The sequence below is a fragment of the Xyrauchen texanus genome, chromosome 32, assembly GCF_025860055.1.
Source record: "Xyrauchen texanus isolate HMW12.3.18 chromosome 32, RBS_HiC_50CHRs, whole genome shotgun sequence".
Lineage (NCBI taxonomy): Eukaryota > Metazoa > Chordata > Actinopteri > Cypriniformes > Catostomidae > Xyrauchen > Xyrauchen texanus.
The window spans coordinates 7554310-7612316 of record NC_068307.1 but is presented as its reverse complement, the minus strand read 5'-3'; the positions used below and the strand labels follow the sequence as shown (position 1 = coordinate 7612316).

At 36.1% G+C, this 58007-nt stretch overlaps 4 protein-coding genes and 1 long non-coding RNA gene across 7 annotated transcripts; 3 read left to right on the top strand and 2 right to left on the bottom strand.

Moving 5' to 3' along the window:
• Positions 1-7209: 7209 nt before the first annotated feature.
• Positions 7210-13658, top strand: LOC127625814 (blue-sensitive opsin-like). Of its 2 annotated transcripts, XM_052101196.1 has the most exons (6): positions 7210-7243; positions 9557-9913; positions 10121-10289; positions 10501-10666; positions 13165-13404; positions 13526-13658. In XM_052101196.1, exons 1-6 carry the CDS (start codon positions 7210-7212, stop codon positions 13631-13633), a joined length of 1074 nt encoding a protein of 357 aa, XP_051957156.1. In that variant the 3' UTR covers positions 13634-13658. The 2 variants fall into 2 exon arrangements, with proteins under 2 accessions (XP_051957156.1, XP_051957157.1); XM_052101197.1 differs by lacking the exon at positions 7210-7243 and having other exon boundaries at positions 9532-9913.
• A 195-nt stretch (positions 13659-13853) lies between these two features.
• On the bottom strand, positions 13854-25877 carry LOC127625817 (uncharacterized). Of its 2 annotated transcripts, none has more exons than XR_007968365.1 (3): positions 25479-25877; positions 14215-15154; positions 13854-14078 (listed from the first exon to the last, which is right to left on the bottom strand). It is a non-coding gene; the product is annotated as an uncharacterized LOC127625817 (long non-coding RNA). The 2 variants fall into 2 exon arrangements; XR_007968366.1 differs by having other exon boundaries at positions 14215-15134; positions 25479-25534.
• On the top strand, positions 16293-19476 carry LOC127625812 (red-sensitive opsin). The gene is made up of 6 exons (XM_052101194.1): positions 16293-16520; positions 16821-17117; positions 17264-17432; positions 18229-18394; positions 18493-18732; positions 18815-19476. The coding sequence occupies exons 1-6, from the start codon at positions 16418-16420 to the stop codon at positions 18911-18913; spliced, it is 1074 nt and encodes a 357-aa protein (XP_051957154.1). The 5' UTR covers positions 16293-16417; the 3' UTR covers positions 18914-19476.
• On the top strand, positions 25314-50528 carry LOC127625810 (transcription factor E3-like). The gene is made up of 9 exons (XM_052101191.1): positions 25314-25556; positions 26527-26762; positions 32815-33039; positions 34808-34903; positions 44403-44514; positions 44602-44658; positions 44739-44814; positions 44928-45075; positions 46013-50528. Exons 2-9 carry the CDS (start codon positions 26571-26573, stop codon positions 46439-46441), a joined length of 1335 nt encoding a protein of 444 aa, XP_051957151.1. The 5' UTR covers positions 25314-25556; positions 26527-26570; the 3' UTR covers positions 46442-50528.
• A 1742-nt stretch (positions 50529-52270) lies between these two features.
• Positions 52271-55914, bottom strand: si:dkey-245f22.3 (uncharacterized protein LOC492819 homolog). The gene is made up of 3 exons (XM_052101200.1): positions 55794-55914; positions 55250-55477; positions 52271-52584 (listed from the first exon to the last, which is right to left on the bottom strand). Exons 1-3 carry the CDS (start codon positions 55912-55914, stop codon positions 52271-52273), a joined length of 663 nt encoding a protein of 220 aa, XP_051957160.1.
• Between the last annotated feature and the right edge of the window lie 2093 nt (positions 55915-58007).

The following is a 58007-nucleotide window of genomic DNA, read 5'->3' as shown; positions in this document are numbered from 1 at the left end:
TGACACACACGTGTCCTGAGTTGCACTTTAATTACTGTCACTTTATAACTGTCTGCTACCTCAATAACTGCTAAGTGCATAGAACACTATCTTATAGTATGTTATGTTTACATTTTTAGAAACTGTCATCTTTTTGCACTACTGAGTACTGGTCGGCGCTGCACTGTCTATTGTCCTGTTCATTGTCAGTAATTTGTTGTACTGTCCTGTACTTTTTGCACATGTTTGCACGTGCACTTTATATAGGTATATATAGGTTTTTTTATATAGGTATTTTATTTCGTTGTGTAGTCTCATGTGGTCCTGTGTTGGTCCTTTGTTGTTTTTATGTAGCACCATGGTCCTGGAGGAACGTTGTCTCATTTTGCTGTGTACTGTACTAACTGTATATGGTTGAAACGACAATAAAAACCACTTGACTTGACTTGACTTGAACATGTACTAATAAAAAATAATCAAAATTTGGAATTCTGAAGTCCACTTTAATTAAAGTAAAGACCATGCTATGAATGCATATATGATTTCCCTTGACATTCAGCGAACATGCGACGGGAAGGCAAACTGTATTTATATAAAGAGGGTCCTCCCTCTTCCGGTCCTTTTTTGTCATCAACTGTTAATACCTGACCCTTCAGTCTGTCTTTGACCTGATCTATTTCAGTAAAATCTATTACACAAGTGGTTGTTGTCATGTCTGATTTGTAATGTCAGTCAAACAATCTGTGGTTAATGTGCAATGCCAATTCAGTCACTTATGGTGAAACAAACAAATATAGAAAATTAACCGGTTTCCATTCTATATTGGATGGTTTTGTGGTCTGTTACACTGTAATCCTTGCACGTGGGGTACAAAATCCTATTACTATCCTAGTGATCATTCATTGTATGGCACATATTCCTTGTTGTAAGGTTTTGATTTTGCATATAGTATCAAAACAAATGAAAGATTTCAAACTTGCATTTTTTTCCCAAGAGTAGATCTGGCCATTGGAGTTAGGATCCTATTTCTTCTCATTCAAAGATTTTAGATATGTACAAATTAATCTTTATGTTAGTTATGTGTGCTTACATTGTGGAGGTCTGTTGACAGGGAGCAGAGAAATTAACTGGTGTTGGTGTTGATTAGATTAGCCAATTAATCCTTAAATGAATGGGTGTTTCCCCAAACATTATTACATACATGGGTCTTTAGCGACCTGGCATTTATCTATCACAAATGGATCTGAAAATACGATTTATGGAAGCACAAAAAAAAAAAACAACAACAACACTGTTACATATCTCATGACTTTAATTACCCTATACACTTTTGGTAATAAAGCAGTTATAAAAAATGTAATTTTGCAAATTAGCATTTTTTATTATTATTTTTACACGATTTAGAAAAGAAACGTTGAGGAATACTAAAGAGGTGTGGGCATAACTCCAAAAAATGGATCAGGTACAGGAGGTGGAATGAGGACCCGGGTCACTAAAGACCCGAGTTTTGCATTAAAGAATTATTATTTTCAAGAAAAAACATTTTTAAATAATATTATACCTAACTAATCAAGATTGCGTTCAAATTATCTGAAAACAGTATAAATTTAACTTAATTACAACAGCAAATCTTTGTTTCAACTTCTCTCCAGAGTTGTATTTGTTTGCTTCAGTACCTCTTACTGTACTTTCACTTGTCTATTTTGATAACTAAGACTGGCAAATATTGAAAAACTATTAACTGGCAGTAGGCATACTGACACAAACTCATTGGCAAATGTGGTCGTCTCTGATGCAGGTTAATGGGTCGGAGATAACTACAGTATGTGACGCACTTGTATGTGTCTTTACCTTAGGCACCTCTCTTAACTGCTATATACTGACTGTGGTCAATAAGAGCCTTAGCACAAGTCCAATAATTAGTCCTGAGCCACTAAATAGATCATTGTGAGGAAGTGAGGAAGAGCAGAGATAAAAACAAAAGAGGTGGGAGGGGATAGAGCTTTGGCCACAGAGGGCGAAGGAATGGTTAGATAAAGAGGGCCATCAAGTACTGCAATGATTTTGATAACATATAAAAAGAGGCATTTTAAGACATGTATATTTATGCACTTTATTCAGTCTGGCTTATAGTGTTTTCAAGGTATGTTGTTTTATCAGTACATGTGTTTCTTGGGAATTAAACCCTTGACCTCGGCATTGGTAACACCATGATCGACCTGTTGAATAAGAAAACATGATTTATTTGTTCAACAATGTTTGGGAATGACATATAAGGATATCCAAGATCATACAACAGAGAAATCTTTTAAATGTCTAGCTTTAAATGCATGCTTCATTTCCTTAGAATTGTTATCTTTGCATTCATGTTGGTTTGATACATTTTTTAAAAACGTTTTATAACATTTTTAACAAAAAATCTGATTTAAGGACAATTTTCTTTGAATGAAAATTGTCATACACTGAAACAAATGACTTGTAAGATTTTAATTTGCACGTTTTTGGACATAGTTTTTCTAAGTAAATTTTAATGGTATAAAATTAAGTAAAATCTACTTAACTTCATGACCTAATATTGATTAAAGTGGGTGGCAATTTTACCTAAACCTTTCAGTTGTTACAGTTACTTTTCCTTAAAAAATCGGATGCACATAAATAGTACTTACATGAACATAATAAAACTGAACCATATATTTTACAAGAACATTTCACAATATGAACTTTCCTTATTAACATCATGTTTTTCCTTTCACAAGGTAGCTTTTCACATGCTATGTAGTCAATTAGAATGCATACATAAACTTGTATTACTTACGATAGTAAAAAAATACAAAGCTACATACACAGATCGAAAATCAGGAGGACAGTAACACTCAAAAGACACTTATTTTTTATTTTTTCATAATCAGGTAATTTTAAGTAGAAAATAAACTGAATTTACCAAACATAAGAATAAAATCAACAATAGAAATGGTGAAAATAAACCTGCAAATAGTGAAACCTTTTAAGTTCATTAATTATTCAAGCCAGTGCATGCTAGGAACAGCTTTGAAATGTTAAGTAAATGCACTTATTTTTTTTACCTGTTAAACACAAGGTTTTCTACTTTAGGATTGATACACGATGAAGCGTTGTAAAGATAAACAATAACAAATAATATTTACTTTTTAAGCTAGAATGTTCATTTTTACATGTTTGAATTCATTACAAATTTAGAATTTACTTAATATTATTACGTTTACGTTTAAACTTATTCAATCTCGAAAGTATTTCATCTTATACTGTATTTATTTCACCACTAAAAAATGTCATCTTCTGATACTTAACTCAAACCTCCCCCATTTAGGGGAAAGGTCCAAATCAGTTGGATTTTGAATGTTTTTTTTTTTAACATTCATGAAAGTTAACGCTAGAAATGTTGAAACTAAATGTGTATTGAATGTATACTGGATGCATATTACCATGTCACAGTGTATATACTGGTGTTGCAGGTTTAGTCGGGCCTGCTCCAGATTAGCTGTATACAGTTGCATGGGAAATCTGCTGTTTGCTTTTCTAGGAGTGATTATCTCAGAGGACTCCGAAGCATTAAAAGCAGGAAGACCTGAATTAAAATCTAACTCTGACTCTTTACTCATACAGCAATTATTTAGCCCTTTCACATACAAAAAAAATGACTGTTTGAATCCACTTTTCTGATTGCTTGTGTCAATCATGTGCATTTTTATTCCAAATGAATAAGATTATCTTCACTTCTGTAAGTGTAGTATAACCATTATTGCTATTATTTGATTTACTATAAAATAATATTATTTATTAATAAATGTGTGAAAACTGTCATTGCCATAACATTTTCAGAAAACATTTGAAAGATTATTTTTTGTGTTATGAGCACACTATGACTGTAGGAGTATATGCATGTCTGGCTCCAACAATCATGCCATGGTCAAAATCACAGAGATAAAAAATATTCCCCATTATTATGGATGATGTGAATATTGACTGAAGCTCCTGACCCGTATCTGCATTATTTTATGCAGTGCACTGCTCCCACACGATTGGCTGTTTAGATAATCACATGGGTGATAGTTGGTGCGAGACTGGCTGGTTTGAGTATTTCTGTAACTGCTGATCTCTCGTGATTTTCATGCACAACAGTTAAGTAAACTCCATAGTAAAATGTATTTTTGCTGCTCATTCAATTTATCTCATTAAAATAAAAGCATGCAAATGTAATTTCACTCAGTCCATTTGTTTTGGGACAACATAAAAAAAGATTCTACTTTGCATAACTGAAACTGGGTGGGGGATTTCTAGAACTGTAAATAAAATGTCTGTAATTTAACAGAAAAAGTATGTTAAAATGTTACAGTAAAAAAACGTGAATTTTTGTTAACATACAGTAAAAAAATTATAATATATTTAACAATACAATACATGCAATTTTACAGTTAAATATTGTTATGTTTAATATGATTTTACAGTATAATTAATGGTAAACATTGATGTTATGTTTAACATGAGAATACTTGTAATCGACTATTTTTTTAATTTCTTTGAAAAACAATATTTGGGTGTTCCCAAAAGTCCCTGAATGACCAATCACATTTTTTTTATATTGTAATAGTTGTTTCTTCTTAATGAAATGTGTATAGCATTATTTTAGTGTCACATGTGTTTCCCTGATGGTGTTTGGTGCTTGTGTGTGTAACACTGTACAGTGTCTCTACATGTGTATTAATTATTGCTGTTGGAAGGATCACTCTTGATACATGTGTATTAATTATTGCTGTTGGAAGGATCACTCTTGATACATGTGTATTAATTATTGCTGTTGGAAGGATCACTCTTGATACATGTGTATTAATTATTGCTGTTGGAAGGATCACTCTTGATACATGTGTATTAATTATTGCTGTTGGAAGGATCACTCTTGATACATGTGTATTAATTATTGCTGTTGGAAGGATCACTCTTGATACATGTGTATTAATTATTGCTGTTGGAAGGATCACTCTTGATACATGTGTATTAATTATTGCTGTTGGAAGGATCACTCTTGATGAACTTCAAGTCATCATGTGGCTTTCTACTGTTACTACGGTGTTTAACAATACAGATAAAAAAATTGATGAAGTGAAAAACAGATTTCTGTTACTTCCAGAAGGCTGGTATATTAACTTTTTATCATTTAAAAATATAAACATTAGTTCACATCCTTTGCATGAGACTCAATGGGGAGTGTAAATGTTGAATATGAATAAGTTGCTGGAATTTTGGCCCATTCCTCCAGACGGAACTGGTGTAACTCAGTCAAGTTTGTAGGCTTCCTTGCTCGCACATGGCCACTCCAGTACCTTGACTTTGTTGTCCTTAAGTCATTTTGCCACAACTTTGTTGGAGGTATGCTTGGGGTCATTGTCAATTTGGAAGACCCATTTGTGACCGAGCTTTAACTTCCTGGCTGATGTCTTTAGATGCTGCTTCAATATATCCACATACATTTCCTTCTTCATAATGCCATCTATTTTGTGAAGTGCACCAGTCCCTCCGGCGGCAATGCACCCCCACAACATGATGCTGCCACCCCCATGCTTCACGGTTGGGATGGTGTTCTTTGGCTTGAAAGCCTCACCCTTTTTCTTTCAAACATAATGATGGTCATTATGGCCATTTTGTTTAATCAGAACAGAGGATATTTCTACAAAATATAAGATCTTTGTCCCCATGTGCACTTGCAAACTGTAATCTGTCTTTTTTATGGTGGGTTTGGAGCAGTGGCTTCTTCCTTGCTGAGCAGCCTTTCAGGTTATGTCGATATAAGACTTGTTTTACTGTGGATATAGATACTCGTCTACCTGTTTCCTCCAGCATCTTCACAAGGTCCTTTGCTGTTGTTCTGGGATTGAATTGCACTTTTCGCAGAAAATTATGTTCATCTCTAGGAGACTGAATACGTCTCTTTCCTGAATGGTATGATGGCTGCATGGTACCATGGTGTTTATACTTGCATACTATTATTTGTACAGAAGAACGCTGTATCTATCAGGCATTTGGAAATTGCTCCCAACTGGACTTGTGATATGGTCAATTAAAATGAAACAATCTGTCAGTTAACAATTGTTGGAAAAATTACTTATGATATGCACAAAGCAGATGTCCTAAACGACAAGCCAAAACTATAGTTTGCTAATATTAAATCAGTGGAGTTGTTAAAAAAATTGTTTTAATGACTTAAACCTATATGTATGTATACTTCTGACTTCAACTGTAATGTTGAAGTTTTGGAAATAAAAACTAATTGTAGTGTAGCTGCTCACAGTAGCTTTTTTCCCACTAGGTGGCGCCATTAACCCAAGTCTTAAAGGAATAGTTCACCCAAAAATTTAAAACTCTCATTATTTATTCACCCTCATGCCATCTCAGATGTGTATGACTTTTTACTGCTGAACACAAATGAAGAATTTTAGAAGAATATATCAGCCATGTATGTCCATACAATGCAAAACAACAGGCTCTAAAACTTTGAAGTTCAAAATGCATAAAATCTATATCTTCAGAAGTGCTATGATTTGAGTAGGTGAGAAACAGATACATTTTAAAATCCTTTTTTACTATAAATCTCCACTTTCACAGCACTCTTTTCTTCTAAGAGTACTTCTTCTTTTGTTTTTGGCGATTCGCATTCTTTGTGTATAACACCACTTACAGGGCAGGGGACTTATATATAGTAATATTTCACCCAAAAATGAAAATTCTCTTATTATTTACTCACCCAAATGCCATCCCAGATGTATATGACTTTCTTTCTTCAGCAGAACACAAATTAAGATTTTTAGAGGAATATCACAGCTCTTCTGGTCCATACAATGCAAGTGAATGGGTGCCAACATTGTGAAGCTCCAGAAATTACGTAAATCAGCATAAAGGTAATATATATGACTCCAGTGCAGGGGCGGATTGGGAAGAAAATTGGGCCAGGGATTTTACATAGAAATTGGCCCAAAATTTGTTGAGCCATTTTGTGCTGCGTTCTGCATAAAGCGGCGGCTCATGCGGCCCCATTTTGCGGCTGGCCTCTCTGAAAAAGACCTGGTTCTCCCAAAGGCCAGTCCGCACCTGCTCCAGTGGTTAAATCAATGTCTTCAGAAGTGATATGATAGGTGTGGGTGAGAAACAGATCAATATTTAAGTCAATTTTTCCTATAAATTCTCCTCCCTTTTCAGTCAATGTCCACTTTAAGGGTGCATTCCACTCCTAAGGGCTCATCCCTATGCCCTAATCCCTTCAGAGGGTTTGCCCTCCAGAGTGAGAGCTTTGGGGGGTTGAAGGGTGTAGGCTCAAAAATATTAGTCATTTGGAATGCACTTCAGTGTCATATATCCAAGCCAAAGGAGTTACTGCCATCGCATAATGGCTGACATTAATGAACCTGCACCTAATCAGAAATGTTTAAATGATTTTGCCTTACTATTAATTATTTTCAGATTGCAACCAGAAAGGAAATGCTTTAAAACTTTTAGACTTTATGAAGAAATGCAAGCTTCATGTTTTAATATTTGTCTTATTTCAGAAATATGAACCAAAAAATTAACCAGTATACAAGAACAGTATATGATCAATTATTAAATGAATAAAATGTGTATCTATATATTTTTTTTCAACTCCTTTATTAAAATGAACAGATCAAGTGAATTTACAGGAATATGACACAAGCAAAAGCCAGTTTTAAACAGAAAGCCAGGGGGGTTAAATGTTTTTATTTTTTTATTTTTTTTAAGTTAATTATAATAATTAAAAGCCTTTGCATATAAACTACAGATTTTGTTTATAGAACTAGTTTGTTTAGAGGTGCAGCTGGATTTACAACAAACCTGTAGATTTATGACATATGGTCCAGTTCTAGTCCGCTTGGCAGCGAAGTGTCCATCAGTTGAACCCTACGGAAATGCCCCTTATGAAGTGCCCTTGGAAGCAGCTATTTATTAACCCCTCGGTTTGGAATGACTCTTCAACTTGGCGGCCATGATAGTTCCCCCCTTCAAAGTGCCCTTCAGAGGCAGATTTATCCCATTTGGAACGCAGGGTAATCTTCTCTTTCACATTCTTCTTCTTGTGTTTTTGGTGATTCACATTCTTAACGAATACACCCCCTACTGGGTAAGGAGAAGATTTCTAGCAAAAATTGACATAAATATTGATCTGGTTCTCACCCAGAACTATCATTTAACTTATGAATATATGGATTTAACCACTGGAGTCTTATGGATTACTTTTGTGCTGCCTTTATGTGCTTTTTGGATGAATTTAAATTTTTAGGTGAACTCTTCCTTTAATTTCAAACCTCTATTTATAATGACATGTGACATGCTCCATCATTTTTATAATTTTTAGTTTTAAAAATTAAACTTAAGTAAGATGCAAGATTTCAGGAAACATTTAAGTGATTATATCTGTGCAAAGGCTTGGAGCAGAAACACAATAAATAATTATATCATTAGAAAGCTGAGACTTTCCTTCTTATTATGGTGCATAAGAAAAACATTTTTTTTTTAATTTTTTTTTTGGTCAAAGTGACTATAATGAAGCAGGTCACAAATGGATAAATACATTCTAGAAATATAAATATAACATTCACTTTTAAACAATTGTCTGACTGTAAATGTATAGAACAGTCATATTTGTATATTTTCTATGCTTTTTTGGTCATCAATAGTCATCAAATTGTGATTTTCTGCAAATAAATGAAGGCTGCATGCTGAAAATGTATTAACATGCAACAGATGTCAAATATAATATATAGCCAAAGCAAGCAAATGCTATTATTAGTAATTACTGTATTAGTAATTACCATTAGTAGTTATTAGTAACTCATTATAATTTCACCTATATAAGACAATGGATATTTAAACGCAGTAGGGAAAACTTAGGACCATTCATCATCCAATAGTCCCTTTCTCATCTCTGACTCGAGAGCCCTCAGATGAGTGTCAAGGACAATCCATCTGTCAAGTATTAAAGACTCTCCACAAAGACCATGATTCCAGGCATAAAACTGGAGATAATTCCACGGGAAGCAGATTAAAGTGTGTTAAATGCGAGAGATTAGCTGCTTTTTCTGCACTGGGAGGCAGATTAACTGCCACCATTAACAGAACCAAACTGCTGGGTGAAAAGGATGATCCGAATTAGCCAGGTTTTGGTATTGGAAATGAGATTAAGTGAAGTGTGTGTCTTGCACTGAACATATGTAGTTTTATGTGTGTTACTGGATCCATACGTTGTGAATGTGTGTACATATGTGTGTACAGACACACCTCAAATCCTTCCATTAAGACTATTTGGGAGGAGCACAATGGTATCTTTTGGATCCCTATAAAAGAGGGATCAAATCAGCACTAGTTTGAGGGAGGCTTCATCTGTTGATCACCGAAGAGAAAATAGACAGTTTTTACTTTCCATAGCTGCAGTAATCTGCAGAAGGAAATAGCACAATTGATTTAAAGCTATAAAACGTTACAGAATTCTCGGCAGAGTGGTTGCCAGTTTCAAGCAAGATGAGGAAATCAGAGCCAGAGTTTCAAGAGGACTTCTACATCCCCATCCCTTTAGACACCAACAACGTCACAGCGCTAAGCCCTTACCTGGTCCCTCAGGACCACTTGGGACACCATGGCGTATTTATGGCCATGGCTGTCTTTATGTTCTTCCTTTTCATTGCAGGAACTGCAATCAACGTCCTTACCATTGTCTGCACAATTCAATTCAAGAAACTCAGGTCTCATCTTAACTATATTCTTGTGAACCTTGCAGTTTCCAACCTGTTTGTCTCATTTTTCGGCTCCTCGGTAGCATTCTACTGCTTCTGGGAGAAGTACTTTATCCTCGGGCCACTGGGATGTAAAATCGAGGGCTTTACTTCAACAATTGGAGGTATTTTGCAACATGAATCAACATTAATTTGAATGCTTCTGTGCAAGCCTGTTGGATAACCTTTCAAGTAATTTAGATAACAATGTAAATACCCTAAACTATTGTTGCATGTAGTGAAAAAAAAAGAGTTTCATTTGTTGAATCCACTGAGTGACTGCTTGATGTTTGTCTTTTCACTTCTCTTTCTCTGTCTCTGTGTTATTGTAGGAATGGTGAGTTTGTGGTCTCTCGCTGTGGTGGCATTTGAAAGATGGCTGGTCATTTGCAAACCCCTTGGAAACTTTACATTTAAGACCACTCATGCCATCATTGGCTGTATCCTTCCGTGGTTTATTGCATTGTCAGCCGCAATTCCTCCACTGTTCGGCTGGAGCCGGTAAGTCACCAGAACCAAATATAAACATAAATGGCACTGACACTCAATTGCCTAAATTGCCTCCAGTGAACATGAAGATAATCAACACCTAGCCCCCTTTTATTTCACTCCTATACAACTAGTTCTAGAAAGAAGTGAGGTTCTTCTAATTGTAAACGAAGAGTGTGTGAAGTTGTCTATCCTGTCAGCCTCATTGAGGTCTGTTTTTCAGGTACATACCTGAAGGTTTGCAGTGCTCTTGTGGTCCTGACTGGTACACGACTGGGAACAAGTACAACAATGAGTCATACGTCATGTTCTTGTTCTGCTTTTGCTTTGCGGTTCCCTTCAGCACCATTGTGTTCTGTTATGGTCAGCTACTCATCACACTCAAATCAGTGAGTACAATTTACCATGCTCAAACTGCCTCAGAATTATTTATTTTCACACAAGTTCGGTGAAATATTTTTAAGTGAGGAAGAGGTATTTCATGTTACAATTCAGTGGTGTAATTGTAACTCTTACATCTTACATGTCGACCCGCTCGGCACGGGACTCGAACCGGCATCTCCGGCATGGGAGAAGGGTGTGCTAATGAGGAGGCTAAAAACTGCCTTTAGCGTCAGTCACTAGTGGGCCTCTTAAGGACAGGGGAGTGAGGTTTACACACTGCACAGCTACCTATTGTACCAGCTGGCTACCGTTACACTCACCTCCCTAAACCTCAATCCCATCCGGGTCAAGGCACCACTGAAACTGCTCAAGCTTGACTTGCTCCGAGCGGGATACAAACCGGCATGGGAGGCATGGGAGGAGGGCACGCTAACGAGGATGCTAAAGGCTACAGCCCCTAGTGTCAGTCGCTGGGGTGCCTCTTGAGGCCAGGGGATTGAGATTTACATACTGCACAGCTACCTACCAGATCGCTACTGTTACACATGCTGCTAACTCAACTGATAAAATCCCAGCCATTTATTGTACATTTGTCAAATTAATATTACAGGTTAAATACAAGTAACGCTCAACTGACAGCATTTGTGGCATAATGTTGACTACCAAAAAACTATTTCGACTCATCCCTCCCTTACTTTAAAAAAAAGCACAAATTTGGGTTCTAGTGAGGCACTTACAATGGAAGTGATTGGGGCCAATTTCTTAACATTAAAAGACAAAAAGGATATGAGTGTAAACATTATTTTAGAGTAATAAAATCACTTCCTAACCTTTTCTGTGTAAAGTTATAGCCAATTTTGTAATGTCAACAAACCCTAAATTCTACAACGACTGTAAAAATTATGATGTAAACAACTTTACAGCTCAAATAATACCCAATTTCTAACAGAAAATAATTAATGTAAGTGCTTTTATAAAATTATAAGCGTCATTGACCCCTTTTACTTCCATTGAAAGCGCCTCACTGAAACCCAGATTTTAGCTTTTTTTTTTTAAAGTAAGGGAGGGACGAGTCGAAATTATTTTGTGGTAATCAATATTATGCCACAAATGCTGTCGATTGAGCTTAACTTGCATTGACAATTTTAGTTTGATAACATCGCTTCTTTGTGTAAAGTTCTATCCAATTTTACAACTTGGAACTGTTGCCATAATGCCGTAACGGCGTAAATGTTACGATTTAAACCGATTTTAGTCATTACCATGATGATGTAATGTCAACAAACCCTAAAACGACTAAAAAAGGTTTACACAATTTACACAACTTTACAGCTCAAATAATACACAAGTTTTAACAGAATAATTTTTTTTTTATAAAATTATAAGCTTCACATTTCTGTGTTTAAACCCTCTAAAAATTGGCCCCATTTCTTCCATTGTAAGTGCCTCATTGTAACTTAGATTTCTTTTTTTTTTTTTTAAGTGTTTTTAATTAATTATTTAGTTATTTTTAACATTATTTAACAAAACAATTTTTACTGGTAATCAACATTATCCCACAAATGCTGTCAATTGAGCTTAATTTGCATTGATCAGAATATTAAGAAAATTCCTTGGGATATACATTGAGGTATTGCCAGGAAAAAAACAGAAAATTGCGATTTCCAAGCTTGGAAAAATCATAGAAATTAACAACATAGGCTCATTTCAAATACATAAGTTATGACTTGGCTCATTCAAAAAGGTACACAAGGCTGTGAGGAATTGACATACAGTCTCTTCAATGGCATGCACTGTATAAAGCTATATATAAAGCTATCTAATTTTCCATAACTCATGTTTTTTGTCTACTGAAATTTCTTGGAAAGATATTTTTCAATGTTTGACAAAACAATTAAAAAAACTGTACAACTGATTGAAGAGAAGTCTATCCCTCACACCCTTGTTGTCAATCCCGCCTAAAATCAAGGATGGCGCTACTATGAATAAGGTCTATAAAGATATAACATTTTAGCTAGCATCCTGTCCAACACTTTATTTTAACAAAGGAAATGTCTGTGAACACAATTTATTACTCACTGCATAAATTTATGCGAGACAAATTAACCATGTCTGTCAGTAACCTTGTTTTGAGTAAGGGGTTAGACTTGGTTTATGTTTGGGTAAGGGAATAAACCAGGAATTATAGTTATAGAATAGTTCTTTGGTTCATTTATTATTCTCTGTGGGAGTAAAACTAGTTTGCCATCTCATATTATTATTATTATGACTCGTCATGAGGCCGAATGTAATCGTATCTTAAAAAGTCTAGAGTATTCAACCTACTTTTTCTAGTTACGCTCATCTATAAAAAAATCTAATTGGTTAGAAAATGTAATCTTTTTTTTAATGATATTTTCCAATAATCTCAAATTACTGGATAAGTCATATACATTGCTCAAAATGTGTGGGAACACTGCATAGCGCTGCCATGCTCACTTAATATCCATTGCGTGTCCACTAGGCGGCCAGAGCTCAAGCAGATTCGGCTTCGACCCAGAAGGCCGAAAAGGAGGTGACAAAGATGGTGGTGGTGATGGTATTTGGCTTCTTATTATGCTGGGGACCATATGCAAGCTTTGCTCTGTGGATGATTTGGCATCGTGGTGAAACATTTGACCTGAGACTGGCAACCATCCCATCCTGCCTTTGCAAAGCCTCTACAGTGTACAACCCTGTTATCTACGTCATGATGAACAAACAGGTAGAACTAGTTTGCTGACGCTTGTCCCTGCCAAATGCCATATTTATACTAACAACAAAAAGCAAACTCATTCCTTTGAATAATATGTACTGTTCTTTTTCTCTCCTCTATTTAAACTCAGTTCCGCTCTTGTATGATGAAGATGGTCTGTGGCAAGAATATTGAGGAAGATGAGTCCTCTGCTTCATCTCAAGTCACCCAGGTCTCCTCTGTTGCACCAGAGAAATAAACTCATACTTGATGTAACCTCATAACCACTCTGGCAGTGAAAATTATTTTTACAATAACTGTAAATAATAAACATTGGCCAAATAGGAATTTTTGCTTATAATATCAAAAAAATGTTAACTTGGACTTGGCTTGCATATACATGTAGAATGTGTAGACGTTGTTATTATGATTATTATTAAAAATGTACAATAAATGCAAAGAAAGACAGATTGTGTTGTTATATGTATATTTATGTTGAAGACTAGTAAACATAATTAAAAATGATTTATATGACACATGTTACGTTAGTCTTAATTCGTCCAGTGTCAAACAGATCACTATGATGTAGTGAGCACACAATTTTACAACAAACAATACATCAAAAACAAGGAAGTATCTCATATTTCATATTGTAATCAAGTCTGTAGTTTTCCACAGCAACAGGCAACACATCCAGGAAAGGTCTGGAAAGTGAAGAAAATAACTATTCAATTGCATTGATTGTCTGCATAAATAAAAATGGAATAATTATACAGTGGTTTTCAATGAAAAAGAAAGGTCTCAAATGCTCACATGAATGATTTTAGTATGCATGCTTACCTTAACTTCTTCTTTTGCTTCACCAAACCAAAGGGAAAAGAGAAGCAAGAAACAAGAATGAATACAAAGTTAGTTTTCCTCATTTCCAAGCCAAGATAAACCCAGTCTAGAAATGAAAAAGTCTAGAAATTAAACCACAAATGATGTTAGAGAAACAAGGAGCAGGGAAAGCAAACTGTTGCTCATGTTAAATTAACATCAGTTATATGGACTAATTCCGTTCAAATTTAAAATATCGTAAAATAAACATTCAATTCAAAATACCGTGAATATAGCAGTTGTCCAATGGCAGGTCATGCAAGACCAAACTTGAGCTATTATCTTGAGTTGTGTTGAAAATTCAGGTGTATATCTGAGTTCTGCTAGTAGTGAACTTTTGCCAATCACGAATAGTTCAGAACTAGCGGAATTCCAGACATACGACTGACTGAGTGCTGCACCAAGATTTAGCTGAAAACATTCACTGAAAAACATCCTTTTCAACTACATCTCTGAATATGTTTGTGATCTACACTGTGATGGCAACAACAGAAATCACAAAAGAAACCCTTGCTTCTCCATCCCATCAAATAGACATTATCACAACAATCATATATTAGTTTCAATTTTAGTTTAGAAGAGGACGTAAAAAATCCCAATTAACAAATACCCATAAAAATATAAATATTAGCACCATTTTCCTCTGGGTTTCGTATTTCTGTCCCTAAACAAACTAAACATCACATCCTTGGTTTTCATTTACAAAGACCATAACATTATATCTGGATTAAAAGGAAACAACTGAATAAATGAATAAAATAAAAAGTTTACAGACTGCTTTTGCTCTTCATGTCAGCTCCATCGTCACCCTGGTTTGGTCTCTTCACGTCCTAGTGTTCACTTCCTCCTCCTGCTCCACATTGTTACGATAGATAGAGAAGCTGATGACCGGAGAAAACATCTATCGTCAGAAACGGAGAGAGATTAAAACTGACCTCATCAAGATTTTCAGATAAACCCTGCTTTCCCTAAATTGAACCATCAATCCATTGGGATTAGGAAGGTTTGGGCTGCATCCTTGTCAATACTAATTAGGATCTTGTGTGTAGGGTACCTAGGTACCCCGGTTGTCCCAATAAGCTGATTTGGACTAGGACTGTAACCTACATGTCTGTCTTATAGTTACCCCTACATAACGGCCATTTGAACAAAACTGTGTCACATTTGTTTTAAATGGACATGAGTGAATGTGAATGATAGACAGTGTTGTTGGGTGTGAACTGAATGGCACAGTGTTTACAGTGACATCAATTTGATAAAAAAAAAAAAAAAAATCTAAAAAGAAAGAACATTCCTTATGTGAAAGAAAAGAAAGAAAACTGCCTACAGTCTACAAAGATTCCTTGAAGGTAATTTAATGATATCAATAGTTGAATTTAAAACCATATACACTTAAAAACCCTTTTAAGATGAAATGGTCCTTTGTATTGGAATAGAATAGAATCAAAGCACATGGAAATTACTTGTAGGTATGAAAATAATTGAATTGTTAATGGAACATGCAAAAAACATGAGACAGCGTGTGAATGTGCAATGGTCTAAACAATACTATGTACAATATACAAAACAACTGTACAAACTACTTCACTCCTACACTAGAATGTTGTTCTCTATTAAACCAAAAAGCAGAGTTTTATTGAGCACCAAAGTGATTTCTGCCAAAGAATCGAGTGCAATTTAGAATGATCTTATGCATGGTTAATTCAAATGTGCTCGAGACTGTACTGGATGCTTTAGCCAAAAAAAGGTCTTAGATCTAAACTTTAAAGGTTGCAGAAAGCATCAAAGGGCCCATGTCACCTTATAATCACTGCATGCTAGATTGTGCCAAATGCCATGGCACATTGTTTTGGTTTACCTGTCATGGCTTCAACAATCCTAGGAAGCAACAGTAGCTTAGGCCTTCTGTAAGCCTAATGAAATGAGTCTTTGTTCGGTTCTCGATGCCAGTTTTCACCTCAACAGTTCTCTACCCTGCCAAGGCATCCTCTTTTTACCCCAGCCAGGGAATCCTTTTTTTTTAGTATAAAAGCACTTTGACAAGAGTCTGAAGTGTGTCGGTGTGAGTCGGCCAGAGATAGCAGATAGTAGAAACACTAGAAGCCCAAACTTTATCAGCGACTAATAGCTACAAGAGTTTGGGCTTAACGACAATCTACACAAAATGGCAGAACAATGGGGAGAAGGGCTGTTCGCTGCAAGGCGAAAAGGGGACGAAACGACACGGGAATCACTCTTCACATACACCAACTCCAATAACACCAAGGGTGAGTCTTTAAATGACAATCGCAGTATTATTTCCACACACTAGAAGGAAATATGGTTAGACATACGTAGGCAGACTTCATGCATTAGATATGTTGACCTTGACAAAAAGTTCAGTCATGACAGCTGTGAAAAGGACTATATGGAAGCAATCTATTCTGTTGTGAACATTTTGTGGCCCTTAAACCCATCAATCATTGCAAAGCAATGGGGCAGGCATTGGTACATTTACCTTAAAGCTTTCTGTGCATTTCGACACATGCAACAATTGGTAAGAATTGCTTTGCATTTCTCATTTCCAGATCCCTTTGAAGGACCCAACTACCACATTGCCCCTCGATGGATCTACAATCTCTCAACAGTGTGGATGTGCTTTGTGGTCGTCGCCTCAGTCTTCACCAATGGCCTGGTGCTGGTGGCCACAGCCAAATTCAAGAAGCTCCGCCACCCTCTCAACTGGATCTTGGTCAACCTCGCTATTGCCGATATTACAGAGACTCTTTTGGCCAGCACCATCAGTGTCATCAACCAGATCTTTGGCTACTTTATCCTTGGACACCCAATGTGTGTTTTTGAGGGCTACACTGTCTCTGTATGTGGTAAGTTCATTTAAGCTCAGAGCCATCATCATTGACATTGGCAAGTCAATAACAACAGCAGATAATTCATTTGGACCAACAGTTTTAGAATTTTGGTTTTATTTGTCTTATTGGCTTTAAATGACATCAAACAACACAATCAACAGGTATTGCTGGTCTGTGGTCTTTGACTGTCATCTCATGGGAGAGATGGGTGGTCGTCTGCAAACCTTTTGGAAATGTCAAGTTCGATGCTAAATGGGCAAGCGGTGGCATCATCTTCTCCTGGGTTTGGTCTGCTTTTTGGTGTGCACCTCCCATCTTTGGCTGGAGCAGGTAAAAGCGCCATACTGACCTTGATTCCTACAATAAGGACACTTTACTGCTGTTTTAGTCACCAAAAAAAATTGTATTCATGATTTACTCACCCTCCTGTCAGTCCAAGCCCGTATGACTTTCTTCTCTAGTACACCAAAGAAAATAATAAATCTCCCAATGACTAAATTCAATACAATGGCAGTGCATGACATGGGCAGACTGGCTATAGGCCAGAAAATGGGGCAGAATGGGGCCGAATGATATGCTGAAACAGACCGCCGCATTATGTAAAATGGCCCGCGACTGGCTGAAGAGGGCCACAAAACGGTGCCGCAATATGCAGAAAAGGCCTGTATTATATTGTTTCCGGATTGGCCCCATTCACTTCCATTCCAGAATTTAAATTTTTTTTTTAAGAAAAGGAGGTTCAAGTCAAAATAATTTTTTGTGGTAATTATTATTATGCCACAAATGCTGGTGATTGTGCTGAACTTGTTTTGAACCTGGAATATTAATTTAATGGTTTAAGTTGATTTGAGGATAAACAAAGTTTTTGTACGCCTTCAGAAGATTTGGTATATGACGCACGGCATATTGAGTGCTTTATAAATCATTAAAGTGAGTTATCATGTACAGTCTTTGTGTGGATTCTGCAAATGGGACATTTCCTTTCGTGTTCCACTGAAGAAACTATAGTCCTACGGGTTTAGAACTACTTGAGCGTGAGTAAATAATGACAGAATTCTAATTTTCAAACTATTTTTTATATATTTTTTCTTAAATAAATGTAAGCCAATCCATTATTTTCTCATAGGTATTGGCCTCACGGTCTGAAGACCTCCTGTGGCCCTGATGTGTTCAGTGGAAATGAGGACCCTGGTGTCCAATCTTTCATGATTGTGCTGATGATCACCTGCTGCATCATCCCTCTGGCCATTATAATTCTCTGCTACATTGCTGTGTGGCTGGCAATCCGTGCTGTAAGTTGTTTCATGCATCCTGCAAGCACTTCATTCCATTAGATTCTCACGGTTGGCATTAAGGCACTAAGCACCCACATTGCCTCATGCTCCAACAGGTTGCCCAGCAGCAGAAAGATTCTGAGTCTACACAGAAGGCTGAGAAGGAAGTGTCCAGAATGGTGGTTGTCATGATCCTGGCCTACTGTGTTTGTTGGGGTCCTTACACAGTTTTTGTCTGCTTCGCATCGGCAAACCCAGGCTATGCCTTCCACCCACTGGCAGCAGCTCTTCCTGCCTATTTCGCCAAGAGCGCCACCATCTACAACCCCATCATCTATGTCTTCATGAACCGACAGGTACGTCTGTGCTGTTTAACCTAGTGCACATTGAGACATTTTCACATCGGGAAAATACTGAAACTGAAACTTTCTTTTGCAGTTCCGTGTATGCATCATGCAGCTCTTTGGAAAGAAGGTGGATGATGGTTCTGAGGTGTCCACATCCAAGACAGAAGTCTCTTCTGTGGCACCAGCATAAGCGGTGCAAAAAATCTAGGAGCAAGGATCCGGAGCCAGATCATATTGGAAAAAAAGATGAAAATGGGACTTTTTATATTCCATGTTTGCCCTCACCATTACTTGACAACTCTGCATCCAGTTATTTCCCCCAGAGAGATGGAAAATACCTTTTTGGATGGCAGTGTGTGTTAAAGCATCACTTTCTCAAGTTCCAAAGGAACGACTTGTTACTGAAATGTTACAGTTTTTATGGTATAACATTTTTACACAATCATTTGTCCATGGTACGCCATCCACTAGCTATTCAGAAAGGTGTATGCCTATACATAGCACTGCTTTGGGGGGAAGTGGCACTCAGCATGGGATAACTAACAACAGTGAAAACTAAACACGATGTTTTGGCTTAATGTTCAATGTTGATGTAATAATGACTCTGTAACTTTAATTTTGTAGCCATCTTGCAAGAAAACAAAAATGATAAAAAAAAAGTTTGATAGATAGATGCCTGCCTATGTAAAGCATGTAATACAGTTCTATTTTGTTTTTTCTTTGATGACAATAAAAAAAGCATTATAATAAGAACAGTTTTCACTTCTAAATGACATTTTCCTTGTAGGCCTCCATATGGCAAAAATTAAAGTAGTCAAGGTATTATCTCCTTTCTCAATGCAAAACAAATCTTTTTTGTAATCAGAATCTTGTCTTGTTTTCCAGTAAAATACTTAAATATCCTTAAAACAAGATCAATTTACTTGAGAAGCAAAATTGTGCAGGATAATAAAACTTGGTTTTGGAGTAGTCCTATATATCTTTAATTAGTTTATTTTTTTAACATACAGTATATCTAAAAAAAATTGTTAATGTTATTGGTTAATGCTTAAAACAATAACAAATATCTGAAAACATGTGTTATCACTTAACTCAATTTTGCTTTACAAGTACATTTATCTTGTTTTTACACACTTTTACACACTTACGTTTTAAAGCCAAGTTTTATGTTGATTTTTCATTAAATCCCTTCGACATCCATGACATTAATGGACAATAACTTTCATTTCATTAAGATCAATTATGCTAGACATGATTTAAAGCTTGAAGTGTCACCTAGAAGTAAGAGGAGCAAGTCAATTGCAATTTCTCCATTTAAGCATGAAGTGGTTAAGTAATTTCCATTGGAACGTGACACTAAAAGCACTTCTTATCTAAGGAAGATTAACCTCAAAATGAGACCTTACCTTTTAACTCCAAGTGTCTGTGTGCCGTTGTGCACCTGCACACCAATCATGTGCATTCATCCCATATGTCTATGTGAATGTGTGAGGTCAGAAACAGTTTTAAGACTTATAATTTGCATGCAGATTTGGGGGTATACTTCTTGTTTTGCGAGATATCTGTACCTCTGGCTAGCCTTTATTTGTTCCATGTCATTTAGATACAGTGTTAATCTTTGGGAATATGAGCTGGTATAAAATGTATCTGACCCTCTCTGGTAGTTTGGTTGCAATCTGAACCACAAACGGAGAAAGCAGAGACAAAGCAGGGGCCACCTACTCAGGAGAAGGAGCGTCTAGTACCAGATTAGTATTAGAAGGTTGACGGTTCGATCCCCACAGACACCACCATTGTGTCCTTGAGCAAGGCACTTAACTCCAGGTTGCTCTGGGGAGATTGTCCCTGTAATAAGTGCACTGTAAGTAGCTTTGAATAAAAGCATCTGCCAAATGCATAAATGTAAATGTAAATGTAAATGTAGATACAACCAAGAACCATTTGCAAATGAGAACAGATGACAAGCAATTTGACAATAATTGCAGATCAGTGTCTCCACTTTGTGCTCTCTGAGGTTTACACAATGGCAGAGGAGTGAGGAAATGCAGTATTTGCTGCCAGACGATGAGATGACACAACAAGAGAGGAGGTTTTTACCTACACCAACAGCAATAACACAAAGGGTAAGAAAACTCTACATTTTCCAGAGGAGCTAGATTAGGTCAAACTTGGACAAGACATTATTATATAAGATCTTAAATAATGTCAGATAACTTTTAAGTTTCTCGGGACATGTCCTAAGAATAGTGAGGAGTTAATAATATTAAGAAGAGGTTCTGAGATTACAGTGGATACCTCTTTTAAGAGCTTAGTTGGTATAGGATCTAACAAACATGTTTTGGCTTTTGATGTTTCTATAACTTTTGTTAGCTCTTCATACATTTACATTTAGCAGATGCTTTTATCCAAAGCAACTTACAGAGCCCTTATTACAGGGACAATCCCCCTGGAGCAACCTGGAGTTAAGTGCCTTGCTCAAGGACACAATGGTGGTGGCTGTGGGGTTAGAACCTGCGACCTTCTGATTAACAGCCCTGTGCTTTAGCCACTACGCCACCACCAGAGATTGCATTATCAAATTGCTCATAGAACAGGCTGTCATTGCTTTTTTAGTTTTAAATGATAACTGCACCTAAAATGTTTAGCATATTCACTATAATATAATAAAACATTAGTTTCAAGGGTCTTGTTAAAGATTGTTTCCGAGAAGCCAAGTAACATCTTGTAAGCTCACATAAGCCCTCTATTCCACATCAAGTGGATAGAGGATTTCACCTAGGCTGCCAGTAAAGTAACAACTTTTACTAAGAGGCTTATTTCACTGAGCTCATTAGGTTAAATCATTGTTGATGGTATTTGTGCATGTGTAAGTGCATTAGTGAGGGTGTAAAAGGGCTTCTGTGATCAGATTCTGGATTCTGGCCTGGGCTTTAAGGTTGCACGATCTAGTTTGGTGATCCCCCTGCTCTAAAACCCTTTTGGGCATGAACAACGAACACCCTACCACCAAGTCATAATCCGTCCCTGTGTGTAAATATGTGTGTGTATTCAGGGCCATTTCCAATTTGCTGTGTGAGGCCCCCTGGTGGCTCGGGGGCCCTAAGAGGAAACTTATACCACTTATAGCTAGAAATGGCCCTGTGTGTGTTTGTGGGTGCGTGTACATGGGGTTTATTCAATATTAATATTATTCAAACTGCAACTGAAAATTTTGAGGAAAAGGATGCATTCATCTTACCTATTTCTCACCCTATTATAATGTCATTTTTTAAATCTACCTGAGCCCGGGATTTGACTGTTGGAGGGGAAAGATATGGCCATGTTAGCTGAGCTTTGCAAGCACATCCAACTTCTGATTATTTTAGATAGGTCTGCCAGAACAATTTATTTTCTTGACAAGTTCTCAACATTTCTGTTCTTATGAAGGTGAATTAGTCTCAGAGTGTTTTGAGAGGGACATTGTGTCTTTTTGCACTGTCCACAGCTTTGTTTTATACCTCCAGAACAGTTGCTACAGTTTTTGTGTAAGACTTTTATTTTGAAAAATTGGATGCTAGCTTCACACTAGCACTTTAAGCCACTGTAGTTATGTCCAAAGCAAGTAAGTATATTTTCTGACTGTTTCACAGGCAACTTGATTATAATAGATGATTGTCACTGTCAGTGTTTTAATATATATATATATATAAAATGGCCTATTTGAAGACCCTGCATACATACTTTATAATTCTGCTTTTTATTTATTTATCTATCTATCTGTCTTTTTTTTTATTTTATTTTTTATTATGTTTTAAGTGTGCTCTGTTTTATTCAACTTAAAAAATGCATTGAGGGCTCTTTATGTTGACTGTCATCTCTGTTTATCCTCTCTGAAGGCCAAGGATGGGCAGCAATCTTAAGCAGGGAGGAAGGATCCTGGCTTGCCTGATGTGCACAGCTTCTCAAGAATGATTCATTCAACTGTCTGAACAAACTAATTCACTTCAATTATTTGGTGTTAATTTGGTTACATTACATTGACCTGTTGTTTTAGATCAATCAAAATGTAAAATCTAAATTTGCTTTCTTGCAAACACTGTAACTCGCAAAAAACCTGTTTTTGGTTTGTCAAAATCAATTAAAGTCTTTGGACTGTATTTTCAAAGTACATTTGGAATTCCTGTTTGAACTCTTTGTCTGTTCAAAGGGTCGCATCAGCTACTTCACACATCCTCCGGAGACACACATGCTGCCCATGCATGTCAGTGCTGAGATTGTAGCTGAGATGGGCAAGGCATTTGACTGGGATTAATTGGAAAAGGGCAATCTGGAGGCACTCACCGGTAACCCTGTCTATACCATCAATGAATAATGACACAATGGCACATTAACATAAACCGTAGTTGATATATTTTTTTATACAATCTAGAGTGTAGCACATATGACGCAGAGATGAGCTTCTGCATTACAATATCTGGAATGACACAAGGGGGTCAAAGAGACAAACCATTAGAGGATCCTGACCTTCAAGAGACCGCTGAATTAATGGATGCAGATGAGTACCAAGAGGTACGTCAGTTAGACAGTTCTTATTCTACACCCACAGTTACTCCTACTTTTATCAGTCCACAAAGGGAAGTTTGGGTGTTGTTTGTGATGGAAAGTTTCAAAATTGAAATCCCATTTTTTACTTTCAATTATAATTCTTTCAATTAAGTTTGGACCAATGACGGTTGAGCTCAAAGTTCCCAAAACAAAAACCGGTGGTGTGTTTGAAGCGGCAGGCCCAAAGCCAGTGGACTTAAAAGATATCAATATCATGGATTACAAGTCCACACATTTTGAAGAAGGCAAACACACTTGCATTCTTTAACTAGAGGTTAGGATAAACAAATTTTGATGGTCTACTTCAAACAGTGCTTTAGAACATTAAAAAAATTAATTCCATGGATAAACACGGCACCAAAAGATTCTCTCACATCAGCTTTGAATTTCTCCTTTTCTGGCAGATCACTTGATCATTATTATATTGGAGTTCATCTTGCCTGTGGCTGGAAACACTCCATGTTTGTATATTTAAATTATGTACAATTTAAAACATGCACATTTTCTCTAACTTCTAAGACTGACATGTAAGAATGCTCCTCTACAAAATGAGACAATACGGGACAATCAACTATACCTCTACTTCTGTCCATCCATCCATCCATGGGGATTGAAGAAATTATTAAATATACACTGATCAGCCATAATAGCACAGCAGAATAGCATTCTGAGATGATTTTCTTCTCACCACAAGAAGAGCAGTTATCTGAGTTACCGTAGACTTTGTCAATTTGAACCAGACTGGCCATTCTCTGTTGACCTCTTTCATCAACAAGGTATTTCCATCCACAGAACAGCCGCTCACTGGATGTTTTTTGTTTTTGGCACCATTCTGAGTAAATTCTTGAGACTGTTGTGTGTGAAAATCCCAGGAGATCAGCAGTTACAGAGATACTCAAACCAGCCCATCTGGCACCAACAATCATCCATGTGATTATCTAATCAGCCAATTGTGTGGCAGCAGTGCAGAGCATAAAATCATGCAGATACGGGTCAGGAGCTTCAGTTAATGTTCACATCAACCATCAGAATGGGAAAAATTTTTTGATCTCAGTGATTTGGACAGTGGCATGATTGTTGGCGTAAGATGGGCTGGTTTGAGTTTTTGTATTTAAGTACCTACAAATATATATATATATTACTTGAAAAATGTCATTATTAATTAATATTTTTTTCTTTAAAAGGTGCCTACTTTGAAGAAGATAACATTTAAGATATATTTCATTTGTTAAACTTTATTAGTCACTAAATAATTCCCAAATTTGCGTTATTTCATAGTTTTTCAAACTTATTACATTTTCCAATCGATTAATCAATTGAACATTTTTTGCATACAGAAAAGGCGGAATATGGAAAAAAAGAATCCATAATGGTAGGTAGCTGTGCAGAATGTAAACCTCACTCCCATGGCCTCACGCTCAGAGTGGGTCGAGCAGGACCAGTGGTGCCGTGACCCAGACGGGAGTGAGGTTTGGGGGGTGGGGGTGAATGTTACAATAGCCTGCCGGTAGGTAGTTGTACAGTGTGTAAAGCTCAATCCCATGGCCTCAGGAGGCGTACTAGCAACCGACGCTAAAGACTTTAGCCGCCTCATAAGCATGCCAGCCTCCTATGGTTCTAATTCCGCTTGGAGTGGGTCGAGCAGGACCGATTACATAAAGTATAAAGTTAGTTATAAAGTTTACCAAAACATGTGTACATTTAAACTAAATTAAATCAAATAAATGTATAAACATTTACTCTTAAATAGGGTTTACTCTCTCTCTCTCTCTCTCTCTCTCTCTCCTCTCTCTCTATCTATATATACAAAATTTTTTATAGTGTTTTTTTTTTATAGCATAGGAGATCTTACAGTAAAAGGAAAGACTTTCCTTATTTTGGACATGTTTTCCAGAACATTAAAACTTTATAGTAAGTAGACTAAGGTTTAAACGATTGTTCACACTAAAGTTACAAAAATCTCAATCATCCGAACCAACCAGTTCACTAAAATTAATCAGACTTATGATACATACAAGAATTGATTCTTGCATGATGTGCTTATAAACAATGTTCATATGTGTGAACACGTCGAGAGAGAAAAAACAGGGATGATCCTGGAAAGTCCTGGACAGGTGTTTACATTAGTAAAGTATGATATGTTGTAAAATGGGTGAGGTGAGCAGACTTACAGTTCCAAAACAAGGAAATCCTCGTGTGAGGCTAATGGCGATTCCTGCGTCAACCCCGCTGTACTTCTGACGAACCAGGTAATCAACTCAACTTTCTTTCCACCTCCTGTCGAGATAACGCACAGGGTTACGCTGATATACTTGTGTAAATCGCAGATGACTTCGGCGTTAATAAAAGTTAATGAAGTTAAACTCGTGCAACGTTGGTTTGTTGACATATTAGCTAGTTAGCCTAGCATCAACAGCTGGATGCTTTCAAAAATAACTATTACTAGTACGACACAGTAATAGTTGTGTTATTACATTTGTTTACTGGAGCAAATTACTAACACGCAAGTTAATGTGGTTGAAGTTGACGATCTTGCTCAACTTCAAATAGTTAAACTAATCCATTTAGCATTGTATTACATAACTTACTGGCCATAGTGGCATATCTATCTAAGCAGTCATAATTGTTGGTTTTATGTTAACAGCTTTTGGATTAGATTCAGATGACTGTTTGAGCTTGACGTTTTGTTGAGGTATTTAAAAAGACGACAGAACACTAATGTTTTGGCCCTGTTGTTGTTATTAGCTGTCATCTGTTCAATTCTGTACTTCCCCATAATACAGCTGTGGATTACAGTCATATGCCATGTTACTAGTTCATGTCTTAAAGTGTTTTCACTTTGAATTTTCACTCGGAAACAGTATCTTGGCCAAGCACACGTTTTATGTGTAACTGAGCATGTCATATTCGTTGCTGTCATTTCATATCTTTAAGGTTTAAATTAGTTTAATGTTTATTTACATACCTTATATACCTTTATATACTCTTAACTACTGTTACCTACATGTTTTGTGTATGTTTGTGTGTTATGGCAGAGGGGCAATGTAACTATTTGAGTATGGTGACTCAGCTCAGATATATTTTCCTGTTCTTTAACCCTTCATTGTCCTGAAGAAGAATGCATTGTCTACATAAGTTAGCTACTTCTTATACTAGTTACAGCTCCTAAGCAGAGAAAGAACGTTAATAACTCTCTTGTCCATGCTTTCACCTTTGCAGGTTTTTATTTGTTCTCATACGTGGCCTGTGGAACCTGTGTAGCCATGTCATCCCGAGTGTTGCTTCGGCAACAGCTGATGCGAGAGCAGGCGCAGGAGCAGGAGAGGAGGGAGGCGCAGCAGCAGGCATCAGTCGCTCAGCTCCGACCTACAGGCTCCACTCCAGCCATCTCAGTCACGGTCCCACCCATGACGGCCCGCCCTCCTCCAGCTCAAGTACCAGTGGAAGTTCTGAAGGTGGGTCGGGCCTTCTAATGACCCTTGAAAAACTGAAACTCATTGCTGTAAAAAATGACTTCAGCACACCTGAGCAAAAAAACATTTGCTTAAAATTAGGGATGCACCGATGTATCGAATTAAGATTAAAATTACGATATGGCTAAAAATGACAAAATAACCTTTTTTTCATATCTATCATCATGTTATCATTTTTAGTCCTTTTTCATATCTTTTGTATGTATCTTTCAATGTGGCTCTCTTTAATATTTTTCAACAGACCCAATTCATGTTCAATGGAAATAATATTTTGTTAGAACAGTAAAAAAGCTTGTGTACCTCTTTGTATATTTTTAAAGCATAATTCCTAAGTACAACAATGATCTGATGACACAATAAGGTAATTTGCTAAATATCGGTATCGTAATCTGCCAATACTTTTTGTTAAAATCAGTATCGTACACAGATTTTCACAATGGGGCGTCCCTACTAACCATTTATCAAGTGCTGAAACTACTGGATGAAGAAACAATCTGGAATCATGTGTAAGTCACATTAAGCCCTCTTTGCAACCTGAACTACTACAGAACATCAAATATGAGTGACGCCTATGCTAAAACAAATCTTGACTGAGTGCAACTAAACAAACTGAACATGGTGTCTCAAGATGCATTTTTTTTAAATTTTTTTATTTAAGTTCTGATTTCAAAAAATGTGGCAGTCCTGCACAAAAAATGGAAAACAGTGAGACATGACGCAACTGTCAAGGAAGCCAGTCCAGCATGTGTACTTAAAAACCAATTGAAATACAGTGCAGACGCATGTAAAAACACGTTCAGTGTACAACCCGAACTCATCTGTTCATGTGTGTCTGTGATTAAGAGTATGTACATGAAACAAGTTATGTTCAAATTAAGACTGTCGATTGAATGCATTAATTCAGTGCGATTAATCAAATAAAAAATAAAATGCATGAAAAAAATGTATGCAGTTAATCATGCCGTTCGTAAATTGCATCAGAAGGGGGCAGTAAGCCCATGCTCAGCTATTCGGGCAAAAAACACATTAACACATTAGCACAAAAAGATGCTGTTTATCTTTTTCTTTAAACTGCATTTAATTTTAATCCAAAAAATGCAGTTTATGCTCGAGGTGCTGTGAACCAGTGATTTACGACGTAACCACAGCGAGATGCTCCAGAAGCACCCCTCTGACCATGCATATGCTGACTTTGAGAGTAACGGAATACTGGAAACTGTGTTACATAATCAGGATGCAAAAATGTGTAACTGTAATCTGTTACAGTTACATCAAATCCAAATATAATCAGATTACATTTACATTTGGCAAAACATTGGATTACTAACAGGATTACAATTTTTTATATAAAACAACAGAAGCAAAATTATCCTCCTGATGTAAAATGATGTAGACCGCTGCTTGCTTTAGAGTGGTACAGACCCTCAGATGCGTGCTCGACATCTCTAGTTCTCTCTCGTATCTCACTTGAGTCAGGATCTCCTCTTACTGTTGGATTCATCACAATGATTACTGGAGAAAATCAACATTACTGTTCAGTACTATTTATGCATTCCACCTGTAATGATGCTGTCATTTTCCAAGGACCCGACATGAAAATCAAGTTAGCTAGGATAAAATTAGGCTAAAATTAGTTATTAGTTCCCTGATAGTTCTTTGCGTCTGTCGATCGTGTCAAGGGAGTAGGAATAGCTGCCAGTACTGTAACACGAATTCCGCATCATTGATTGTAGGGATGCAAGTTTTAGCAAGTTTTAAGTTTATTAACCGGTTAACCGATAAGTCATTTTATTTTTTTATAGGTATAAGCCAAAGGGGTGTGAATCTTCACTGGCCTCACGATTTGATTCCGATTAAAAGGGTAACGATTCGATTATAAAACAATTCTCGGTGCATCATGATGCATCTTGCCCTTCAATATCTTTCTTTTTTCAGTTCCTTCAAAAATTTGTTTTTACTCTCAATTTTTTCCCCTTTCAGCTTTTTATTTAACAGATGTTTTAAAAACCAGAACGAGTCACATTACATAAACTGGCCTTTTACATTCAGTATGAGCTGTGAACAAAACATGGAACGTACACAAGATTAAATAAATGGTTCTACTGTTTAAAAGAGTTTCTCAGTTTTTCAGTTTCTTTCTTTTAGAACCTTATTAAAAAAATCTCTTAAAAGCACAAAAAAAAAAAATTTGTTCTCCATCAAAACACACTGAATACGATTACTTTGACTGATTATATCATTATCTTTGTTTAAGCATTGTAAATAATTTAATAGTATTTAATTATTATTTAAAATGAATCAATGCCATGCTATTAATTTTCATTTTTAAGCACAAATGGAAATTGCTGGTTCAGTGCAGCTCTCCACTTCTCCTCTCCTCACCTGCACAGGTGATAGTAAAGCGGTTTAAAGAGCGCAGTTGTTGCTTCAGAAATTTATCAAGCATCCCTTATGCACTATTCTACCTGTTTGCTCTGCGAATAGAAGATTAAACCTTTATCATCAGGTGTGCCTACCATCCTGACAAAGGAGTGACTGGCAATGACAAATGCCAATGAAATGGAGAGCACGCAAGAGTAGAGAAAGGCATCGGGGTGAGGGGGAGAAAAAAAAGAATTAAATGAAAACATCACCATCATCTCCCAAACCGACAAATTTGTGTGCAAATCAGTGCAATTATGGGTTCAAGCTCATCTTTCATGTTGTTTGTTGGCTTCTTATCACAAATAAACTCTCCCGTTGCTATGTGCATGGGTTTGTGAAAGAATTTCGGGATCGTAGTTTCATTCGGGCACAAATGGTCATGTGTTTGAAACAGCTGGTTTGCATACAATCGTGTTTGTGCACTTGACTTTAGTGTATGCACTTAACTCGCGTCTTTGTTTCCACATCTGTATTTGGCACGCACCACTGCTCTGCCGTGATTTAAACTGAACTCACATTCGATTCTGATTCATTTGAGAATCGATTCAGAATTGTTTGAGTATGAATCGCAATGCATCACTGAAACAATTTTTTCCGACAGCTCTAATAAGCCATGAATCAAGCAATTGAACAAATAGGCATGACAAAGGTCTATTCTGACTGCACTGAGTATTTCCTTCTCATATTTTGTGACAAATTTGAATGAATCACATGCATGCCAAATTTACGTACTAGGTGATCATTTTTGGCAGTTTAACAATGGAAGAATAAAAACCGTAAGCCTACCCACAAATTCAACATGTATATATATATAAACCGATCAGCCACAACATTAAAACCATCAGGCTGGTTTGAGTATTTCTGTAACTGCTGATCTCCTGGGATATTCACGTGCAAAAAAACGTTTTCTTTGCTTGATGCAGGCCAATAATTTGCCCCGTCTGAAGCACAGTAACATCTTTTCCACAACCACGGGATACTTCTTCTGACATGGTTGTTTAATAAATGAGAAACCTCACATTGCATTAGTTAGGGTTAAAAGAATCGTTGCAAGCTGAAACATATTAATTACTGCAATAATGATCCAGGCAATGTATATACAAGGGCAGGGGTCAGAACGGTAAGCAGCCGGTTGACAGCAAGCCCGGGAACCTGCTCCCAACACACTCCTGTCTCTTATGCAACGTGTGAAATGTGGGGCTGTAAACATATGCTTACATATGTTGAGGGTTGCAGATGTTTTTTCATATGGTACCACATGCTACCCATGCTACCACCAAACTTTAAAATCCTATTTTACTATTTGTTTGCATGCTGTGGTTTACTACACTCGCCCCCCCCCCAACACAAACTGGGTGCATTCCCGTACACGGTACACCTACTTCACTGTCACTTCTCATTTTCATCATAACTTCAGTTGAAACTCTAAAGTTGTTCTCTGAAATAATTTCATGATGTAACGGCAATAGGGACATACTTATTTATTTATTTTGTTTCACTAATACAAAATCCATAACACATGATTACCAAATTAATTGAAAATATTAAGTTCTTAGGGGAAAAATTGCAGTGGATAATTTACATATCTGATTTTGATACTTATTATAAATGTATTGTTGAGAACAGTTGAAAAGTGAGCGAGGGAGAAATTCTGGCAAAATTCATCGAAAGTAGGAATAAGCAATTAAAGACACTAAACATTTTTCAATCTTTTTTAATATATTCTTTAAAACTAGCTTTTTTTTTTGTCATTAATATCCTCCTTAAAAATAGAATCACCCATTAATGTTTGTTGGTGATGTTGGACTGGTGATCATGAGCAAGCAGAATGAAGACTGGTGGCATTGCATTAATAATAATGATGATGATGATGAAGATAGCCTGTGATCTACCTATTGCAGTCGGAAGTTAATGAGTGGTGCCAATTAGTCTACACGCTAGCTGCAATACGTACATGGCAGAATTAAACTTTGAAGTGTTTTTGAATCTGAGGTATTTCCAAGACATTCAGTCCATCTGTTGTAATTGTATTTGCTTGATGATAAAATAAGCCTATTTCTTTTTCTGTGTTTTTTGTAGCAGAAAGAGGACTCCCCTAATTTAATTTGTTCTACATTTGAACACATTCCGTTATCCTATTAAGGAGGCAGTGTCCCTGTTTTTCATGTTTTTTTCTTATACAGTTTAGAATAATAACCACCACTCATAACATTATTCAAATATGTTTTGTTTGCATACCGAAGGAATAATTAAGCCTTTGAGATCATATTGCTTTACTCTTGACTTTATTCACATATGTGACCTTGAGGTAATCCAAAAGTAATTTAAAGTAATATGATTAAATTACTTTCTTATTGTGGTAATTAGATTAAATTAATGATTACATATTGTAATCAGTATTTTAAAAAGATTACATTATAAATTCAACCCTGTGTGTATGTAGACCAACAAATATAGCTCAGTTGGACACAATAATGTGAATTATAAAACGGATTGATGTGGTTCAGGATTGACTTATGTTTAATTAGATGAAAATTAGGGGTTGAATGACTGTCTATCAGTATACATTTTTTTAATTATGATATTAGAAAATTATTTTATTCTGCATCATGTAATTAATTTGATTTAAAAGCCGGTTGTAAGATTCAGAAACCCTTTTTATTAATGACACCTGTGGCCGTTAAGTGAACTGCAGCTACCTGGTGCTCGTACTCATGCACACACTCCATAGGGATGCGAGCGAGCATCGGCCAAAAGAATGACATAGAGTACAAAGGGACTGAAGATGATTAACCGGCATCATGCTAATAGGTAGCATAATTAAAATGACACAGTTATGATTGTTTTACTACAAACTTTGAGACTGTATATTATATTTGACTCTCCAGAGCTGGAAAAGGGCTAAAACAATGTGTGGATATAGATCTGACTATCCGAGACTGTAGTTTGAAGTAATCACTTTTCTTTGCATGATACATTGACTGCATTTATATGATAGCCTATGTCAACGTTAGCTAGCTAGCCAGCTTTATCAATAGCTGTTAGCTAAATTTGGTGGATGATGACCGTAACTGTTTATAAAATAAGCTGTACATTATAAATATGTTAACAAAATTCAGTATCAACTATAATTTTTATATATTGATGCACTATTGTTTTTTAATAATAGATTGTATAGATTTTCTGTATAGCCAAGTTACATTATACTAATGAATGGGTCTTTTTGCATTATCTTGAACATTGTCTAGCATTCATTTCATTTGTTATTGTAGTTTAGCTAGAATTACATGGCACTATATTTCACATGCTTTGCAGTTATGTACAAGCTTATCTGTCCAATAAGAAGAACACCAATTCAGGGTCGGTTTTGATCCCCAAAAGCAAAATAAAATGGTTGTGTACTTTTAATACAGATCCATTCATTATAATGGTAGCTTTGATGTCTGGTGTGGAAACAGAGTGACACTGTTCCCCTCTCTAAAAATGGGGAAATGTTTCTCCTTTGGACTATTATGTTGACAACAATGTAATTGTAATGTAGAGCTTCAAATGTCTCTGATACTTTAAACAACCATCATTGATCCAATGTTTTTATTTGACGTTGTTCTAGGTGCAAACTCATCTTGAAAACCCAACTAAATACCACATCCAGCAAGCTCAGAGGCAGCAAGTGAAGCAGTACTTGTCTACCACACTAGGCAATAAAGTTGCCACACAAACTCTTGGCGTGTCCCCTGTTTTGCAGTCAAATTCTGCCCCGGAGAGGGTGACCTCTGCAATCAGCGCCCCCAACAGCCCAATGGCACATCTGAACCTGGGCTCCAACAAAGAAGAGGTAAATCAGTAATAAATGTACTGTACACCGCTAGCTATCCTACTTTAGAAGCTTGTTACTCTTTATCTCAAGTCGAAAAGCATACCTGAGTGACTAATGATTCCTGTATAGTGATAATGTAAATGTTTTGGAATATTAGCGGCATATAAAAACAACAATTATGTTTTTAATTGTGTTAGGGGAATTTGCTTTTCCGTTCAGCTTGCCAGCTCACTAGCTTTGTGTCACATTGTGCTGTGAAATACCACACCAGCAACTTAATTATATCTTAACCTCCCTTTCACATCATACATCACTTCTGCTTTAGATCTCCCATACAACACACACTGGACAGTTCTCTTATTAAAAGTACACAGTATCTTGGTTTCATAAATAAATATTTCTTGGTAAACCACTTCAAGGAATAGCTCTCCCTAAAATGATAATTCTCTCATTCTCACTCTTATGCTATGTAAAATCATATATATATTTTGTACAATTTAAGTCAATGGTTCCAACCCTTCAAAGCTTCAAAAGGACATAAAAGCAGCATAAAGGTAATTAATATGACATGAGTGGTTTAATCAATGTCTTCTGAAGTGATTAAATCAGTTTTTTACCTATATGCGGTCTTTGTGCTTTTTGGAGCTTGGAAGTGTTGGACCCCCTTGACTTAAATTGTATGGATATATTCACGTCATATCTCCATACTTTAAGCTCAGATCGGCCCGCCTGCCAACACAAAATAGGTATCGTTTTAAAGCTTAGAAGCTCTACTTTACACTACATTAGGACCAAAACTGAACAAGTGCTTTTAAATTTGTAGACAAATCAGAAGTGTTCCATTTTGATAATTTATATAAAAAAATTGCACTGTACATATTGTAATCTGTAATAATAACATCAAACTGATCAAATAGCCATGTGACATATGTCGTTGGAAAGCTCTCAAAGAGTAAAATACAAATAACTTATTTATTTACTCAGTCAAAAATAAACCACTAGCTAAGTACATGAGGCGTAAGCCTCGTTTTCGCATATAAATTCACGGAACATAAAATAACACATACCATTACTTAGAGGAGGCGATTATTTTTAAAAGGATCCCACACACAAAGTAATCGGATGCATTGATCATTAGATAATCCACATGAAGCACAATGTGCACACAGAACATAATTTACTATCTGTGGCTAAAAACACGTTAGCTTTCCTGGATCAGATGACTTAATCAGAAATGAAGTAGTATGTTGTCCAGCATCATGGAACACTAAACCCATTGTATCAGGATTCAGATCGCTGCAAACAGAGGTGGAAGTCATCCAAATATGGGCAGAGAGGATTGTTCACTGTAATTACATATGACCACCAGGAGATGGCGCGAAGTACATGACAGTCTCAATGATGGCTCAAATGACACAGAATGGGACTGAATGAGACCTTTTTACTCATGCCTGCATGCTTTTTCGATATTTTGTTTGTTTCTAAGTATTTTTTGAATGTAGCCATCAGGGTTCCCATGGTCATGGAAAACCTGAAAACATCAGTGCATTTTAAATGTATGATTTCCAGGCCTAAAAAAGTAGTAGAAATGAATGATAAAATTTGAAAAAGTCATAAAAATTCTTATATACAATGAATATACAATTTTATATTTATGCTTATCGTTAAACTACTTTGATAGCTAGAAATTGCAAATGTTTTACAGTCTCATAAATAAAACATTGGTCAAAAGGTGTGGGAACCCTGAATCATTCTAAAACTTGATGTCACATTTGTATACTCTCAGATGGATGATGTCATTGACGACATCATCAGCCTTGAGTCCAGCTTTAATGATGATATTATGTCACTGATTGATTCTGGGCTACAACTCCCAAACACGGTAAGCTGAATGATCATCTTCATTATTGATTAACCCATCCATAACATTACAGCTGTTCAGAATTAAAGCCACTTTGAACCCTACATGTATTTTTGGTAAACCGCCACAAAGCATTTCTAAAAGCTAAGGAGCGATAATGTCCTGAACATAAATGATCCCAACCCTCTTTTGTGTGAGTGCTAATCACTGCACTTATGAGGCAGATGATAAATGGGATGCACCTCAGCAATGGAAATAAACATTTGCTTCTGACAAGTTACTAACACCTGGCTGGCAGAGAGCTATCAGGGCGGGGACAAAAGGCACTGTGAAAGCAGAGAGTACATGCTGGGACATGGCACTGGATAGAAAGACCCTGTGAAGGAGTTTCCTTTATTGAAACTGGGAGCAAGGAGTCGCATGATTTAAAATGAGGATTTTAGTTTTGTTGCAGGAGCATGAAAAGAAAAGAAAAAACAAAGAGGTAAAATGATCTCTTCTGGAAATAACTAATTGTTAAGTTTTACTTTTGAAATTGTGTGGCTTTTCTTTAACATAATAGCCTTGATTATTTGAGGAATCCTGCCATGGATATCTGCAGTTTTAGTTTGAGAGTAATATTAATAAATGTCTCTTGGTAAACTCTATGCACAATTTAATTAGCATGTTATAATGTTTTGATTAGTATACACAGTATTGGATTCTATTACTACATTCAGTGTGTTTACTAAAAGTGGTAAAAGATCTGTTGATTTAAGTACATGACACAGTGTTCTTCGTAGATTTCAATATTAGTTATTATTGCTTATGCATATTTGTGCCTTCATTGAATTCATCTAACATGGGGACCAGCCAATTATGTTCAAATATGTTCTAGCACAAGTAGGGATGCACCAATTGGCTCTGATACTGACGTTATTAACCAGATCGGGTATCTGTCTGGCGAGCCCAAATCCATGACTGTGTTAGTATGGGGTTAGAATTGTGTCTAATTAACATACAAATGGAAAAACATTCACAAATAAAACAAATGGTTCACAAATTAATTGAATGAGATCCACAAATAAATTTAAGGAGTTTTGCAAAAATAAAATGAATTCATAAATACATTTTTAAATAAAAAAGTGATTTACAAATATGTTTTAACTCACAAACACAACTTTGTCCGGCATTCATTTGGGGATCTCTTGCTGTGCATTTGTGAATTCAGAAACATTCCTTGCACGAGAGCTGCAGACAGTCCACAAAAAGGTGGACTCCACCCATCGTCTACACAAGCCAATCAGATAATGGACACATTAATCAGACCAATCGTAGCAAGTTCTATCTTCAACCAATCACACTTCATTTTACTATCAGGGTGGGACTAGATTCACAGCGCTCTCATGAGCCCATTTGTAGATTGTCTTGATCTCAAATTGCCCATTTGTAGATTGTCTTGATCATTAGCTTTATAGCTAACCTGCCTGACTATATGAGTCTGCTATTTTAATTCTAACCAAGATTCTTGACTGAAACTCCTAGCTACTTAAAGGGTAACTAAACACCTGCTCAGAGTCTGACTCCACCCACTAGAAATATTTGAAAATGCAGGAAAAGTGGGCAGACCCCGGCGGGGATAGAGGGAACGAACCGAGTGCGGGGCTGAGCGGGGGGGTGGAATGGGGGGTGTGGCACCTGAGACTCGTAGTGACGGATTAATTGACAGCTGCTGTCAGACTCTATGTTATTATTATTCCTCACACGGTCGCAAGACGACATGTACATGAATCTGCCGTGGTGAGCTGGAACCTGCTTACGTCAGCTCTCACCGCTTACGTCACGAAGTACCGCAACAGCCAATAGGAAAATTCAACTGCAGTAGCCACCGTTCAACCTGAAGAGGGCAGCACTCAGACGTTTTTACACCATATATTGTAGAATTAAAACACTTTATACACAAATGTCAAAAAAATTACTTGAATCAATGACCAGTACTAATAAAGCCCCATGCTTACAGATCATTAACTAAAAAAAGTTGGTTTAGGGTTTAGTTACCCTTTAATGGAAATGTATGTATGTGTCATCAAAATCTTTACTCTTATTGTTACATGGCAGATCCAAACAGACACACTACTAGACACTATAAAAGATCAGCAGTACAGACAGTGCCTTTATAAAACATGAATCATAGATTATCTTAGGAGCACAAACCATAAATGAATACCCTATATTACACAGTGTATAAGATCTGCTATGGCATTAATTTGGTTTCACATTATGTTAATCTATTTAAAGAAAATAAAAAAATTAATTGAACTAATATTTCAAACAATATTTTTAGCACTTAGTGTTATGGCAGTCCAATGTTACTCACAAGAAATAATTATGTTAACCCTGTAAAACAATGTGTGTTTCTCTTATTTATTCAGAAAGTAAATGTGCTGTGAGATACAGGAGGATAATAATAATATTAAAAGAGTTGCGAGGATACTGGAGAACTGGTGCTGTCTGCGCCACATCAATGTTATTATAGTTTTGGGTTTTTAAATGAGTTTTTATTTTTTATTTTATATCAATCTGTCATTTCAAATTAGTTTTAGTTTTTGTTAGTTTTCACTGTTTGTCTGTTAGTTTAGTTTTTGTTTTCTTAGTTTCAGTTTAGTTAGTTTTTATTTTAGTTTTATTTAGTTTAGTTTTAGTATTTTTCTTGGCTGCCCAAGCAGAAGCATTTACTGGTATCATTTAAAAATGTCTAACATCATTACATTTTTCAGGACAGTCTTGTGTTACCTCTATACCTGCAAATTTTATAACATAGGGCGAATATGGGTAAAGTGACAAAGGACATTTAAACTTGATCTCCACTGTATCCATATGCATTTCCTTAGATGATTATACATTTTATACATTTCTTAACTAATCTTTGGAAAGTTAACAATTAAAGGGATAGTTAATCCAAAATATTATAATTTACTCACCCTCATGCCATCTCAGATTTGTTTGACTCTCTTTCTTCTGCAGAACACAAAGTAAGATTTTTGGAAGTATATCTCAACTCTGTAGGTCCACACAATGCAAGTCATCACGGTACAAAATCTTGAAACTCCAAAATGCACATAAAGGTAGCATCCTTTTTTACTGTAAATCTTGACATCAGCAGTCTCATTGGCGATCTTTCCTGTAGACTGCATTTGCAAGATTTATAGTGAAAAAGGCGTTACATTTGGGTCAGTTCTAACCCAAAACCAATTAGATTTCTTCAGAAGACATTAATTAAACCACTTATGGATTATTTGATGTTGCCTTTATGTGCTTTTTGAGCTTCAAAGCTTTGGACCCTGTTGACTTGTGTTGTATGGACCTACAGAGCTGATGTATTATTATATTTTTGCTTGTGTTCAGCAGAAGAAAGTCAAAAACAACTGGGATGGCATGAAGGTGAGTCAATAATACTCAAAAATGTATTTATTATTTGTACCTTTTTGAGGTTTTAAATTGATGCTTTTTATATTGGGCGGCAGTGCTGATTTCATGACCACCGGTGAGAAAAGCAATGGTAAAGAAAATTACAGAAATTTGAGGTGAAAGGTTTGTAAATGTTACATAATGATTTCGTGATGTGGAGCATTGTTATTATAGTTAACGAAAATTAAAATAACTAAAACCATTTTCGTTATCTAAAATAACACTGCACCACAAAAAGTTGGAAACAGTTGTGGGACTTTTGTGCTACTGGTGGCAAGACATCACAAAGCTTCATGGCCCAATCTTGTTTGTGCAACATGTACTTTTCTGTACAGTAATGGACTCGTTTTTAACATGTAACTGTTATTTTTTCCAATCATTTGTGCAGAATGCTCTCAGACAACTGATACAACACCATGACGTGGCAATAAGGATGTTCATGTACAACAAAATCGAGCAAAATGCCAGCACTCCAGTTGTAATTTTCAATTCCAGAGTTTGTGTGTAAAATGTACTCAAATGTAATGTTTTTTGAAGTTGCATGCATGACAACCTGTAATTTGTAACCAAAAAAATTATGCCTTTTAGCCAACAGACTTGCTTTAGTGTTAAAAAACAAAACTAAACAAAAAACACAACAATCAGCTGTCCATCGTGTCTGAAGACATCCTGTGAATCTGTGTCCTCCACAAATTTCTGTCTTTGGCGAGAGTTTGCCCGCTGTTGAGAGGAATCTGTTTTGCTGGCAGTTTGGGTCTGCCTCTGCTGCGAAACCCTTCTTGAAGTTGTGAGTACAGGATTAGTTTGGGTAGTCTGTGGTCGTCTAGCCTGATGACATGACCTGTCCATTGCAGATTTCGCTGGGCAAGGAGTTCATACAGGCTTTGTAAAGTTGCACGCTCAAGGATGGAGTTGTTTGGTATGTGTTGCCACCATTTGATGTTCATTTTCTGCTGGAGCTGCCTCATCATAAAAGCATTTAGCTTGTGAGCAACAGCCCTGCATAGTGTTGGTAGCACAATGGCCCGATATACTGTACATTTTGTTCTCAGGGTGAGGTGTCTGTTCTGCCAGACCCTGTCCTTTAGTCTTCCAAAGGCTGCTGAGGCTTTTGATTTCTATAATTCCAGCTCTAATTTAATTTAATTTAATTTAATTTAATTTGACCAATTGTCACACATTATACATACATTTCTGCATATACATGGTGAAATTATTTATTTTCACATATCCCAGTTAAGCTGGGGTCAGAGTGCAGGGTCAGCCATGATACGAGCCCCTGGAGCAGATAGGTTCAAGGGCCTTGCTCAAGGGCCCAACAGTGGTGTCTTGGTGGTGTTGGGGCTTGAACCCACGACCTTCTGATCAGTAACCCAGAGCCTTAACCGCTGAGCCACCACTGCCCCACTGCCCCTCTGCGTCCATTTGCATCCATTTTTGATTAAAATGATATTTAAAAACTCTTTAAAACCTACTAACCTCATAATGCCTTGATAGGCATTTGAGAACTCAATAAAAGATTTGTTAATTAAATAACAAAAAATATTGTCATCATTTATACTCATGTTGAATATATTCATGTTGTACCAAACCCAAATGACTGACTTAATTCTGTGGAAGTCAAAAGGAGATAATTATGATAGCGACTGGCCTCGCTTTCATTTCAGCCTCATTAGCAGCATCTCCATTTTACAATGTATTCTCATATTCCACAGAAGAATATAAAGGTTTTTAAAAAACATGAGGTTGTGTAAATGACAGAATTTACATTTTTTAAGTAAGTCAACCCAAAGACAAAGTTATGGTTTATTTCAATGTTGTATTGCACTTTAATTTCAAGACATGACATTGTAAATTAAAAAATATGTGACATAACTGAAAAATAAAGAATCTCATAATACACATTTTAAAAGGTGTCTATTGGAGGTGGAACCAATGAGGTTTGGAGCAGGTGAGTCAAGTGCACAAAGTTGATGGGCAGTACACAGGGGAAACATTTGCAAAAGATGGCAATAACCAATGAGTCACTTATCACTGTCAGAACATGAAGCTGTACTTTAGATAGGACCCCATAATAGTACCTCCTAAAACATTCACACAAAAGTGCTCAAATGCAACATTCTAATAAATATTACCTTACAACTGCTTTTATTAAATAGATTAACATAATGTGAAACCAAATTAATGCCATAGCAGATCTTATACACTGTGTAATATAGGGTATTCATTTATGGTTTGTGCTCCTAAGATAATCTATGATTCATGTTTTATAAAGGCACTGTCTGTACTGCTGATCTTTTATAGTGTCTAGTAGTGTGTCTGTTTGGATCTGCCATGTAACAATAAGAGTAAAGATTCTGATGACACATACATACATTTCCATTAAAGGGTAACTAAACCCTAAACCAACTTTTTTTAGTTAATGATCTGTAAGCATGGGGCTTTATTAGTACTGGTCATTGATTCAAGTAATTTTTTTGACATTTGTGTATAAAGTGTTTTAATTCTACAATATATGGTGTAAAAACGTGTGAGTGCTGCCCTCTTCAGGTTGAACGGTGGCTACTCCAGTTGAATTTTCCTATTGGCTGTTGCGGTACTTCGTGACGTAAGCGGTGACAGCTGACGTAAGCAGGTTCCAGCTCACCACGGCAGATTCATGTACATGTCGTCTTGCGACCGTGTGAGGAATAATAATAACATAGAGTCTGACAGCAGCTGTCAATTAATCCGTCACTACGAGTCTCAGGTGAACCCACGCTCAGCCCCGCACTCGGTTCGTTCCCTCTATCCCCGCCGGGGTCTGCCCACTTTTCCAGCATTTTCAAATATTTCTAGTGGTTGGAGTCAGACTCTGAGCAGGTGTTTAGTTACCCTTTAAGTAGCTAGGAGTTTCAGTCAAGAAACTTGGTTAGAATTAAAATAGCAGCCTCATATAGTCAGGCAGGTTAGCTATAAAGCTAATGATCAAGACACTCTACAAATGGGCAATTTTCAGCTGTCGACATTTACAAGACACTACACATGTTTATAAGAAATGTGAAAATGATACGAACCCTAAGTCACAGTATTCCTCTGATGGTGTCCGAATCTGCGGCCTTGGAGCATATCTGTATGTGCTTATTCCATGCTCATGAGAGCGCTGTGACTCTGGTCCCAACCTTATAGTAAAATGAAGTGTGATTGGTTGAAGATAGAACTTGCTACGATTGGTCTGATTAATGTGTCCGTTATCTGATTGGCTTGTGTAGACGATGGGTGGAGTCCACCTTTTTGTGGACTGTCTGCAGCTCTCGTGCAAGGAATGTTTCTGAATTGTACAAATGCACAGCAAGAGATCCCCAAATGAATGCCGGACAGAGTTGTGTTTGTGAGTTAAAACATATATTTGTAAATATATATTTTTTTATTAATTTGCAAATATTTTTTTTTATTATTGATTTGTGAATTAACTTTATTTTTGTGAAACTCCTAACATATATTTGTAAATCTCGTTTTTTTTAATTTGTGAATTAATTTCATTTTTGCGTAACTCCATTACATTTTTTAATTTGTGAATCTCTTTTCATTTGTATGTTAATTAGAATCAATTCTAACCCCATATTTTAGTCATTATAGTTACCGTCAAGCTCCAAAAATGGCATGAAAGAATAAGAAAAGCACCATTAAAGTACTCCATGTGACTCGTACATTTTATTTGAAGTCTCTTGAATGCATTCGATGGCTTTGTTAATCTCAAAAGGCTGCATTTAATAAATATACATACAGTGCAGATGTTTTAGGCACTTGTGAAAAATGTTGCATAGTGTGGATGTCTTCAAAAAATAATGCCATAAACAGTTTTCATTTAGCGTCATAAAAAGTCATAAAAACATAAAGACATAAAAAGGCTACCTTGGCTTTCAAAACAGCACTAATTCTCCTAGGCACACCTGGACACAGATTGTTTTTTTTGGTCGTTGTCAGAGAGGATGTTCCAAGCTTCTTGGAGAATTCACCACAGTTGTTCTATCTATATATGTTGTCTCAATTGCTTCTGTCTCTTCATGTAATCCCAGGCTGACTAGATGTTCAGTGAGGGGCTCTGTGGGGGACATGCCATCTGTTGCAGGGCTCTCTGTTATTCTGTTCTATTTTCAAAAGTAATGTTTGGGAGTCGAAAATGTACACACTAAACACACTAAAGCTGTAGATGTAAATAATGTGAAACATCTGTTGAACAGTACTGTATAATCTGCATGTAAATGAGTGGTGCTCTGTTATGTCACACCTAGAGTACATGTAGCTGATGCAGCACTGCTGTTTCTGCTCTCAGATCCGCAAAGAAAATGTGAGCACTTCAAACGAACTACACCTTAGATGTAAATGGTCGATAGTTTGGTTCGGCTATAACATGCATCAAGATCAGAACCGGAGGAGCAATTCACCATATTTTGAATGAAAAGGACCGATAACCTATAACAACTGAAGAGAACAAAAAAAGCGGTCTTAATCCATATAAATCCAGATGCAAGTTGAAAATTGGCTTTTTGTTTTTCTACTGAAGACTTTTGCTGGAATTACTGTTTAATTTGCTGCTGAAATATCTAGTAGACAATTAAAAAAATATATTTTTGGCAATGCATTTTTAATGTAATTTCTTTTTCTATATTCTATTGATATAATGTGTAGTAAAAAAAAAACATTTATTTACATATAAAAGAGTACCCCCAGTAAGTTCCACACTGTGAGGTATAGATATTCTAAACCGATTAAGAAAAAAAAAATTGTTTCGGATTGGTATCAGCCGATACTGAGATTTCATGTATCGTAATCGGATTGGGAAGTAAAAAATGCATCCTTAAGCTAACTAAAAATCAACTTTTATTGTGTTATGGTATCTTGTGCTCTATGATACAAGTATTATTTACTGGACGAAAAGAAAAAAATTCTCATAAGGGTAAAAAATACCCCTGAAAATTCCAGTTGCCCCTATATTATTGCTACTAACTAAAAATGTTAATAGAGCCCAACAGTCTGGTTCTGGAAGTAAATATCCCCTTACATTTTTCAATAGGCAAATTCATTTTTAACGGCAACTTATAAACATATAAAGACAGACCTACCACGAGTGCCGAGGTTATTATCAATGGTATTTACCTCTGTTACAGCCATCGGTCTGCATTATTTCAACTTTGTGTTTAATAGCTGAATTCCTGTTGAAGAAGTACACTACCCATAATCCTGAAGAGAAACGCTCCACCAATCCAATAATCGAGGCCAACAAAGCGCACCAAACAAACGCTGCAGTGACCGCCCACTCGCAAGACGTACTGGGAATGACGCCTACACTCTCAAACTACTATTTGTTGAGATATGAATATTTAGCAATACATTTTAATATATTGTTTCTATACTTAAAGTCCGTTTTTTAAATCGGTAGTTTTATATTTTTCCATCCATCCATCCATCTTCAACCGCTTATCCGAAGTCGGGTCGCGGGGGCAGCTGCTCCAGCAGGGGGCCCCAAACTTCCCTATCTCGAGCCACATTAACCAGCTCTGACTGGGGGACCCCGAGGCGTTCCCAGGCCAGTGTGGAGATGTAATCTCTCCCCGAGGCCTCCTCCCAGCTGGACGTGCCTGAAACACCTCCCTAGGGAGGTGGCCAGGGGGCATCCTTACCAGATGCTTATATTTTTCCATTGTTTTTAATTCATTACAATATTCGCAATGCTTCACTGAATTGTAGTTCATGTCCTCATTAAATAATTAAGTACACATACTTTGCCAATACTTTTTGGATTCAAATCAAAATTTGTAGTGGCGTGACTACCCTCAGAGCTGGTTGCTTTGGTTTAAAGCTTATAACTCTTTTATGGAGAATTTTATTAAATCCCTAATGGAAAAAATGAATGGTAAAAATAAGTTCGCAACCAAGACGGCTAGAAAAAGTGGCCGGGCATCATCCTGACTCTGGTTATGACCTATTCATCTCTATTCTCAGCTACAAAACAAAATCACCATATTGTTATACCTTCTTTCTTGGTGCCGTTGGATGTGTTTTTGATTTCTCTTCTCTGTTATTGTATTAGCTACCAGGAAACATTTTGGATGTCTACAACAGTTCTGGCATGGCAACCCCCACCATCACCATCAGCAACTCCTGTCCAGCGGATCTAACTAATATCAAAAGGGAATTAAATGGTAATGATTTTTTCAAGCCCTTCTCTGTTCAATTTAAATATATGGTACTGTAGTCATAATAGTTAAGTGTCAAAAAATTATTTTCAGACGGAGAGACCACAGCTATCATGAAGGAGAGGCAGAAGAAAGATAATCATAATCTCAGTAAGTTTATAATCTAGAAACTGTCTCCACTGATATAGTGTTTGCATTGCCCATCCTGAATATATATTTACTTTGTGCAGTTGAAAGGAGGAGAAGATTTAACATAAATGACAGAATAAAGGAACTAGGAGCTCTGATACCCAAATCCAATGATCCGTGAGTTTTCTTGTTTAAAGTTTTAGGCTACGTGAAATTTGTATTAATCAGTAGTTTATTTGTCAATGTTCATTTTAAAGGGATATTTACCTCCTTAATGGTTTAAATGGCAGGGAGATGCGTTTGAACAAAGGAACCATATTGAAGGCATCTGTTGATTATATAAGAAAACTTCAGAAAGAGCAACAGAGGGCCAAAGAGGTCGAGATGAGGCAGAAGAAACTGGAGCAAGCAAACCAGACCTTGCTGCTTCGCATACAGGTATAAGATCAACAATGACAAAATCCACAATATGTGTTCTAAGACGTTAACTTTCTTGACTGTACCCTAAAAAGGAAAAAACAATTTAAGATCCAATCACATTTTACTGTCCAAATAAGAGAATGAACAGCATGTTTCAGTGTCTTAATTCAATTAAACTCTGACTGTCTCACTGAGCTGCACTGTGGGCCGTACTGAGTGTTGCTCCTGAAGAGCGTGTGAAGATTAACCGCTTCTGAACCAGACTTGAATCGCTGCGATCTACGTCTGCGAGGGTTTGCACCAAACTCCAGAGAAAATATAAACAAGGATTTTAGTGAATGCAAAGCGGTCCGGTCTCACTTTCATTTAATGAGATAATATATTCATAATATAAATGGCTCCTAATACTGGGTTCCAACAGTAACAGTATAAATGCAAAATGGACCAAGACCATTGACCAAAAAGAGAGACAGATATTAAATATAAGTATTTTTAATTATTTGGGTATTAAAAATTATTATTTTTAATGTCATACATTTTTTTAAAGCCTCAAAGAAATCATGAAAATATTAATAAATAAGGTTTATAAAGCACACATATGACAAAAGTATTGCAATTTGTCACAATTAATCGTCATAATGGTCATAATTGTGAGCCCAAAACTGACAATTAATTGTCATAATCGCAATTATTTGTTTGACAATTAATCGTCTGCCAAATTTCATAATCGTGACTTCCCTAGTAGTTACATTTACATGTACAGTGTATATTAAACAGTCATATACAGTATACTGAATGCATATTGTCTAATCTGTGGTACACCATCACCCTATAAAATAGGTGTAGGAAACAAGAGAAGTCTTCCAAGAACAAAAATGCTAATCTGGAAATTGCAGTGCTGTTATATCCAGTAAAAAGATGGATTCCAACATCCCCTGTTGTTTGTTGACCACAGGAATTAGAGATGCAAGCTCAGCTTCACGGCCTCTCTGCTCCTATGTCCACTTCCTTCCTTCAGCAACAGTTACAGCAGGCAAACCAGTCTTTGCAGCCCGTTGCTGGAGAAGGTCAACCTCACCTCATCATGGAAGGAGCCATGGCACAGACTTCCCCATCTCCTTTTCTCACAGTACCTGCTTCTGTTTCTCCGGCTGGTGCGGCAGACAACGGCCCTCTCGATTTGGGGGCATTTAGCTTCGCAGAGCTGGATGACCCCACAGCCTCTGATCTTTACCCTGATGTGGGTCTCAGTGACATTCTGATGGATGAGGGCTACACGCTGTCCACTGTCAGGTCTGAAGATGTGCTCTTTTCTCCAGTGTCTCCTGGAGCCTCTAATACCAGCAGCCGCAGAAGCAGCATACATATAGAAGAAGACTTGTGACCGAACTGCCCAGTGTGTGTGTGTGTGTGTGTGTGTGTGTGTGTGTGTGTGTGTGTGGCGTGCTTCCATGCATGCGTGCACTCTTTTTTATGCTCTGTGTCTCTCAGGAGTGTCCACTATTTTAACTTATACCCCATTTCCACCAACACAGTGCTGGTACCAGCAGTGTTAATCCCTTCAACATAATTATTGATGAAAATGTTTTTTGATTTTGAAGACGAGCCAAATAATTTGCATCATGTAGATAATTAAACTATTTTTTGTGATAAGAAATAAACAACACTGCAAGATATTACCAATGCACTATCAAGATCCTTCAAATTCCGAGGTTCACACTATTTGTCTTCTTCAGTTCACCCCACAGGTTTTCTATGGAGTTCAGGTCAGGGGACAGGGATAGCCATGGCAGAACCTAGATTTTGTGGTCATTGAATCATTTTTGTGTTGATTTTGATGTTTGTTTTGTATCATTGTCCTGCTGGAAGAACCAACCAGGGCCCATTTTAAGCTTTCTAGCAGAGGCAGTCAGGTTTAGATTTTTTTATCTGTTGGTATATGATAGAGTCCATGATGCCATGTATCTGAACAAGATGTCCAGGACCTCTGGCATAAAAACAGCCCCACAACATTAAAGATCCAACACTACATTTAACCGTGGGCACTGGGTACTTTTCCACATGGCTACCTCTCTGTGTGCGCCAAAACCATCTCTGGATTTTGTTTTATCAGACCATAGAACCCAGTCCTAATTGAAGATCCAGTAGTGTCTGGCAAATTGAAGATGCTTGAGTTTGTTGTTGGATGAGAGCACAGGTTTTTTTTCTTGAAACCATCCCAAACAATTTGTGGTGATGTAGGTGACGTCTGATTGTAGTTTTGGAGACTTTCTGACCCCAAGACAAGACTAGTGTTTTTATAAAATCATAAGCTTTACATTTCTTCATTTAAACTAAATTTTTGTTTTATAAAAAAAGGAGGAACGTGTCAAAATAATTTTTTGTGGTAATCAACATTATGCTGCAATTGCTTAACTTGTATTGAACCCGGAATATTCCTTTAAACTAAGTTGTGTGCTAGTCAGAATTATCTCTGGTTGTTAATAAGCCATTGCCATAACAATGCGATATACGCAAAATCCTAAACTGTCTCTAAAACAGAGAAGTAATAAAATAGAAAATCTTATACAAGATAATACATGTTTAATTTAATAAATGTTTGTTTTATTTTTATATTTGGTAAAAGCTTCAACTATTACAGTTTGATACTGTGGCTTTTGTTCATACTGCATATTAATAAACTGTAACGTTTAACCTACTGTAAGGTTATTTTTGTTGTCTACCAGTAAAACTAGACAGTAAAAATTTATCAAATGAATGAAAATGACATAAAATATTGACTACTTTTAAAGGACAGTTTCCTTAAAAAGACAAAAATTATGACAAAAGCAAAACAAATTGTCAAAAGTAATATTTTTAGGAGACTGGTTTTAAAAACAATTCAAAACCCAAAACAAAACCAGATGTTACATAGCTAGATCGAACTAAATAATGTTATTGATAAATATCATGTGTGAACTTATTGCTACTACTGATCATTAGATCAAAGCCAGCTTGTGATGGCTTAAAGATGCTGAATTAAATTACTTTGCAAGATAAACATAGGCAGCAATGCGCTATTTTGTCCGTGGTCTGTTACGTCAACATTCAAGGGGGCCGTTTCCGTGAGAGGTTTGTAGATCCCCCAGCTTAGCACCGCATCTCACCAGCATCATTTTGGTGGAAAAGGGGTATGAGATTGTCTTGTGTACAATTATAAGTTGCTGTCGCATCTCCATTTTGTCTTTGATGTAAGGCAGTTTGAATCCAAAATATCCCAGTGTTTTAAGTTTCCCGGGAAGTCAGTGATTGCAACAATCCCAAATTTGTATTCCAAATTTTAAATGAATCCAAAACTTTTAGCTTACTTGTAACTAAAATTTGGGACATTTTAGCATCTCTGTGTCGTGTCATATTATTAAAATATTATTAGTCTGCATTCAGAGCAAATATGTGCACGCACGTGTATATGATTTTGGAGTGTGGAGTGAGTAGTCACCTTATAGTCACTTATTGTACCAATTCTGTTTCAGAATTGTGTTAATAGCATGGAGTGGAGTGATATTTCAAATTTCTCAACTTTAAGCAATATTATTAACCGCATATATAAGAAAGCTATTTTTTGAACACTCTGTTGGCTTCACATTCATTCAAGTGGTTGTGTATTTTTACTAACAGGTTTGAAATTCATAATGTTTTGTTTACATCATTTGATATCTTATTTGTTTATTCTTATGATTAATTATATATTTTTTTAATGTTACATTGATAAACAAACTTTTGATGGTGCATTTCCTCATAAATCATTTTGTTTGTTTTTAGACTTGAGCTGTTTGTAAGGAGACAAGCCACATAAACGTCATGTACAAATAGCTTGTCAGGTGTACTGTTTTTTTTAAAGCTACCTATGCTTAAAGTACATTTGGTAACACTTTGCAATAAAGTTCTATCTACTAACATTTTTAGTTCATGTTAGTGCATTAACTAATGTTAACCAATCCACCTTCGATTTAAAAAATGTTACTATGTTGAAATTAACATTAACATAGATTAATAAATGCCCTAAATGTATTGTTCATTGTTAGTTCATGTTAACTAATGTAGTTAACTCATTTTAACCAATGGAATCTTATTGTAAAGTGTTACTGTACATTTTAACCAGTAGATACAAATTAACATTTTGTTAGATGCAGCAAAACACACGTCACTGCAAATGTAAATGTTCTGTAAATCTACATATACATCTCTGTTTGTAGGCATAATGTTGCAATCTGCCAGTCAAAGCCAAATTAATTTTCTCTTTTATTAAATAGTGTAATGACACTCTAATAAAGGTGCCTTTAGCATTAAGGGAAAAAAGTAATTTTTTTGGTTTGTAAATATTAGAAAGAGAAAATACATTATGCAAATGACTTTCCAAAGTTCCTCGGTTGTTTTCTGTGAATTCTACAGCAATTGAATGTATTATATATAAAATTGTATGATTTAAAGATGAAAGTATACACTTTTGATATACAGTATGCCATATTTTTCAAAATGTCTAAAGAACAGAAAAGTGTTTCAAAGTTATCTGAAATCACACAGCAATAATATATATATATATATATATATATATATTTTTTTTTTTTGTCGTAATTGCTGACAATAAATATATGTCCTTTGATACATATCAATAATTGTATCTGGGGACATAAGTCCACTCATTAAAACTAAATTTGTTTTTGCTTCTTTACATCTTTATTATCTAGACTGATTTAAATGTGGATTGTTTTGCCCTTGATTTGTATTCTGATCAAGATTTTCAACTTATAATAGAGAGAAAATGTATTTTTAGTAGGATTTGTCCCCTTGTGTGTCGGTGGCCTTTAATTGGCTAAAATAATCTGATGAGAAAAGAGATCATGAGCATGCTTGCCTTTTTAAAAACATCTCTTTTTTCATCAAGATAACCATAGGCCTGTACAACTCAATTATAATTGTTTATTAAAACAAATCTCTTGTTTTTCCATGATGACATGTATATCTTCTCGACTTTATGTGGTTATTAATTTTATTTTTGTTCATTCTCAACAACCTCTCCACAAATCTCCACAAGCACAGAGTTCTTGTACATGTACCTTATTTTATTTCAGCATTAAAAAAATGTTCCAGAGGTAATCGCAATGAATGCAATTACCCCAGAAATGTAAATAGATCCTTCATTCTAGAATAGATTGTGAGATACGTTGAATTAATTCAATCAAACACTCTTTCTCTCAAATTCCATGATAGTAACTACATCACAATGAAAACAATGTACAGAAGTCATATATAATATAATAAATACATTTACAAAGGGGATATGAGTTATGGCTTTGACAATTTACCGGTAGTTTTACAAATTCTATTTATTTTCTGGAAGTTTTTATATTTTCTAGTTCACATGATGTAATAGGATATGGGTTGATGACAATTTCAAGCTGTTTCATTTGTGACATGCAATAAATACTCATAACACTATTTTAAATGTCTTTTTTGTGTGTCAAATTCATCAATAATATAAAACATGCCATTTTTATGACTACGTGGAATATTTCTTATCCTTTAACAAATTCATGTGTCACACTGCAGGGCAGGCACATGCAGAGGGGGTGGCTCTTTAAGAGCTCGAGCCCCAGCCCTTTTGCTGAGGTGCCCCTTCGATGGAGCACTGGCGTAGCCACAGGTGTGCAAATGTCACCCAAAATGAAAGCTTGCACATCCAAATTAAATAATATTTTTTATGCTTAATAATTGTACATAGAGGTGTAAAAATACATCAGTATGCTGAAACTTTGATGCATTGATTACAGAATTTAATAATCAATTATAATTACTTTAATAATTCTAGTTGTGTTATAGATGCCATCTTAGATTACACATAGACTCTCGCAACAGACCCGTGATGCACGACAGGAAACAATACATTAAATTAAGAAAGTTTTGTTCGAATTTCTGCCTCATTCATAATTGTGCTCGTCTATGTAAACAAAATAACATAATAGTTGTTCTTTTCTTTCCCAATTAAGATATATATACATTTTGTGGAATATTTGGAGAATACATTTGGAAAGGTAGGCAATACTCTACTTCTCCTTTATTTGCAATCATTATTTGTCCTTAATGTGTTACATGCCAGTAAGTTTTTGATTCTGTGAGCCTGCTCGATTTAAAGATCAGACTTATCTGACTGTATAGATGACAGATTTCATTTATATTTCAATTATTGGTTCAGTAAATGTTCCTGTGATGATATGCACATTTATTACTCATAATTAGCAGTGTATTTACTGTCTTTTTGTGTAAGTCTGCATACAGTCAGACATGATATTATCCTTAATTCTTGTTGGCTCAATAATTAACGTAGTAACGGTATTTTTATTTTTTCCCTTATTAACCAAAACCTCCCTGTACTCCGTAATGTACAAAGAAAGTTCGGGAACATTTTTGAATCTGCTTAAAAGTTGTTGTTTGACACAATGCATTTATCCACAATAGTTTTTGAATCAGTAAATGTAACCTAAATTTAGGTACATTTCCTTGTGTAGTACAAATTATCCCACCATTTATATTTTTGCCTTTTGAATATTTTGGAAAATAATTATGAATACAAAATAATGTAATAAAAGTTTATTACTAATTATTAAGCCTAATATTTTAGTACATTTAAAGGCTTACCTACTCCATTGAAAAAGTGTCATTCATTTGTTTAGTTAAGCATTAAAACATAACACAGGAATAAAAAAATATATTATTCCAAATAATTAACTGAGGTTGCGCACACACACCCACCAAGTCCGAGGGACTATTTTGAAGCGACTGCCCCTCAAAAAGGTTTAGAGCCCTGCCCCTAAAAATGCCTGTGCACATCCCTGCTGCAGGGTTATTTAATGATGAAGACAAAAAGGTGATGAATGGTGACAGTTACAGGAAAAAAGAAAAAAAAAGATACAATAAAAAAACTTTGTTAATTTGATCTTTTTGAATGTTGAATTAAAAACAATTTGATGGAAATAAAAAAAGTTATGCTAACTATACGCTTAACATTGTTAACTGTACGTTTTTCATTTATAAATGCAGTTTCAAATGCAGGCGTGCAGTATCACAGACACGATCAACCAACAGATTTACATGCATGTTGTGAAATCAGAACATTACATTTGCTAACATTCCAACTTGATCTGATTTTCATGACTAGTACATTAATCACAAGCAGTTAGTGAAACATTAGCTGAGAGAGCTCCATGCCGAGTTCCAGACACTCAGTGGTCTGTAGACAGAGATCGCAAATGGAGCAGTCAAATGTACCATTTCCACAACTACAACCGCATGCCTCCACATAATCAGTGCAGCTGCAACATGGGCAAAATTCTATCAAGTCCTCCAAAGAGGAAGGGTCACAACAGCATGCTTTAGAGCAGAGAGATGAACAAAAAGAGGCCATACAGAACTGACATCCGTCTCCGACAGCCAGCGCGCAATCCCAAAACTTGCAGAACAAACAGGCCAACAGAAGGGTTGCACAAAGGTCTAGGAATGTGAGGAAACAATGAGAATGGGAAGAATATGTGGAATTAATGGCTGAAAAAAAAGGGATGAGCTCGTGAAAAGTCAATGACAAAAATTGTTATGTGCTTAGCATGAAAATGACAAGTATGGTGACACTCTTGGTTGAAAAGGTTTTCAAAGCATCAACAAATAAACTAGCCTCATAGAATCACATTATAATACCTACTTTTTTGCAACACGTTTTTTACGTGGCTTGTACGTATCACGTCAGTTCCCTGGTGAAATTAACACTAGAGACGCTACAACAACAAACGCTTTTATTCACTTTCACACAAGTCACAAGTGAAATGGCAGATTTTCAGTTCATAAACACGCACTTTTCACCCTGTTCCTCACACAATGTTATCGTATTACATCTAAACACTTTTACTATAGTGCCTGACTTTTAAGGCGATATGTTTAAATGCATTAAACGACCAGGGTCGAGTCCAGAAGAGCATGCAAGTCGACACGTGAGACAAAAAAATTTGATTCCTTTAGTAATTTATTTTTTAATCTCACATTTGCTTTTTATGACATTATCGGTTCAGTATAGGTATAGGCTGTATACAGAGTTAAAATTAAAATAAGGTGCATTTCAAACTGTTCTGAGACCAGTGCGGACAGACAGCACACTGGAGGTTAAGTCATTCACTAATTAGGGAGCAAGGGAGCATCCTGTAGCTTTCCTATTCAGCCAAGTGCATTTACACCTAACATCTGGTCAAAGGTTAAATTTCAAGCTGCAGATGATGTTTGGACGACTCAACATGTTTGGCAGACATGAGACAATTAATAATGTATCATTTTATTTGAACATGGTTGGCAGTGATTGGATGATGCTGGCCATTACATTGAATCAGAATTAATTATGCCATTTTCTGATGTAATGTCTGTAACGTCTCTAAAACATGAATAACCAACACGCCTGGAAACAAAATATACCATTTGATTTTACAAATCTGACTTTCTATAGCTTGGAATTATTTAAAATTTCACAAAGTCCCACTGTCCACATTTGTGAACACCCATTTTTAGGAAACGATTTGATCTAATAAATTATGTTGATTCATTTTCACTCGTTCCTCCTTTTCTTTAAAAAAAAAAAAAAGCACAAATCAAGGTTGCAGTGAGACACTTACAATGGAATTGAATGATGTCAGTTTTAAGGGTTTTAAGGCAGAAATTTTAAGCTTATAATTTTATAAAAGCACTTACATTAAAACTCATGTATTATTTGAACTATAAGGTTGTTTAAATCATCGTTTACCAGGATTACAGGGCTACCTTATCATGGCAACAAAGTTGTAAATATGGATATAACTTTACACATAAAAGGTTAGTAAAAGATTTTATCACACTAAATTCATGTAAACACACATAGATCATGTGGCTATATGTTGTGCTTGACTGGAACCCAAATTTTTTCTTTTTTTAAAGACAAGGTGGGACGAGTCGAAATACATTACGCCACAAATGCCGTCGATTGAGCTTAACTTGAATTGATCCTGGAATATTTCTTAACTCGCTTTTAGCACCACGCAGTTGACATTTTAACTTGGAACTGCCACGATACGTCTAATGAACCATGTAATGTCATTTTGCAAAAATGTCGCCACAGTCACGTAATTTTATGAGATCAGTCTGAAACAAACTGTTTCCCCCAAAATTACAATTCTTTCATTATTTAGTTATTCATAATTATTTATAGCAGAATGTTCATAATGCTTTCCAAACAATAAAAGTTAATGGTTTTCAGTTAAATATATTTCAATCAGTCTAATCACACAAAGCTATCATACACCGATCAGCCAAAACATTAAAACCACTTGCCTAATATTGTGTAGGTCCCCCTCATGCCATCAAAACAGCACCAACCTTCTTCTTAGAATAGCCTGGTTTGAGTATTTCTATAACTGTTGATCTTCTAGAATTTACTCAGAATGGTGCCAAAAACAAAAAACATCCAGCGAGTGACAGTTCTGAGGACAGAAATGCCTTGTTGATGAGAGAGGTCAGAGAATTGCCAGAATGATTAGAACTGACAAAGTCTACGGTAACTCAGATAACCGCTCTGTACAATTGTAGTGAGAAGAATATCATCTCAGAATACTATTCTGAGATGCGGGTTGGCGCTGTTTTGGCAGCACAAGGGGGACCTACACAATATTAGGCAGGTGGTTTTAATGTTGTGGCTGATCGGTGTATGTCTGCAGAAGTCTCAAAATAAAGTTGTGTGGACTACTTCTATTATGTTTTTAAGTTCTTTCTGGTCCCCCTTCTACTTTCATTGTATGGAAAAGAGCAGCGTGAACATTATACTAAACATCTTATTTGGTGTTCCATGAAAGAATTAAACGAATACAGGTTTGGTACAACTAGAGGGTGAGTAAATGATGACAGAATTTTCATTTTTGGCTGAATTATTCCTTTAAAAGTCTATAAACCACTAATCTATATGTCACCAAAATATGTGGAGTGTGCATCGAGCTAAATATCTACAATCAAAAATGACAAGGAGAACTGCTCTCAGTACCGCTAGCAAGGATTTCAGATGCATCTATAATGCATTAGATGTCATAAAAAATGAATATCTCACTTCATTGAGTCAAATGTAATTTGAGGTGTTGGCAGAAACGTTGCTTACCTTCAGCAGGGGCATTCAGGCTTTGCCGACTTTTTGATATGGATGAGGAGGACCGGCTGATTTTGCGATGACGGTGTGTTGATCTGGCATTATAAGCAGTGGAATGTGAATCCTTGAGGTGTTTTGCAGGTAGCTGAGTGCAGACAGGAAGAGCATCACTGTCAGGAGGGTTCAGATCATCCTGGAATGGCTTTTGCAGATCTGCTGGGACTTCTTTGATATGCACAGCTAAATCTATGAAAAGGAGAAAAATACACACTTAGTTACAGTTTACATTATGGGTGTTAGCTTAAAGAGTGAAAGATAATGACGACAACGATTTCTTGATTTACCAAATGCCAGTGTTCTCGATGTGCCAACAGGGGGAATAAGACAGGAGTGCTCCTTCCCAGAAATATAATCCGTTGAAGACAGTTCAGTCTGCTTTAGACATGTTCTACTAGATTCTAAGTCTTTTTCATCAAATGACTCTATAAAAAAAAAGCAATCATATTATTATTACTATTTATTATCCTCGATCCAAAAAAGAACAGAAGAGGCTTACCAATTTGTTGCAAAGTTGATGTATTAAGAGCGCAATACATTTGTGGGTCATCTTCATGAAAACTGGACTTTGATCCTTTTGGTGACAGGCCACCATATTCATCCTCACGGTCACAATCCATCTCCCCAAACTCCCTTTCAAACTCACAGTATTCTCTACAACAAGATTGAATAAGTGTAAAGATGTAGAGTGAGAACGCCAGACCATTTGATCTCCTAACCATGTCATTAAATATTCAAACACAGGAAGCAAAGAGAATAGATGTGCCATATAGTCTCTGGCATATTTTAAATACTAATGGTAAAATACTGTATAGGGAGAAAGCGGATTGAACACTTGACATGTTGATCTATGATGGAACTATCAGTTAATGTGAAGACTTTCACTAATATGACTGCTCATTTATCTTTACTGATGGATGTGTTCGTTATAAATGTCTTTGTATATGCAAAGTATTATATAAGCAAAAAAATACAAATAAAATAAAAAAAATACAAAGCCTAGCATAAAAAGTACCGATGAAGCAATAAGTGGCAGAGTCATTAATCTTTTATTAATCTCATTCCATTTGGCAAACAGATTGTGTTGGACAGAGAAGAGGGGCGCACAAGATGTAAAGAGGGCAATAAATTTCAGCAACCTATTAGTCCAGTGTTTGCTTACCTTGAATGTGAGAGATGCCAGGAAAACTTCTTTCCAAACAGCTCTCAAAACTCTGATTTATTTATTTATTTATTGGCCAAAATAATTAAACAAAAAATAACAGTTTGTGCTTGTAGGATCTTAATTAACAGATAATAATTCTAAATTATTTAAATAATATTAATAATTAAATTAAATACCACGATTATTTATGTAGCCTATTATGCATGGGATCATTTTCTCATCACAAACAATTTAACATCACGACATCACAATATAGGAAATTGTGAATATGTTATTTTATTTTTTATTTCACCAAAGATAATTTCACATATCTCATAAAGAAGACAACTGACTGTGTCGTCATCATGTAAAAATATGAAACTGAGAGGAGTTTCCTTTTATAGATATCAGTACGCTATATAACAATAATCGTAAACAAAATTGCGCTATTTAAAGTGTTTTAGCTACATCTATTTCTACTTATAAAATTCCCAGCATGGACAGTTTATGCCATATTATGGACAAAAATAAAGTAAAATCTAGCCTATTATTGTCTTTGAGAATTAAATCTTATGAAAATGCACTAACCTTTACCACATTCATCTCATCGTCCGTCAGCTCCCACATTAACGATCTCGTGTGCTCAAGCTGCTCACAGTGTTGATACATGTACCACCCCCCAACCGTCTATTTATTTACAATAAATACATTAATAATAAAATAAAAAAATCCTAATAATAACGGGGTAATTATTTATTGATATTAATTATTAGTGTTATTTTGTATTATTATTGTCGTTATTATAATTATTGTTATTAAAGTGAAGAATTAATCATTATTAATTATTCAGCTTCATCATATCTATAAAAATTACGTTTGCTTAAAAGACCACAAAGATTTAAAGGAATTTTACAGGTTCAACACAAGTTAAACTCAATCGACAGCATTTTAAACAAAAAAATTGAATAAATAAATAAGTAAATAACTTTTAATGTGTCCGTCTTTTTCTTTTCTTTTTTTTATTATAATTTTTTTTTATCCCGTTTTTTACCCAATTCCCACTACTTAGCAGGAATCTTGGTGGCGTGGTTACTCACCTAAATCCGGTTGGCAGAGGATGAATCACAGTTGCCTCTGCTTCTGAGACCATTAATCGGCGCATTTTGTCACGTGGCTTATTGTGCATAATACAGTGGAGACCACAGAATGTGAAGGCTCATGCTGCTCTCCGCGATCCACGCATAATGTACCACGCGCCCCACTGAGAGCAAGAGGTTACCCCATGTGACTCTACCCTCCTTGGCAACCGGGCCAATTTGGTTGCTTAGGAGACCTGGCTGGACTCCTTCCAGAGTCAAACTCAGAACTCCAGGGATGGTAGTGTCCATCCTTTCTTAAAAAAAAAAGCAGACATGGAGGTTACAATGAGGCACTTGCCATGGAAGTAAATAGGGCCAATGTTTTTAGGGTTTAAAGGAATATTCCGGGTTCAATACAAGTTAAGCTCAATCACCAGCATTTGTGATATATTTATTATATATATATATAAAAAAATAAAAATTATTAAAT

Coding starts and splice junctions, on each gene's coding strand:
- LOC127625812 (XM_052101194.1), top strand. CDS start 16,418: ATGGCAGAACAATGGGGAGAAGGGCTGTTCGCTGCAAGGCGAAAAGGG. Junction 17,433..18,228: donor CCCATCTTTGGCTGGAGCAG/GTAAAAGCGCCA, acceptor ATTTTCTCATAG/GTATTGGCCTCACGGTCTGA. Junction 18,395..18,492: donor TGTGGCTGGCAATCCGTGCT/GTAAGTTGTTTC, acceptor ATGCTCCAACAG/GTTGCCCAGCAGCAGAAAGA.
- LOC127625810 (XM_052101191.1), top strand. CDS start 26,571: ATGTCATCCCGAGTGTTGCTTCGGCAACAGCTGATGCGAGAGCAGGCG. Junction 34,904..44,402: donor GGCTACAACTCCCAAACACG/GTAAGCTGAATG, acceptor TTATTGTATTAG/CTACCAGGAAACATTTTGGA. Junction 44,515..44,601: donor TATCAAAAGGGAATTAAATG/GTAATGATTTTT, acceptor AATTATTTTCAG/ACGGAGAGACCACAGCTATC.
- si:dkey-245f22.3 (XM_052101200.1), bottom strand. CDS start 55,914: ATGGATTGTGACCGTGAGGATGAATATGGTGGCCTGTCACCAAAAGGA. Junction 55,478..55,793: donor ATCAACTTTGCAACAAATTG/GTAAGCCTCTTC, acceptor TCATAGATTTAG/CTGTGCATATCAAAGAAGTC. Junction 52,585..55,249: donor CCTGAATGCCCCTGCTGAAG/GTAAGCAACGTT, acceptor TCACATTCCTAG/ACCTTTGTGCAACCCTTCTG.
- LOC127625814 (XM_052101196.1), top strand. CDS start 7,210: ATGTCCACTTTAAGGGTGCATTCCACTCCTAAGG. Junction 7,244..9,556: donor GGTGCATTCCACTCCTAAGG/GCTCATCCCTAT, acceptor AATCAGAGCCAG/AGTTTCAAGAGGACTTCTAC. Junction 9,914..10,120: donor CTTTACTTCAACAATTGGAG/GTATTTTGCAAC, acceptor GTGTTATTGTAG/GAATGGTGAGTTTGTGGTCT.